Source organism: Pygocentrus nattereri, chromosome 27, assembly GCF_015220715.1.
Source record: "Pygocentrus nattereri isolate fPygNat1 chromosome 27, fPygNat1.pri, whole genome shotgun sequence".
NCBI lineage: Eukaryota > Metazoa > Chordata > Actinopteri > Characiformes > Serrasalmidae > Pygocentrus > Pygocentrus nattereri.
The window spans coordinates 7,865,565-7,937,653 of NC_051237.1; the positions used below are offsets into that span (position 1 = coordinate 7,865,565).

At 39.1% G+C, this 72,089-nt stretch overlaps 2 protein-coding genes across 2 annotated transcripts in view; both read left to right on the forward strand.

Annotated features, from left to right (window-relative positions):
- Window positions 1–13,844: 13,844 nt before the first annotated feature.
- Window positions 13,845–21,879, forward strand: sla1a (Src like adaptor 1a). The gene is made up of 8 exons (XM_017694624.2): window positions 13,845–14,063; window positions 14,986–15,079; window positions 16,249–16,348; window positions 16,435–16,521; window positions 16,921–17,024; window positions 17,153–17,284; window positions 19,841–19,964; window positions 20,857–21,879. The coding sequence occupies exons 2-8, from the start codon at window positions 15,007–15,009 to the stop codon at window positions 21,086–21,088; spliced, it is 852 nt and encodes a 283-aa protein (XP_017550113.1). The 5' UTR covers window positions 13,845–14,063; window positions 14,986–15,006; the 3' UTR covers window positions 21,089–21,879.
- A 23,552-nt stretch (window positions 21,880–45,431) lies between these two features.
- Window positions 45,432–72,089, forward strand: part of ctnnal1 (catenin (cadherin-associated protein), alpha-like 1) — a 69,734-nt gene continuing 43,076 nt past the window's right edge. The window contains exon 1 of the mRNA XM_017694639.2: window positions 45,432–46,051. Within this exon, the coding sequence (XP_017550128.1) occupies window positions 45,947–46,051 (105 nt within the window). The 5' untranslated portion in view covers window positions 45,432–45,946. The remainder of the gene's footprint in view (window positions 46,052–72,089) is intronic.

The window sequence follows — 72,089 nt, forward strand, 5'->3', positions numbered from 1 at the left end:
AAGGATCACAACGCTGCGCAGTACAAAGGGAGCTCTATCATTTGGAGAGTGAAAGGGAAAATAATTTGTCACTGAATTTGACCATACATGGAGGTTTGAGTGACACTCTGAATTCCTCAGATTAGGGAGTCAGGCAAGAATGTTGGCAGTGGTTCCTTTGATGCATTCTTCTAATTTTTTGCTAGCATATAGCTCCCACTCTACTCAACAGGCTCAGTGATGCTCTATAGATCTAGTACAAAGTATGTAACAGTTTTCAGGTGGACATTTTAGTACCATTGTATTGGCCTTATTGCATCGTATCATGTCAATCATTGCTAATTAACCGGCTGCTTATTAAGCACTTGTTGTATAATGTGTTTTTGTTTGTGTTTATACAGCAGACCGCACGCTCAAATAAGGGTTAAGTGTAAATGTAACTCTTCACTTCAGAACAGGGGTCTGTTTGTCTTTGTTTAGAGATGATAGGTGATTTACTGCAGCATTGATAAGAATCAATTATTTATGTACTGAAGTGTATGATTTACAAAACTGGAAGTGAACTTGATTTTCATCTGTTCCAGTGAGCAAACAAGTCAATACTTAAAAGTGCTTTTATTATTTTTATTCATTTTTTAAATAGAATTTTCTATTTGAAGAAATGTGCAGACATTACAGTGCCACTATAATGCCCCTTTTATACCTTATCAAGTCAATAATAGTTGTGTAGTCTGTTTTATCACTGCATGGCTGTCTTTGTAAAGAAGTGTGAATTGTTTTCACTACAGGAGGTGCTCACTCGCCTCTCACCCCTCATTGCTTGCTATACTCTCAGGAATAAAGGTATGAAACTGTGACTTGGGCAGTACCCCTTTTGTCACTGGGGTGGTAACCTCAAGGGTACATCTCAGTACCTTTAGTCAGGGAACATAATTGTACCATAATTCACTGAAATTATATTTTCTAAGTTGTAGTGACTTCACACCCTGTCTCGTCTGCAGGCTTTTATTTTGTTGTTCTGTTTTAAAACATTAGATTGTGAAAAGAAAAGGAATATTGTAATCATGTGACTTGGTACATCATGACTTATTCGAAAAGCCCTTTTACATCATACATAACTTGTTCGCCTCATCATGACATAAAACTCCTTTTGTGATATTTGAATGTTTTTCCAAATCTTGGCCTCTTTCCATTCTGATTTTTTTTGCGTGTTTTCAAAATTCCCTAAAAACAGTAGATGGAAAAGCCACTACTGCTTCATACAAAGAGAGCCAACTGTGTTCTAGTTAATATGATACAGAGTTATGGGCACAAATATTTTCTTTTATTTTAGCAATTAAAAATAGACAAGTAATGTTTTTCCACCGTTGCTATGGCCACTATGTGGCTAGCAGAAAGAGGTAACTAAGGGGATTACAAAGGCATTAAAATGTAAACCTAAAACTAAATCTAAATTATGCTAAATATACTTTAAATATTAAATAATGATAAATGTAATCTGACATTTCTATGAGAGTCCAGTACTCTTTGAATGTTTGGCGAATTTGAATATGGCTATCATAACATCTACATTCTGTTTATGAACAAAGACCAAATGAACAAATGGAGACAGAAGTAATGAAACCATTTTCTCAGAACATGGTATTTTAAGCATGTGGCGAAGACCTTTCAAAATTTGGTGAAGTGGTGTGAGATGCGATTATTTCACTGTCTGAGAGCTGGATTATCAGATAAGACTAGAACAGAAGTGTAACCTTTTAATACAACAAGCAGAGCAGAACAAGTGACGTTTCATTATGTTTTTGATAGGTTTTTCATGAGATTAATTATATAGACTACAGGACTTTTCATTGATCCTTGTCATAAACTCTTGATAAACAAAAACAATAACAAGGAAATAAAATTAGAAAAGTGTATGTATTATGTATTACAATGCATCAGTCTGTGTGACAAAGCATAGCTTGTTTTGGATAGATCACGAAGGTTTGTTTGCCCAGTGTAATATCCTTTTCTGTAATCCACTGCAGTCATCTTTCACTGAGGTTTGCTTTTCTCTGTTCTTACACTTGACAAGACCAAAATAAAATGGTCAGTTTTTATAGCTGCTAAAGTTAATCTTCGCTGCAGAATAACTTTTGCGCACAGTTCCAGCTGTATTACGCCTCATCGCACACAGTTCCAGCTCTATAAGTCTAGGCTACATGAAGAAAGATCTTGCAGTATTTACATCTCTGTGGAAATGTACTTTTCTAAAATGCTCAAATTTGTATCCTTGGCTACTGCTTAAATATTCAGTGCATTCAAAGTCTAGCAGAAGTCTGGCAGAAAAGGCATTACTGTTCTTCAGTAAAGAAACAGCACACGGGTTTTTCCTGGAACATCTGCTGTTCCAGTAATTCTTGAATAAGTTTATGGAAAGTCGCCATTTGTTTCTTAGATCTGAAATCACTTTTTCATTATGGCAGGAAAGTCTCAGACAAACTGAGTTATGCAACTCTTTCAGAGGTGTGTTTGGATATTTATTCATGGCTGGGTAACATACTTTGAAAACTTACTGATGACTGAGTACAGAGTACACTGTCCTAAATGTATTCAGTAATATGTTCCTTTACAATACAAAAAAGAAAGGTATTCAAAATGCATTGAGAATACATTTACAATACATATACAGTCACCAAGCACTTTATAATAAATAGCTCCTTGTTTCTACACGCATTCTGTCCATTTTATCAGCTCCACTTATCATATAGGAGCACTTTGTAGTTCTACAATTACAGTGTGTAGTCCAATTGTTTCTCTGCATACTTTGTGAGCCCCCTTTCACCCTGTTCTTCAATGGTTAGGACCCCCTCATACCCCCACACATAATATAATTTGGTTGGTGGATCATAATCCACTGACTCTGACATGGTGGTAGTGTGTTTTGCGCTGATATGAACAGATCAGAGTTTCCACTCACTGTCCGCTACTAAAGTAGCTCATCTGTTCCTGCACAGTTTGTGTTGGTCATCCTCCAGTTCTTCATCAGTGGTCTCAGCATACTCAGTTAGCAGGGTTTTTTAATGCAATTTTTCTGTTAATATGTTTCATGAAAAATTAAATTACTCAAATTACAAAAATGAATACAAAATTCTGAACATTGTTTTGGCTCTTATGGCTTGCTTCAGTCCACGGCTGCTCCTATAATCTCACTGCTCTTTCATGACCTAAGTGAACAACTTATTCAAATAACAAAATCTTGCTCATTTGACTATAAAGTGGGTAGCTATGTAATCTTCAGTTAGTAACATGTACTGTATGTAACTTGCCACTAATCATATGAACAAATCCTGTACAACACCAATGCTAAGTTTATCACTTGTGAACATGTGCACTACCGAAGAGGCCGTTCAATTCAGTAATCCCTCAAAGGGGTTTAGTAGCACTGCGATTAATAACGGACTCATCCCTGTGATTTGTCAGACCACTCAGGCTTTAGCAGGAATTTCAGAAGCCGTTTATTGAATTCATCTTCACTGTATGTTTTTACACAAAATTTTGATTGTATAACAATTACTAAACAAGATGGTGTTTACTGTAATGATAGCACATATATTTTAAAAAAATTCACAGGTAAGAATTCTCCTAAAATTGTAAAAAAAAAAAAAAAAAAGTAACTATTCAGAATATTGCCTACAAAATGTAACTTGGACTGAATACAAATACATAATTTCTGTATTCTGAATACATATTCCCAATACTTGTATTCCATTACGCACAACCCAATATTAATTTTATTTGTATATTTATTTATAGCTATGAGGATGAACAGTTTATCCACACACTTGGTAACCAATGAAACAATCTTGTCCATGTGCTTTTTGTTTACTTTTTTCATCCATGTGCTTCTTAGTCCAGCCCCCTTGTTTTGTGACTCCGCCCCTGACTGTTGCCACCTGTTTTCCGCGTGCCCCTCGTTATCCCTGTGTTTTATAAGCCCCGTGTTTGCCCTGGTCTGTGCTGGTCTTTGTACGTGCTGTTTGATATATTTGCTGGATATTTTGTTTGTTTGTTTGTGCTGTTGTTTATTTGTTTGTGCACTCAAAATGTGTCTTATTCTTCTTCTAACTCTTCCTCTCACTTTTGTCTGGGTACAGCCTGCAGCAGATTTAACTACAGAGTGTCAAAAGAGGACAAACCCTATATTGGGTGTAATGAGCAGGTAATAGCAAATGGCACAGAGCTAAGGTTAGTGAGGCATAGACTAAGTGCCATGATGAAGTAACTCATTATGGGATGGAGCTGGACTCTGTAATGTGTTTGGGTTGTACTTTTGATGGCTGAAGTACTCCCAGACAGCACCATTACAGGCTCAAGGGAGGATGCTAGAACACACAGGTGCCCTATTCTGCTATAATCAGTGCTTTACTCTAAATAGCCTCCCTACTGTTTATTCATTCTCACTGGCTGGACTATATCTATCTGGGTAATTTTTGGGGAAATCATGTTGAATAGCTCCATTAAACTTAATGCCTCACTAGAGGGTAGTAGTTCACAAATAGATACAGATGTGAAAGCTTCGTTTCAAGATGTTTTTCATCGAAAATGACCCACGGTTACTGGAAAAAGACATGACCAATTCAAGTTGAACTTTTTATGAAACATTCCACTTCTGCTTTGTTTCTCAACTCCTTAAATGTCCAGGCTTCCATTCCTCACTCCTGTAACTAAAAGTCAAATGGAACACTGTGTAAAAAGTATAATGATACAATTGTTATGTTAAACATACATCAGTGTTTGAATGAAAGAAATAAATATGATGAAAACAGCTTAAAAACCAGACCTATCTGAGAACTGACAGGGTGTGGTTAATATTCTAATAAGCATGCTTAATTGACTTTCCTCAGTCCAACTCTCCCTGTCTGAAGCAAAGCTAAGCATAACAGCACAAAAAGGGGTGGGGTCTCTAAGCTCTACATATGCAGGTGGAGTTAAGGACCCTGCTGTGACCATGGCTCACTGAAAACATTATCCAGATTTTATATGGCAACATGTTAGAGATGCTAAGGTTGTTATTCACATGTCTAGGAAATGCTGGAGTGACTAGTTGGACGGTTAAACAAACAAACAACAGGCAGACAGACAACAGCTGTCTAGTCTTTTTTTATTTATTTTTTATTTTATTTTATTTTTTAAACCTTTATTTTACCAGGTAAAATGTTTGAGAACCAGTTCTCATTTACAAACATGACCTGGCCGAAAGGCCCCAATAAAAATAGGTCCACGGCACATAAAAACAGATACATACAAAAACAAGTATACATACCAAAAGTAAAACATAACAGAACAAACAAAAAAATACAGATTTACATAAAACAAACCAAAAAATATGAAAAAAGCAGGAGTAAGGATAGAGAAAAATGAGTATGTATGAGTATGTGCCTTATTTTTATCCATGAAACTAATCATGAAACTAATGTAGCGAATACTTCCCATTGGTACAGCATGACATGCCTTGGTGGGGACAGAAGTGTACAACAAACATATCTGAAAAAAGTCAGATAAACAATTAAACCTTAGTTCTTATTACATGTAATTACAGAATAATAAACCTTTGGTTGTTAAGCTTGGGATATTGCTGCTTTTCAAAAAAAAGAAAAGCTATTTTTCTACACTGTCCTACAGTGTAGCTGTCCTTTATATTCCATGAAGGATGGACCAATAGAAATGTGCCAAAATCTCTTTACATTAACTTACATTAAAAGCTAAGAACATGCCTCCTTCTGTAAAGTTACTATTTTTGAGATGCATGTTGTTCTTTGGACAGTGAAGATATCTGATGTGTTCGTATTAAATATGTATGAAGATGGCACTGCATATGAAATGTATTTCACATATGTACAAAAATGCTCATGTATTTTTCTCCTGTATGAGTAATTAGCACAAAATAACGGCGAATGGGGGAGTGAGGAGCGGTGTTGTGGTTAAAATGCTGTGCCTTTATTCGCTCAGACAGTTTTCAAAACACTCTTAGCTCATCACAAGATGTTTTTAGACTTAATGGCTTCCTCCAGCCAGCTCCTTACACTAACACACATCTGGTGTCATTAGGGCTGGCTGAGAGAGCGCTGTGCCACGTGGTGCTGCTTTAGGCCTGCAGGCCCTGTTAAGTGGCATCGTGCAGGGCAGCTGTAGAGTGCAGTTTGCTCAGTGATATAATCGCCACGAGCATGTAAGAGTTTCCACTGAGGGCTGTGTGAGCGGTGGTGCGCTGCAGAGCTCACGAGCGAGCTATCTCCGCTCCAGCTCTCTGGTCTGTCTGGCCTAGACAAGAACCCTGCCGTTCAACCCTGCTGCTCATTATGCTGCCCCATCACACCCAGATCTAATAGAGAGGATTAAGATAGATTAAGACAGACTTAATGGTTCAGAGGAATCCTGAGTGAATTTTGCTTGCATGAGCAGTCTGAGAGGCCATGGCCCAGACCTCACACAATTATCCTACACTTCTGAGGATTCACTAATAGATGGTTAAGGTTCAGAGCTAATGCTTATGATAGCATTAATGTGACTGTATTGCTGTTGTTGAACTTTAAAGAAGGCATGTGTTTTGTTGCAATTCAAGATGAATAAATAGCTTATTGGGAAGTGCCGCAGTAAAGATTGGCTCATATTCTGGACATATTTCATGCTAAACTTGAAGAACACATGGACAAAACACTGTGGAACCGAGAATGACATTAGCAGACTGAAACATTTGCCCAGTCCATGTGATTTCTCAAAGCAAGAGTTAAAAGCTAAAGTAAGTACATACAAACATCCTTCAGTGGGACTAAGACATGAGACAGAACAAAGCACATGACAGCCTTGTTTGTGAAAGTTCCTGAAATGTATAAAATAGTATCTAATAAACTAGGAACTATAATGTTGAAATAGAAGGAGAACACTGATGGTGGAAGTGAAATATTAAAGAATAGAAGGTTTCAAAGAACTGAAAGAACGTCTTGTAATATTTAACCTTCTACTGCACAAAGTTGCTTCAGTGCAACAAACCAATTTTCCTTACTTCACAAAAATGTGATACATATTTAATGTCAGTAAAAGGGTTAATAATAAAGAGAATAATTGAATAAACCCAGAAACAGCTTGCGCTTTATCAAACTGTCTTCTGGTAGGAATTACAGCCTGTGGATGACACTGACTCTGGACAACTTCCTCCAGAAAAGTAATTTTTAATCCATCATCCATCCAACAATATAATTCACACCTGTTAGAGGCTGAAGTTCTTATTTTAACATTCAATAATCACATAAATCATTTTCTAAGATGTTTATAGTATTTACATATCAATAAATTATGTAGTTTCTGGGTCTTTTTACAAATATTTAGATTTAAAAATCATGTTTTTATTTGACATTTCTTTCCACTGTTACAAAATGTTGCCTCAAGGCAACATACCTTGAAAAGATTCCCAAATGTATTATTGTTTTTTTATTGTGTTTGATTTTATTAATGAGATCCATTTTATGTTTAAATAGAAGTTTATTAAAGTAGATTAATTGATTGATTGATTGCCCCATTTAATCTGATAATTCAGATGTAATATGAAGGCAGCATTTTCAGAGGTTGTTTAGTTCTCATCCTTCCTGATATTACCTCTACAAATATTGTCGATATAGAGCAAATGTCAAGGGAGTCAGATGGAACAACAATGACCAAATTTTTTAATCAAGAAGAATTTAATGCACAATAAGATTCACCATTTTACCCAATGATAAAAATACTATATTGCCAAAAGTGTTCACTCACCATCCAAATCATTGAATTCAGGTGTTCCAATCACTTCCACGGCCACAGGTGTATAAACCCAAGCACCTAGGCCTGCAGACTGATTCTACAAACATTTGTGAAAGAATGGGTCACTCTCAGGAGCTCAGTGAATTCCAGCGTGGTACCGTGATAGGATGCCACCTGTCCAGTCATGAAATTTCCTCGCTACTAAACATTCCACAGTCTACTGTCAGTGGTATTATAACAAAGTGGAAGTGATTGGGAATGACAGCAAAAAGTGGTCAGCCATGTAAAAAATGACAGAGCAGGGTCAGCAGATGCTGAGGTGCATAGTGCGAAGAGGTCGCCAACTTTCTAAAGAGTTAATCGCTGCAGACCTCCAAACTTCATGTGGCCTTCAGATTAGCTCAATAACAGTATAGAGAGCTTCATGGAATGGGTTTCCATGACCAAGCAACTGCATCCAAACCTTACATCACCAAGCGCAATGCAAAGCGTGGAATGCAGTGGTGTAAAGCGCTGCCACTGGACTCTAGAGCACTTTTGGAAATATAGTGTAGATGCAATATTGAAAGGGACTGTCAATCAAAGATTAAAGGGGCATTCCAGACTCAGTTTCCTACCTCTAGTTCAACACCTCAGTGTATTTATATTCTGTCTCAGTCAGTTGACCAATGCTTTTCTGTGTTAACCATGATGTCTTCCTGTCTGCCAGAGCTGATGCAAGTGTTGAAGAAATAACTTCAGGAATGTATTTAATGCAACATGCCTTTGGTCTTCATAAGAACAGTATAAGACGCAGCTACCAAGCTACCAACAGGCAAAATAAACTTGTTAAAGCAAGTAAAAGTAATTTCCTGGGTTTAATTGTTAATGAAATAAAAGTAATTGTTAGTCATACTGTAGCATTTGTACACTTTTTCGATATCAGGAAAGCTGCTCTTCATTTTCACTCAGCATCCATCTTTGTTGAGGTGTAGGAATTGTTTCGACAGTAGTTGCCCCTCGTTGCTCACTAGCAGCTAAACAGAGTCACAACATTTTATAAACATGTCCTAAAATATTTGTGAGAAATATTAGATTGATTATAGTAATTAGAAATATTCAAATGGATTTCCATTCTACCAGCACAATGTGCACTAGGGAATCTGCAAAATAAGATTGCAACTGTGATTAAAAAATAGTGCACTTAAAAATGTATTCCCAAAAAATACAATGACATACTGATTAACTAGACACTTGAACTACTTAACGACATACTGAAAGCAAAGGGAGACAGGAAGGAAGTGCAGAGAATATAAATATCACTTGGTGAGAGAAGTAGCCAGAAAAATAACAGTCACTTTATAAACAATTGAGTCAGCTACAGTTGTAACCCATTAGTCCATTAATGACTAACACTGGTGTACAAACCCAATTCCAAAAAAGTAGGGACAGTTGGTAAAATGCAAATACAAACAGAAAACAATGATTTGTCTTTTATAGGTATTTAACTGAAAACAGAAAAAGGAGGTATTTAATATTTTACTCACTTTATCAAGTTCATTTTTGTAAATATACACTAATTCCTAAATTTGATGCCTACAACACATTCCAAAAAAGTTGGAACAGAGGAAATGTAAGACTGGGAAGTTTGCGGATATTTCACAGACACCTGTTAGGACCTTTCCACAGATGAATAGGTAACAGGTGATGCTGACATGACTGGAAGTTAAAAGAAGAATTCTCGAAATGCTCAGTTGACACTTCATGAAAAAGAAATGCATGAACGAATAGTCTAACAATATTTAAGAAAATTTGTCCTCATTCACCAACTATTCATAGGAAGAACTTTCTTCTTAAAACCCACTTATATAGTTTTCACAAAGATTCTAACTGATTCACCAATGTTTTCTTATTAGGAATTTATTCTTAGGTAAGAGCAGAATCTACACACTCTCGAAAGCACAAAGGTGTGAACAGTTCCACAGTTTAAGAACATGTCATGAACCTGACACAGACTTTTTCTTAGGACCTTCTCAAGAACAAATTTAAGAACAACTTGAAATAAAAAAAGATTTCATCTCCAGTCCATACCATTATTAAAAGGTTCAGAGAATCTCTGTGTTGAAAACGAACATTGAATGCCCATGAACTTCCCCAGACAGCACTGCATTGAAAACCAAAACGCTTCAGTAATGAATTTAACCACATGGGCTCAAGAATACGTAGGAAAACCCATGCAAGTTAAAACTGCTGCACAAAATGGAAGCCACATGTCATCAAAGTTCAGAAACGTGGTCGACTTCTCCAGGCTAAAGCTCATCTGAGATGGACTGACACAAAGTGGAAACGTGTGCTGTGGTCTGTTGAGTCCAGTTTCCAAATTGTTTTTGTAAATACTGGACCATTCCAATTGTCACCAGTGAGTTCAAAAGCCAGGGTCTGTCATGCTATGGGGTTGTGTTGGCACCAGTGGCTTGGGTAACTTGCACATCATTCTGAAGGGTACATAAACCTGTTTGGGCAACATATGCTGACTATTGTCTATTTCAAGGACATCCCTGCTTGTTTCAGCAAGACAATGCATAGCCATAGTACAAAAGTGTAGGTGTGAGACCGGTCTTCCTTTAAAACGTGTGACACAAGCCAACAGAAGTGTTCTATGTGTGTGTGTGTGTGTGTGTGTGTGTGTGTGTGTGTGTGTATATATATATATATATATAAGGTATGTTACATACTGTTGGAGTAAGCAGTTATGTGTTGTATTCTATATACATGTCACGATTGGCCCCTCCCAGTCCTGTCCATGTGTTCCTGTTGTATTTTGATCTTCCATGTGCATTTGTTTTGGTTTCCTAGTCCTGCCCCTTGTTTTGGTGACTCCTCCCCTGATTATTCTCACCTGTTTCCACCTGTGTCTTGTGAACCCTCATTAGCCCTCTTGTATTTAAGCCCTGTGTTTTCATTAGTCTAGTGCTGGTCTTTGTCTGAACTGTTATCTGCTGTGTTGGATGTTCTGTTTGTTCTGTTCTGCTCTGCTTGTTTTGTTGGATTCTGGTTTGTCTGTCATGTCTGCCCCCCGATCTATCCGTGTTGGCCATCTGCCTTTGGACCATTATGACCCTGATTTTGGATTTGCCCTTAATAAATCTCGCTCGTCTCCTAGCATGCGTCTGCCTCCTCACTCCCCATTACAATACAGTGAACAGTCTGTTCACTGTATTGAAATGGAAGGGATAATAAATAATAATAAATATTGTATGCAACATAGATGATATAATACAATGGCAAACAATGATTTTGGAACATGTTACAGGAATCACATTTAGAATGAGTATATGTACACAAAACACAAAAGTTAACGTTTGAAACATTGAATATGTTATCTTTGTAGTGCTTTCTATTGAATACAGGTCAAAAAAGGATTTTGCTGTGTGTTTTTATCTACATTTTTCTTACTGTCTCAGCTTTTTTGGAATTTCATTTGCATGTAACAAACTGTAAATGAGAATTTAGATCTTTATTTTTCCTTGGGCTTTTTATGGGCTTGATGGTCACTACAACCTTAGAAAGGAAAGAGTGGCTCTGAATGACATTTGCAAAGTTAGCATTGTTTGAATCATACAGGATATGAAAGCATCCACATTTTGTCCTCTACAAGGTGATGATGATGTCAAATTGATAAGACAACAAGGCTTCCTTCAAAGAAAAGCTGATAAGCTTTCCAATTCAAGCGCATGAGTCATAATGAATAGAATCTCTTTTTGTCTTGCAAAACTGAGTTGCTATCTTTCTTCCTAAATTCCTAGAAAGATGGCTAGGAAGCCTCAGATGATGAGTTTTAACTGCTGAATGAGACTCTGCAGTACAGAAAATGTGGTCAAGCTTAAACGTGCTGCCAAAGAGCCAGGATGAGTTACACAAGAGGATTTTAATGCATGATTAAATTAATAATAGTAGTGCACTCGTCTGGGATCAATTATCTAGCAGTCAAATTGGCAGATGCTCAATTTCAAAGAAACCACAGGGTATCATTACTTTATGGTGAGGTACTGAAGTGTGCACCCACAGACGCTGAAGTCACTCTATTGCTGGTATAAAAAGGCTCCGAGAATTTTAACTGGGCATCTATATAACATTTTTTAACATAAGTTTTTGTTCAGGTAGAGAGAAGGATTTTGTTGAGGTGTCCATATTTCCACAATCACAGTGCACAACCATTAAAGGTTTTGTCCTGCTTTCCACCAACAGGTCAGCAAACCCTACAACAGCAGGGTGCAGTTGTATGCAAAAGTTGTTTTGTTGATTTTCTAAATGCAAGTAAGTAAACACGTATACTACAAAGAACACAGCCACAGTAGTGGTGATAGTACCAGATGTCATAATTGTTTAATGTCTCTATTAAACATTTTGGTAACACTTTACTGTAGGGTATGGTTCATAAGGCTACATGACTTGATGATTTACATAAGCTTGTCATGACGACTGACATAGACCTACATAAATGTTTATAAATGCCTATTCCAACAGATGTCATTTGCTATAAAGGTAGCCAAGTTAGCTAAATTAGCCTTTATGACAAATGATGCCTATTGGAATAAGCATTTATAAACATTTATGTAGGGTTATGTCAGTTGTCATGGCAAGCTTATGTACATATCATGTAGCGTCATGAACTGTACCCTACAGTAAAGTTTTTTTTTTTTTCAAATCCATTCAGGGTGGAAAGGTCATTGTAAGGCAAAATAGTCCCCAAAGAAAGTATTCTCTTACAGATTTATAACTATTTTACCATTACAAATATTACCAATGTACCATAAAAATATTAGGTTCACTGATCATTTTGTGTAGCAAATAAATTTTGTATGGTAGCGTCCAACTACTGGCTCGTGCTATCCTGGATGTATAGGATGTGTAGGTGAAACTTTACTGTGAATAGCTTGTCGTTCAACTGAATCTGTGTACATGTTGTGTGTGCTACTTCTTCACTGGTGCCACAATATTTTTGTTGTGGATATCACAACTCTGGTCTCTATCACCACCACTGAAAAGAAAACCAAGTTGGCAAGTTTCTCTACAATTATATTCTTTAGATCTGATTTAATTATGCAGAAACTGGTGGAATTCCCCTTGAAGAGGAGCTGTGATTCTCCCTTTTGTGCCTATGTTCAGAACAATCAATAGTTTAGCAGATAAACAGAGTCTGCAGGGTCCTGTTCAACAGCTGTCATTCCTCGCTAGCCAGCTTGTACCTTATATACATGTAGCTGCTCATGGTCATCAAAATCATAAGCAGCTACATATGGGTGTGATGGCAATATAGTGTTAGATTTCTACAGTGAAACGGAACAGTGCTCCACCAAGGCCTCATTGCAACATTCACACACTGAGCCTGTGTTTACTCGACCACATAGCCCAAGAGAACAGGACATTAAAACAAGCAACAAGAGAGCACAGTACAATAAACACATAAGAGTGGACTAGACTCTAAGCCACATGTTACAGCACCAATAAAAAATGCAGGAGAAGACAGTGTGTAAGAGAGAGTAATATGTACAAGAATGTTATAGCAGATTAACTGTGAGCAGATTAACTGTGCACATTGCACATAAACTGTAACAGCAGCAGAGCAACGTGCTAGTGATAACCCTCACATACAGCAGCATAAGGCTGTGAAGCTGCAGTACAAGATTCAGTTTTCGTTGGCAACAAGTCTGCTGAATGGGTGTAACTGGTGTTCCAGTCTCTAAACATTATGGTTTCTCATGTGTTTTAAGCACCGAGATAAGCATATATATGCATGCATATGCCAGTGCTAGTAGACACTGGGTGAATAGCATTTGCATGGTTAGAACTTTCCAAAAGGACTGGCATCGTCATTTGAAGAACAAGCAAACTCAGTCCATCCAGTTAACAGAGTGAATCTAGAGTTTTTTTCTATTATTCTGTTATTTTTGTGCAGAGATGCTATATAGATCGAATGTATATTCGCTCACTGAGTCACATGCAGGCCACAGCTCTCACTCATATCTGATGAAAGAGTATGGTCAGTGGTGCATTTGTCTTCCTCATTTCACCAGAGGAAGTGTGCAGCCAAACACTGTGTTCACACATTTAGACTCGAGCCTCATACTGAAACGCTCAGTACGGGTGCCCTGCAGGTCCTGTGGTGGATTCTACCAAACCCAGCTTATGTAGCTTCAGCTGGGCCACCAGTTGTTCGGCTAGATGCAACTGCAGTAGTCCACCTGTAATGACTGGCCTACTCCCACTGCAGCTCTGTGTCTTTTGATGATTCATGGACATGTATCAGTTCAACAACTGAAGCGGAGGTGAGTGACAAGTTTTATTTTCTGCAAGTTATTATTTTATCAGACTTATTTTTGAAGTTTTAAAGCCAAATTTCTTGTGTTTTTCATAATCGCAAGTTTCATGGGTCAATTCATAAACAGAAAGCCCCTGTCAAATCAACCTGGTTATTTACCATGTTTAAGGTGTTCTTGCAAATGTTACAGCAGTCGTGTGTGCTTTTTAAACCCTTACACTCACTACTGAACCCTTTACCATGCTAATGCGTATGGTGGTCTGTGGTAAGGCCTGAATGTAGGCACTCTATTTCTAGCATGTTCTAGCAGTTAACCTATTTACGTCCAAGAAACTGTGGGCGGTGTCCACACTCCCTCCTCTTATAACTACATAACTCTCATAATGTTTTCATAAGTATAGATACTGAATAATTCACAGAATTTACTGTAAAATAATATCATAATAACCTTAATATCTGAACAATAATTCTTGAGAGCATGGAGGTAATACACAGAAAAGAGAATATACATATTTTGATCATATGTAGATTATATGATTGTATGGTTTCCACTGTGAACAGACATCTCTGGATTTTCTGATGTGTTTTACTTCAAGATTCATTACTGAATCTCAAATATAAGCTGCTTCAAATATAAGCTGCTTCAAATATAAGCTGCTTCTGCTTAAGGCTATTTTTTCTCACCAAAGTGCATTTGTCATGCATTGTGTTGCAAAGAAGTGTCCAGTGGAAAATTGTGGTAGAGCCTGGCTCCCCACAGCTTCCCCATCTAGCTGAGTGTGTCTATCAGGAGATAACACTGCAGCCACTTTGGGGAAGTTACGAAATGGAAATGGCAGCAGTGACAGTTGTAGGACTTCAGTGCTAAGTTGCCAAAGGCTATTTGGTTGCTTGCAAAATGAGTCTAATGTTTCTGTGTGCTTCTGCAGCTTTCTTCCCAGATTGCTAACATGGGGAATATAATTAAAGGCCAAGAGGCTGACAAGCAGCCTGAGAATACTCAGCTTGATGCTGCACTAAAAGGTAGGCTGTTTTAGTTTTTTTAATATACTGAATTCTCAGTGTTTAAGAGTCTGACTTCTCAGATTTCCTCACAATTCCATTGTACTTGTGTTGATGCACGAACAAGCTTCTGTATACGGTGTACGGAATATCAGTTATCCTGTATATCTGACCATGTCAGCAGAATTTTGGTGGCAAGATATATATTAGCATATGTGCACATATATTTTGAGTATGAGGCTTTTAAATGCTGAGGCATAGACTGATACCTGTATGTATTGCCCGTTTATTTTGAATATGCAAATTTTAAATGCTAAGATATATTTACATATATTGCACACATTTCAGATATAATGAAAGATTTAGCATTTTAGATTACAAGGTATATATTGACATAAAATGCACATATGTTTCAGATGTGAGGATTTCAGATACTAAGGTAATGTGTTTACATAAACTGCACATACATTTAATGTATGAGGATTTTCAGTGCTGAGAGATTTGACATATATTGCGCATATATTTCAGATATGAGGATTATAGCCACTATGACGTAGATGGACATAAATTACAAATTTATTTCAGATGGATTCAGAGGAAGGAACATATTGCTGCCGTCGGAAGAAAACCTTGTAGTTTTGTTGTTTTGTTGTGTACCTTTTGTTGTTTTTCAGTTTTTGACATAATTTGAAAATGCCTATTGCCCTTTACATTGTGGGTACATTTCATGATGAATACAACCCAAAATTTCCAGTCAAAAGTTCCATTGACTTACATTAAAAGTAAAATAGTTTTTTTTCTTCTCCTGTAAAGTTATCATTTTTGAGAGGTTTTGTTCCAATACCAGCGATATAAAGAAATATATTGCCACTGTCTGAACAAAACTTCATGTCTCCAAAATGGTAACTTTACAGGACAGGGAAAAAGCCATTCTTAACTTGTAATGGAAATAATGTCACAATATTTTTTTCATTATTATTGGACCATTTCTCTTATCTGATCTATTGATCATTAAGTTTTAATACAATGCAAAGCGTAACTGGAGTTTTAGAATTTTGCAAAATAGTACAAAATGAGGTTTTTGCACAACAGCAACAATATGTACAATATTTGTTCATGAATAACACTGTATCGCTCAGTGCTAATCCTGCATAACTTCACTGATAGCATGCATTTTTGTTCAACCTCAGTCACGGACTATGACAACTTAGTAGTACTCTCCGACTACCCATGCCGTGACATCAGTGAGCCGATCTTTAAGATGGGAGAGAAACTCAGGGGTCTGTCTGAGTAAGTATGAATTTATAAAATGACTCTGAAGTGGCAACTTTCACAGGCCTCAGTCTTACTGGTTTTATCTGCTGATCTGTATGTAGGGACGGCTGCTGGTGGAGGGTTCGTTCTTTTCAGACAGGGACTGAAAACTACATCCCAGTTAATCATGTGGCAAAGGTCTATCACGGGTGAGTAGTGCATGATGTAACTGAATGAGCTGCTAGATGATCAGACAGACACCTTAGTGATATACAACATAATAAGACATTCCTCTCTGTAGGAAGTCTTTTACTTTTGTAATCCATAAGCCTTTGAACTATAGGCTTATTATTCAGTTATTAGTGTTAAGATTTTTTCTCTTTTATTAAGCTTAGGAATTTTCAGTAACTACAGTGAATCTAATTTGTAAGTTGCTTGTTTTTGAGAGTGCGGAACTGAACTGTGTACCCACATACCGGCCTTATAGTTTAAGGGATTCAATTGCATTCAAAATGTGAATTTTAAAGCTGCTGTATTAAAAATAAAGTTTGTAAACAGAGATAATAGACATTTCATAATCAGATTATTGGTTCTGTCATGTTTTTAAGATGGCTGTTTGAGGGAGTGGTGAGGCAAAAAGCGGAGGAGCTGCTCCTCTTACCCAGCAACATGGTTGGCTCTTTTCTCATCAGGGAAAGTCCGAACCAACGAGGTGAGAACACATAAGACCTCATAACTGACCCTTATATCACTGTGAGATTAACAGTTTGAATTATTTGGTGAAGCCAAATGAAATATACAGCTATAAATGTCCATGCTAACAGCTAAGACCTCCTGCAGGTGTATATTCTCTGTCTGTGAGACACAGAGTCATTAAGCACTATAAGATCTTCCGCATGGCCAACAGCTGGTACTACATCTCCCCTCGCCTCACCTTCCAGTGTTTGGAGGACTTGGTGAATCACTACTCTGGTGAGTAGAGCAGTGGAACGCAATGGTCAGAGGCCACTGGCCATGGCTACCAGCTGCTATTTATTACATTTACTTTGCATAACACCAGCAAACGTTTGAATTGGTCTTCTTTTGAAATGTTTCAAGTAATGTTTGATTTTCACCCTTAATGGTCAATTATAAAGAAATCCACAGTTTTTTCAACATTCCTGCACATAGCTAAATGATTCAAATATAAAATAGCTCTGTGACATTATGTCAGTGGTGTGACATTACCAAGCTTACAGAATCAGATGCAGATTGCGAAAGTTGTTTAATAAAAGTTGCGCCATAAAGTTATTACAATATTTTTTATAAATATGCTGCCTGTACCCTCATAGATTTGTGATGTGTTTAGCCTAAAATATATTTAAAAAAGTATAGAATATTTTGCCCTCCTAGCGCTGGTGGTCCTAACTAGTGAGTGGAACTGGATACGGCTAAATTAGGTAACAAATGGCCAAACAAATCGTCTATATTTATATGATTTGAAAATTGACAGTAATACTAGGTAGCTAACGTCAAGTAAATAGTGTTGTGTCCTGATACGGGTGGACTGGTACATTGTGTCAGCCTGCTAACTTTGAATCTAAACTATTAATGTATTAAAATGTTTTTGTCTTATTAGAAAAGATTGAACTTCTATCTTTAATTTTAATTAATTAATCAGGAAGGACTGCTTATATATACATATATACACATACATACACATACATACATACATATATATACATATACACATTATATATATATATATATATATATATATATATATATATATGGTCTGGCACCAACAACCACGCCACGTTCAAAGTCCCTTAAATCACCTTTCTTCCCCAATTCTGATGCTTGGTCTGCACTTCATCAAGTTGTCTTGACCACCTCCACATGCCTAAATGCAGTGAGTTGCGGCCATGTGATTGGCTGATTAGCTATTTGTGTTAAAAAGCAATTGAACCACTTTATTACCTAATTATATATATATATACACATATATAAAAGTTAAATGAAAATGCTCAGACTATTTCCATTTATTGCTTTATTCTTTGTAATTAAACCTTTTTAACACTGTGCCAACTGTCCTCATAATGTGTACCAACCAATCCTGCTCTCACTTGCTAAAGGAAATTATATTTTCTGATTTACCACTAATTTACTGTTAACAACACTACAAATAACACAACCTATATTTGCGTTGTGGACATTGCAACCCCTGATCTCTATCACCACCGCTGTAATAAAAATCAGTCTCTACAATACAAATCATACCAAGAAACACATTTGATGTAGACAAAGTTGAGTGTTGCACTGCAGACAAACGGTGATCGTATTATGAATTTGACCGTTTGATTATTCCCACGCTATTTGTGTAAATAATATGTGGGGTATGTCATTATTTCCAAGGCAGCAGTGTCACAAATAGGTCATTCTACCATTGTGGTCCTGAAAATAAGTTTATAATAAGAATAAACCACAGAAGGTTGATGGCTGTGTGCAAAATTAACTTCATGTATAAAGGGAGGAAAGACTACCAAACTGACCACTTATAATATTTGTAATGTTCCATATACAGTGTAACTTTGCAACTAAAGTGGCAGTAGTGTTTTTCCTATTTGTAGAGAAAATTCATATTTTAATAAAATTTTAGTATTTTTCTCAGTGGTGTTACGGCTTTTTGACTGAGTTTGTTGACTAGAATGCCACATTCCAGATCAAACCAATCTGAATTAATCTCTTTACATCTTGTCAAGTTGAAAAGTTGGTGGAAATCCCTGTTTTTAGTGTATCTATCTGCAGTGGCTCATTGACATGCAAGTGGTTACATTGATTTTAATGTTATCAAAGCATTTTTATGCCAGAAGGTTCAGTTCTTTACTACAGCTCCAAATATTCAGGAGAACAGTCTTAAAATTGCACCCTCTCCCACGGGAGTATCAGCTTGACATACATAACTTTCAGTTCAGCTGGTGAAAACCACTACAGAACACTAAACCTGTAGCAAGTGTAATGTTTCAGCTTTAGTCCATCAAGTAAAAGGGCTATTAGTTAACGAGTATTTTTCAGTGGTGTTACTGATGACGTTCAATAAAACTATGGTTTATACTTGAATCACAATGCTTGTGCCCCAATTGCCACTGCAATGGTAGAATGACCCAATATATTCTCACATATATTTACATGTGTGTTTTATTTTTCTGAAAATGGTTAGGTTTTGATATGTTATTACAAACTGCTAAGGAAAAAATGCTCATTTGAATGAAAAAAAAAGACTAAATGGACATGTACCCAGACGTTTTGACAGGCAGTTTATCTCTCAGCAGACTTTCTCACTTCAAACAGGAAAGTGAAATATGATGCATCGGTTACATTTTAACACCAAAGACACAAGTGTAGTCATAGTAGACACTTGATGCGCTGTGCCTGGAGTGTTTATGAACAGAAGAGCATAATATAGGATACCTGAACATACATTAGCGTTTGTGCATGATTATATGTTCAAAATAATACATTTCTCAATGTTTTGATTCCTCTCTTCAGAGTGTTCAGATGGCATCTGCTGTGTTCTCACAGCCCCATGTCTGTCAAATACTGTGCCAAACCTGAACGCACAAGCGCCCCCTGTGGTGATGCGGCGTAACTTTGACTGGAAGAAAGTGAACAGGTGGGTGCTGGAAATTTAGTTTGACCCATGCATTTCCAAGAAAGTGTGGGTGGTTCCAGATGTCCATGGCTCATTCTTATTACATTCATAATAATGTATAGCTGACTGACTGAATAATTCTGGAATTAAGGAGATTTTTAATACTAAGTCTGAAAATTAGGGGAAGTAGGGGGTTAAATTGTGCAATCAGTTTGGACCTTTTGAGTTTAATTAACTTTTTTTTATTGCAAAAGAGACTTACTAAGAAATTCACTGATGCACACCCTGATCACACTGTCTATCTTCATTGCTCTCCCTTTGACCAAGTTAGCATTGCCCGTGTGTTATTGTGTGGTTAGGCGGGAGGAAAAACCAAAATGTAATTTTATTGCCACATTTTGTGATTATATGTCTTGCAACATACTTAAAGCATATCTCTGCTGTCGGAACAAAACCTAGTATCTCCATTTTTGTCATTTTTCAGTTTTTGACATACTTTGAAAATGCTTGTTGTCCTTTACATTATGTGTAAATCTCAGGATGAATGAACCATAAGAAATGACCCAAAATGACTTGGAAAAAGCCTGGTTCCACTGACTTACATTAAGAAAAAAGTATGTTTTTCCCTCTGATGTAAAATCATTTTGGAGATATAAGCAGTAGCAATTTGAAACCTTTGATCCAAGACTGATCTGCATTGTTTTTTACCAAAGTGATTCACATTTGTTGGATGAAGTAAATGCTTGGATCCAAAAGAAATATCTGTGATTGATCAGGATTGGTCATAGAAGACAATGAAACATTTATCCTACTGTAAACGCTGCAATAATGCATTAATAATCAACAAATGATAAAGGAATAGTTCATCCTGGGCAGTGAACAGCTAATGAATGTGCTGCTCTTCTATGTACAGGTCCCAGCTACTGAACCCCGCTGATCAGAGCAGTGCAGACAGCAGGCAGAACGTGGTGAGCTTTGGGGTGAGGAACAGCATCGCTGCCTATCTCTCCGTATCTGAAATAAAGGAAAATCCAAAAGTGCTCCGCAACAAGAAGAGCAAGTCTGTCTATGTGATGCCTGACTCCAGCAATATGGAAACAGAAGAGCTAGCTCATGGAAATGTGGCGAGTGGAACAAACGGGTAACGACTGGCACAATGTGACGTTTGTGTGTCTGAACATTACGGAGGAGTGTAGTCTTTTCACGAATACATTGGACTCCTGAATGAATCTCTCAAACTGATCATGTAGAGAGGAGATGGGATTGTTTTAGGTTTGTGGGCACAGAAACACCAGAATGTAGTCATTAGACGGTACTGGACTGTTAACGATGAAGTGGATGTTATTGCATATATAAACACACATATACACAAACATTCACACACAGGCATATTTTTACATGAATTCTTCTCACTTTTTAGAAGCACTTTATTCTTGACTGTATTGACAAAACAGATGGGAAGTAAGAGGACAGTTCACTTCAAATACTACTTTTCTCCAACATTTGAGTTTTGCATGAATACATGAACCTGGATTTCTCCTTTCGAACTGAGTGATGAGAAAAGCTCAACTATTTTCCAAAAGTATGTGGCTCAGTCCTTAAACAGGGATTAAAGTTTTGTGCTGAACTGCAGTGGAGAAGCACACCATGAATCTGTCCAAACAGCTTGCTAACCACTCCGAGGCTCTTTGTTCCGTTCAGCTGTTTCAAGGAAAACCGTTTTACAGCTTTATGCTCAAAAATGGGGTTTTGATTAAAGACATTTGTTTGTGTCAAGCTTCCAGCTTAGATTACTTAAGTAACACTTCAAGCAGAACTAGCAGTGTCTTGTAATCAGCTTTAATTTATCTCAGGGATGGAATATTTATCATGCCTCACAGTTCTGTTGTTGGATAAAACCTGATTTAAAACATGCATTAAAACCACTGTAACATAATTTTACCTGGGGATCTACCTGCCTGCAGAAACTCGTTCCAGCCATCTGCTACAGCGGGTCCACTTTCTTTAGAAGTCTCTGATTGGCTGCATCCAATACTTTAGTATTAGGTAAAGGGGAGGGGCATCGTGCTAGATGCAGGTTGGAACTAAACTCTGCAGGAAACCACATACCACTATACTACTCTAATGAATAGACTTCTACTGGTCGCGTAATATTTTGACATGCTTTTTAGTGAGGTGTTAAGCAGTTTTGGATGCACCCTAGATCTCTAGGAGGAGTGTTTGTGACCACTGCCTTGATATAACATTGAGCTAATTAGCATTAGCATTTCATAAGTCTCCACACCTAAAAGAAACATTCACTTTACAGGATGTTCTAATTTAGGCAGGAGCCAAAATTGAATTTTTTAAAAATATCTGCTTAATTTAATCGTTTGGATGCAAGTAAAGACATTCAGAGTGGCTTGATGTGAAATGGCTCACTGTAGAGAATCTTTTGTTATGTAACATAATAAACTTACAAGGTAAATTTGCCAACTTTGCCTGATCTGGGAGCAGCACAGCAGGCCTTGGCCAAGTGCCCAACTAGGTATACCCAGCAAGATCCATTTGAACAAGACCTTCCCATTACAAGCTCATCTCTCTTACCACAAGACTACTACCTACCACAACTCATATTTTTGTGATGTGCACAACACAAAACTAATTTTTTTGCCTTGCAAAGCTCTGTATTCTTCTGCCATTGGTAGATTTTTAAACATATATTTTAGGCTAAAACTTTCTTGCAAAACAATAATAGAACATATTTGTGACCTTGTTGTGTGAGAGCTTTATGTGAAACAACGTTTAGACACATTAAACTCTTCAGATGTCTGGTTCTTTTCATTACCACTGTAAAAAAAATCTGATTCATTACATTTTTCTAGAATGGTGCATTCCAGATCAAACCACTCTGAATGAATCTGTTTACATCTTAGTGATTTTAATTCTGAAGAAAAATTGAAAAGTTGGTGGAAATCATTTTTACTGTATTTACATACAATGGCTTATGGACATGCAAGTGGTTACAGTAATTTTAATGTTATCGGAGGAATTTTGTGCCAGAAGACTCCAAATATTCAGGAGGACAGTCTTATAATTGCAACCTCTCCCACTATAATGCACTGGAGTATCAGCTTGACTCATATGGCTTTCTGTTCAGTCGGTGAAAACCACTACAGAACACTAAACCTGTAGCAAGTGTATTGTTTCAGCTTCAGCTAAGTCAAGTAAAAGGGCCATGAGTAAATGAGTGAAAGGTAAACCCTCAATATGGTGAGCGCTGTGTTCTGCTTTACATGAAAGTATTGTACTATTTTATTTAACGCATCACCCACATCACTGGGCCTCTCTTTTCACTTCACGATAAACATGTACGTTTCACATTACTATTAATATTCATCCGATGACACACAAACATCTTTGAATGTTCACTAGAACAGACCACAGAGTGACCAAAATATCCACGAGGCCGCATGTGACATGTTGATCACAGGAGGCCCAGCTCTGTAATACATATGTGTAGAGAGGAGAATCTTCATATAAACTGCTAACAAACACACAACCACAAGAATGCATGATTGAGACAAAGGCTTGACAAGGACAGCGAAAAGAAATCGGTTCAACAGTAACAAACTGGATACCCTCACAGAACCACACGTTATCTCACTGTCTCAGAACTCAGAGAAGACATCTCACGCTGGCCTGGAAACAGTTTAGATAGGATCGGTTTGCTGACTGCATAAAGAGGAGGCCTGGAGTGCTGGCTTGAGACCTTGGTTCAAGTTCAAAGTTCAAAGTGTTTATTGTCATTTGCACGTTTCCTTATATACAATGAAAAGCTTACTTTGCTCCTCGCTAAGAATGCCAAATATAACATTAAAAATACAAAGAGTATTACATGTGCCATTCATATATTCTATAAAATATATGTTCTTAAGTATGACTGCCTCTTGGCTTTAGACTGTAAGTGTTGACAAGGTGAACATCTAAAATTGTAAATTGCTATATCTGGAAATGTTGTCTCAGAGCTAGCTAGCAAAGTTGTATTTACGTTCTCAGACTCCAGAGTTAATGTTGGCTTACTGTTGGGTTCTATTCTGCCTGAAACAAGGTTTGCCGATTGTATTCTTGGGCTTAATGTTTTTTAATGCAACCAAAACCCTATGGTAGTTTAACACTGGATGGTAGTTTGTTATTCGAAAACTATACCAGTAATATCTCCAAGACTGCATTTTATTACTTAAACATATCCCAAATAAGACATGTTAACCCTACAAGATGCTGTGAAAGTTGTTTATGGTAGACTAAACTACTAGATTAGACTACTGTAACATGTTGGCTGGTTGAGCTGCTGTCTATCTAAACAGACTCCGACATTTCAGAATGCAGCAGCCTGTGTGTTGACCGCACAGTTGGTGAAAGATCATTTTCTTATACATCTTCTAAGCTCCTATAAATTCCTGGGCTATAGTATTGTCACTCATTTTCATTTGTTGCTTATAATTGCTCCTTTGCTTTAATTTAGACCACTTTTTGTTCATTTAGAGTGAATTAAAATAGTCTAATGGTTAAAGTCTGTATAAAAATATATGGTTAAGATGTAAACAATGCCATTCAGGGTGGTTTGATGTGAAATACTTACTGAGTCAGGATTGTTCACAGCGTTGGAATGAATAATATATATATGTATGTGTGTGTGTGTGTGTGTTTGTATGTCTGTGTGTGTGTGCAGGATTAAGGCATCTAAGGAGTTTAATGCCACTAAAAGTTCCCTCAAAGTAAGTGGTTACATGAAATTATGCCTGACATCCGATAATTTGTTAATGATAGTTTTGAGAAGGTTTTGACCTAAAACATAATTTTTAAATCCATTCGTGAGGGACGGATATATGCAGGTTGTGGTAAAATAGTCCCCTTAAGAAAATGCTTTTTTCCAGAATTACCTCTAAATTAGCATATATCAACATGACATATGTTTTCACATTAACTACTGATTTATGCTGAATTTTTTAAAAAGTGGTGGACTTTTAAGAACATTTAAGAATACTTTTGTGAATTCGGCCCCTGGTGCTGGTCCTTGTCCTGGTGAATACGCAGAACTCGACCCTCAGGCCTAATTCTCCTCAGATGGGAGCTTGAAAAAACAGAGAAAACTGTCTCTTTCTTTGTGCACACATATTTAAGATCTCCAGTAGATCCTAGAGCCTAGGAAAACCACAAAGCAGCAATATGTGATGAATTAGGTTTTGCATGCCTTCACTCTGAAAACATGCACCAGTCTTCTCATTGTTTCTGACTAAACAACTTTGCTGAACCAGCAGCGAATCAGCAGTGACTGAAGGTAACCTTGTCTGTGTAAAATACCCAGAGGCTCAGCTCAGTAACAGCTGCTGTCCAAATCTTTCTGACACCTCACCTCACAGCTGGCTTTAAGATATCATGGACAAAATCTAAATAAATGTTTGCTTACATTTTAAAAAGATTCTTACTCACACAGCCCAGTTCTCCAAAGTACCATCCACTGAAAGGTTCTTCTATGGCATCAATCACAGAACCCCTTCTGGCACCTATTATAAGTATATTTGAGGTCAGGCTGTTTGATTTATTTATTTTTTTTAATAAATAGATTTCTTTATCACTCTATAATGTAGTTACATAATGCATGCTGGGAATTGTAGTGAGACAATACTGATTTGCTGAAGGTTTATATACAGTCAACTTATTTAATTATTGGCGACCCTCAAGAAACTGGGCAAAAATTATCCTATGAAATAAATGATAATTTATTTTATGAGATAATTCATCAAAAATGTTTGGAGAAATTGTTTATCATTTATCTAACAGAAATCATTCATGCACTAAGAATAATTCATTCTTTCAAAAGCCTATGGGGCAAAATTGTTGGCACCCCAAAGCATATTTTAATTAAACCCAAAGAAATTAGACTCTTTGGGAGAAATGCTCCTTCTGCTGCTAGTTTCCAAGAATCCATTGTCGCCTATAACCATTTCTTGAAGTATAAATATGAGGTTACACATACAAATCCCTCTGTCATCTGTCAACATGGGTAAAAGCAAGGATGGGTATAAGCTGCCAACTCAGCAAAATTTTTAGGAACTGCTAAAAAAAAAATAGTAGTCAGTTGAAATTAGCATTAACCAGTGTTATCAGTGTGATAATAAAAAAAGGTTTGACAATTTCCCAGGAAGAGGATGCATGAGCATACTGCCCACACATACACTGAGGAAGTAAGAGAGGCAAAGAGGAACCCATTGGCCAGTTTCAGAACTGCACAGTTTAGCTGAATCCTGTGGCTTTCACATTTCAAAATCTACAATCATGCCACCTTTATGACCAGAAGTTCCACAAAGAGTTCCACAAAGAACAGAAATAGTTCCAATGATCAGTCCACAAATTATAGAAAAGCCACAAAAATCAACAGCATAACAAATTTTTGTTCTGCTGTGGCTCTCAAAGTCTCCAGATTTGAACCCAACCGAAAACCTGTGTGCATTGAAGAGGTCAGCCCACAAGTGAAGACCCACCAATATCAATTAACATATCAGCCATGAAACCCAATAGATAATTGATCACAACAAAACATTTACTATAAGAATACTGAGTGTATTTCAGTAAATTCTCTTATTCGCAAAATCTTTGGCTATTCAATGCAATTAAATTCAATTCAATTGTGTTTACTGTTTGAATGCATGAGCTATAAATACATGTTATGCATATTCACAAATAACCAAAGGAATAATATCTATAAAATGGCACGTCATCCTCTTCCACATGGAAAAGGGAGGGAGACTCAGAAAGAATGTTTGTTTAAATTAACCAGCGTTGTGCCATGATCTAATTGTCTTAACATTTTGATTATGCTCAAACAGCTTGCAGGCTTGCCTTCAATTAATGTGTGACAATAAACTTTATGACTGTTCAACACTAACTGCACAAAAGGGCAAACTTACAGAGGAGAGAATGTGTTGTTATTATTTTAGGCCATTGTATTAGACTATTATAACATACTTTCTGGCAAACAATTTGGTATTTGTAAGCATACATATCGGTATCTTGTGCACAGGGTTTAGTACATTTTATTCCTATAATGTACTTTGACTTACATGTAAATCTAACCATGATACAGAGAGGGCCCAAAAACAAGGGCAAAAGCATGACTCTAAAAGACTTAGAAATGTGTGAAAACTGTGCAAAAGCCTTTTTTCTTGAGATGTTTCTGAGGAGATTAGACATAAGATAATTCAATTACATAAAATAAGTGAAAATAGGAGCTTTCAAACCAAGCAAGAGCTGGCAGGCCACCACAACTGTCTCCAAGTCTTTAAAGTCCTTAAAGCTTTCATTTCACTTTGAAAGACAGCTCTTGCTTCAGATCTGAAAAAATCCACAAGTGTTTATGTCCATCCTTCCACTGTTAGAACACACTCAACACTATGGTTCTGAAAGGTTGTGTAGCTGTCAAGACACCCAAACTGAGAAAAAGAAATAGACTAAAAAGAAGAAATGTCCAAATCAATCAAGCTGCTGGTGCTCTCAGAACAATGGACTGACCTCAGAGTCCAGACCTTAACATCAGTTAGTGTGTTTGGGATTACGTGGCACATGAGAAGCAGAAAATACAGTCAGCTTCTAAGACTGAACTTTGGAGGTGTGGAAAATATCCCTGCAGATTTCTTTGAAAAACTGAAAGCAAGTGTCCTGAAAAGAATAGAAGCTGTAACAAATTGTAAAGAGTGGACACATTGAAAACTTTCGATATAATCTGATATTATATTCAGTTGTTTTATGAGGGTTGTGTGTCATTTTCAGTTTTTCTTTTTTCTTTACACTGAAAAAAATAACAACTTGTACTTAAAGGCAGTTAAAAGAAATTAAATTAAAACACATGAGGGCGGGCTCTGACTTTTGCACAGTACTGTACGATTTTTAGAAGCAGTCTAGAAGACTAGATCAATAGAGAAGGATCAGACTGAAACAGGCTGATCTGACTGGGGTCTTTTAACACTAGTAGTCATACGTGTGAGTTATAGTCTGAGTCTTCAGGCTTGACACTGGGAGGATCTTAGGAATTGCACATTTAGATTTCCTTTTCCTCCTGTCATGAAGCAGCTGTGTTCCAGATGTGTTCTAAAACATACAAATAATAAATAACCCTGAAACAAACACATGAGTAGCTGGCTAGTGCCTGACTAATGCTGCACTCACTATAACTTTTATGAAGCACCTTAAAAGAAAGATCCACAGGTCCTGAATCCTCCTTAAATATGTCCAGACCTCGTTAAAACTTTGGCTTTTAAAAGGAATAAACTATTTATTCTCTGGCTGTATAGAATACATCCAGTGGGTGCATTATTCTGAGGTAAGTCTATGGTTGGTATGACAATTTTTTATGCAGAAATGAGAAAATGACTGTTTCTACACGCAGTGCTTGAACTACAGAGATAAAAGTAATGGCTCTTGAATGTATCTTAGTTTGAACGTACAGTTCTAGGCAAAAACTATAATTAGTGCAGTGCTCTTCCGTTATGTGGAAGTTCTTCAAACTTCAAAAATGTTATTCATATTTGTACAAAAATAATGCTTTAAAGAAACATCCACTGAGTTTTTAGGGAACCAAAAGTGTTTCTTCTATTGAACCCTTTTGCCACTTTTATTTTTAAAGGGCCCATATAAATGTAAATCTCAATTTTCTCACTTTTTTTGGAATAAGAGGGTTTGATGTAGCTTGTAAACACTGTAAAAAATTCTAAATGTATAATTTCTGCACAGTCCATACTGTCCATATACAGAAACTAAGGTGCAGAAATGGCTCATTTTGAATTCACTGTTTTTATGATGTCACAAAAACAGATAGCTGTTGTCAGTAGAAAACCTTGTATCTCCATTTTTGACAGTTTTTCAGTTTATGGCATAATTTGAAAATGCCTGTTACCCTTTACGTTGTATGTAAATTACATGATGAATGGACCAAAAGAAACGGCCCACAATTACTTGGGAAAAAGTCTGGTTCCATTGACTTACATTAAAAGTAAAGTAGGTATTTGTCCTTCTCCTGTATAGTTGTCTTTTTGGAGATATGAGGTTTTCTTCTGACAGCAGCGAAATGCATTTATGTATATTTAGCCTATAGCAGTTTAGCTTTGCCTACCTAAGCTGAAGATACAGGGAGTGTTTCAACCCAGACTGCTGTCTGAAAGAGGCACAGTACTAGGCAGCCAATCAGAACAGAGGTCAATTACATACATCAGTCTTAAAGGCACAGCAGCAAAAACAGCCTGATAATTATAATATAAGAGTTATAAAGAGATGCTGAGAAAGGGTCATTTAAAAATGAATTATGACTGTTGAACTTCAGGGGAAAGTTAAGGACTATTTTTCCCATCTAGCAAGTTTTTCCTGAATTCTAATCAGGGCATTCCAGAGCAAACACTAGTTTTTGTTCCTCTAGCAGGAATGCAAAATCAAACTGAAAAGAAAAACAAAAACAGCAGCTTCAATTTCAGGTTCATGTGAGGACCAAGAGGACATGTATTAATGCAGTGTGACCAACTGCCTGATATCTTCCTCCTGTGTGATCAGAAGTGCTGTTTTGGTTGAAACCACACAGAGAAACACACAGACTAGAATTGAATTTCTCAACTAGGCCACGTATGCAGCACACGACAGGCTCTCTTTATGAGCTCCAGGTGGGACTCTGGCTGAGCTGATGCACTCTTCTCTCCTCTCTCCATCATCTGAGATTTGGCCTGCTCTGCTCAATCTATCAGCACGATGCTTCTGTCTCAGGCTCACACACTTAAAATACAGCTCCAAAGCTCAGAGTCACATGTACTGGTCTGAGTCTAACACAGTGGATTAAATGCATGTGCATAATATTCAAATGGCTCCCTGTGCGTGGTTCTCATTTTCAAAGGCCTCATTTAAAGAAAAGTTTGACAAGACTTCATCAGGCATTGTAAAAGTATGCCACAGTAGCTGCGTTCTTGTGTCTTGAATGACAGCTCATGTAATAGCAGTATCTTTGTGATCTGCAAGTGTGGCTTTGATTAATCTCACCCTAAAAAGTCTGTCTGATTCCCCACAGGGCAGACTCTTCTAGAATGGCAGAGAGAAGCAATTTTCAGGAACAATGAACAAAGGTATTTTAAAGAGTGGAAACTCTGTGCGTATCTGACACTTCAGCAGAGATAAAAATAGGTTTTTATCAATGGTCCACTGCAGGTTTCCTGTTATTAGGTCATCTTATGTAGGCTTGAATATGCCTGCTTACAAGAAATCAAGTTTAATATTATGCATAATTTCCTTTAACACTCGTGCTTGGCACTGAGCCACTTGGTGTATTTTCCTTCAATGTATTTTCCATAAATCCAGACTAAACCGCTGAATCTGCAGGGAATCTATCAGTGACCTATCAAAATGAGAGTGACTTATCAAAATTAGAGAAACAAATATGCAATGACTTAGCAGTCATTGGACAGTGCAAACTGTCCAAACAAAAATCACCAAGACTGAAACTTTGAACTCATTTTTAGAAAAAGCACTGAAATATATTTTCACTCAAAACAAATCTTTCATTGACCACTCTGGAAAAAACACTCTATTCAGGAGAGAAGATTTTAAGTGGAAAGGTAATTACTCAGTTAATTTAGACACCACACCCCAGTTACTCAAAGGCTTCCACTATTTTTGCAGTAATGTCAGGCAGCACTTTAAAACATAAGGTGGAGTTTTAACAACTGGTCAAATTCATTTGAGAGTGGTATAAAGATTTTGAGCTGGTCTCTACATACACTATATGGCCAAAAATATGTGGACACCTGACCCTTACACCAATGTGAGTTTGCTGGACATCCCCTTCCAAAAGCATATTCATTAATATGGAGTTGGCACCCCTTTGCAACTCCACTCTTCTGGGGAAGCTTGCAATAAGATTTTAGAGCGTGTCTATGGGAATGTGTGTCCATTCAGTCAAAAGAGCATTTGTGAGTATAGGCACTGATGTTGGACAAGAAGGCCTGGCTTGTAGGCTGGTGTTCCAATTCATCCTAAAGGTGTTCAGTGGGGTTGAGGGCAGGCCAAACTCAAGTGGACTAAAATGTTTTTGTAAGCTGTTGCAATAATGTTACACTTCACTGGAATTAAGGGTCCTAGCCCAAACCCATTATCCCTTCTCTACCAAACTTTACTACTGGCACTGTGCATTACATTAGGCAGCATTCTTCTGGCATCTGCCAAACTCAGATTTGTTCTTTAGACAAATAGTGAAGCATAAATAATCACTCCAGAGAACACGTGTCCACAGCTGCAGAGTCTAAAGGCGGCATGCATTACAGTACTTAAGCTGGCACTTGGCATTGTGCATAGTGATCTTAGATTTGCGCACAGCTGTTCAGCCATGGAACTTCCAGAGGCAGTTTGGTACTCTATAATGAGCGATGCAACAAATTATATTTTGTGTGCTTCAGCATTTAGCAAGACCACTTGGTGAGTCTGCATGGTCTACCAATTCATGGCTGAGATATTATTGTTCCTAGATGCTTAATTTCCTCTATGTTTCCATATTTGTGACACCCTAATACAAAGTTGTAATGTAGGACAAGAAGAACACAAGAACACACAGTTTTAAAAAAATATTTAGTGAAGGAACAAATGCAACACATATCACCCATGGGTAAAAGTTATAGCCTCTAAACTTAATAACTGGTTTTGCCACATTTATCAGCAACAACTGTCACCAAACACTTCATATAACTACAGATCAGCCTATCAGATTTTCCCACAATTCTTTGCACAACTGCTGTAGTTCAACTACATTGGAGGGCTTTTAAGCATGAACTGCTTGTTTAAGGTCCTGCTGCAGTGTCTCAATGGGGTTCAAGTCTCTACAACCACCATTTTTAAGTGGTGGGTATGACGTTCTTATGTAGGCTTTACATCATGTAATCGGACCCCTGTCTCCCAAAAAGTTTCACTTTTAACTCATCAGTCCATAGAACATTATTCTAAAAGTCTTAAGGTTATCAAGGTGCTTTTTGACAAATATGAGATGAGCCTTATGTTCCTCTTGGTTAGCAGTGGTTTCTGCCTACAAACTCTCTCATAGTTGCTAGTTTTGTCTCTTTCTAAAGGTGGAACCATGAATGTTGACCTTATTTGAAGTGAGCAAGACCTGCAATTTCTTAGAAGTTTGTCTGGGTTCTTTTTTGACTTCCTGGATGAATTGTCACTGAGCTCATGGAGGAATTTGGGTAGACTGACCACTTCTGGAAAGACTAATCACTGTTCCACGTTCTCTCCGTTTGGAGATAATGACTCTTCACTGTGATTCCCTGGAGTCCCTGGTGTCCCTGGAGTCACAAAGCCCTAGAAAAGGCTTTGCAACACTTTCCAGGCTGATATATTTCATCAACTTTTTTTCTTATCTCTTTCAGAAGGACTTTAGATTATGGCATAGTGAGCTGCTTGTTCAGGCCTTTTAGCTTACTTTACATTTCTGGAAAGGTTCTTTCTAGATCATTTAGATTCAACAGGATTGACAGTAATCTAGCCTGGGTAGGTCTAATTTAAGTGTTCTCAATTATCAACTAAGTTGGTTAATTGGCTTTTTCCACACAGAACCAGTTGTTGTTGGGTAACTTCCTGTCCTTCAGTAAGTGAAACAATCATTTTTTTAAAAAGTGTTGTGTATTTGGTGTTTACTGAAGTTGTGTTTGTCTTATATTGAACATAGTTTAAAGATCTGAATTAAGTGTGACAAATATGCAAATACAATATAAATCAGACAGTAGAAAATACTTTTCACAGCACTGAATATTTGTGAACATCTGTAATCTATAAAAAAAAATCTGATATAGAAAGCCACTGATCAATGGCCTCATCCTCCATGAATGCTTAAGCATCATCAGCGGCTGAATCACTGTAAAAAGTCATGTTATGCCCACTACTGAGGCGCAATTCTGCATTGGTCAACACATGGAAGAAAATTTTGTTTGGAAATGCTGCCAAAGCAGTGAAGCAGGGAGCCACCTAACTTTTTCCTTTGATGTAGAAATCTCCCCATGGATGGTGTATCCAGACAACTTTCCACACAAACCTTTGAGTCACCTCTTCGGCAGTTGGCAATATAGTCATATCTCCCAAACCCAGCAGTGAAACGTACTGATTGCAGTATTTTCCTTTCCACAAAATTCACAATTTTCCGCATCAAATCTTGTATAAGTTCAAATAGGAAAATATTTGTGATGATTTGACTGGTAACAAGAGATAGGCAAATGCAGTTTCCTGACGTCAGTATACAGTCAAACGTGGCAATGGTACTGTTTTCCACCACTGATATTTTGGACCACACATATCTCAAATATGTTCTAAAAATTACAGTGTACAGCCAGTAAATTTCAGATAGTGTCCTCTGAGCCACTTAGTACGACACCACTGCACATCCTTGGAATACAATTTCAGTCATGTTGTAAGAATGTCCACTCCAACAGTTGCAATATACCAAGTCACATTTAGAGGGCATTGATATTGATAGCACTTTTTTATGTACTGGGACAGTCTGGGCTTGTTTCGAAATGACTGTGACACAAACTCATCAACAGGACAGTTTGACAAAAAAATTACATTTACATAATTTTCCACTTTTTCACCCCAGATGTTGTCAATCAATCAAGACATGTCAGCTGACCACATTTTGCTTCTTTGGTTTAGCCCTGGAGCTATGAGGTTAGCATTGCTAAACTCTAGAAGTCAGTAGTCATCCAAACCGTTTCTGTAAATACATCTACAAAATTTCTCTCAATTCACTCAAACACCATCCAGCTCTTCATTAAGATTAGGCAGACTTGTACATGTAGTTTATGAATTACTGTGAACTTTAAAAATAAGCAGAATTTGTGTGCATGCAAAGGGAACTACCATTTCTGACAACAGATATTGCGCCAAATGCTACAGATTACATTTGTGATTGTGTTGATGCTATTTATAAATGATTGCAATCTTTTAACAGAAGTTAGTGTCCGTATGCCTGTGTGATGTGCATGCACACAAAGGGGAGCTGGATTCTGTGGGGTGGCCAGGACACCTGTTTTCTAAAACAACTGCCTGCAGCATTTATCTACAGGGTGAAGTTTTACTCATTTTCATATACATCAAGTCTACATGACCTTAATGAAGACCTGGATGGCGTGTGAGCAGGTTGAGAGAACCTTTACGGATGTATTTATAGAAATGATTTGGGTGACTATTGACTAGTGTTTGGTGGCAATGTTAGTCTCATGGCTCCAGAGCTAAATTAATGAAGCAAAATTTGAACATCAAACATGTCTTGCCTGGTTGACCACATTTATGGGTTAGTAGAAAACTGTGTAAATCAAATATTTTACTAAATTATTCTGTTAACATCTGTTATATGTTTGATGTTATTGGGTAAGAGAGCAGAGTGAAAATCAGACAAAAATTTTTGCTGCACACAAACTGACAGTTACTGCATGCTGGCTTTGATGGAAGTAGAGGACTGAACACAATGTTACAGTCAGAAGTAGATGGATGCCATCTGCTGGCCCAAGCAACAAAAAGCTCAAGGGTCAGATATGGCCTGTTGCAGAAGTGTACACAACAGTTAGCACGCCTACCATGCCCCTGTATGTTACAAGCCAATAGACAGCATGTACTTGAGTTAAAAGCTCATGTATTTGAAAATGTAAAAAGTGTTTCACTGAATATTTGTAATGTCTGATAAGATATTCTTTGATGTATTATTGCACATCTCTGCCGACAGTGATATACTTGGAATAAAACAAACACTCCTCTGCACCCTGCAGGAGCTGTGGCTGGCACTGCTAAGAGTAGCATTTCAATGAGTTATTTCAGTTTGCTATCTGAGCTGCAGACAGCTGTCTCCGAACTGATAAGGCCTAAACTGGGCTGGAGTATCTGCTTTTGCTCTCTTTTCATTCAACCCTGCAGAAGAATGGAAACTTCACAGCGTAGCCGCTAACTGCAGTGGATCACAGCGTTAGAGGATATGGTGATTTATATTCAATGGCTGTTCCAGCAGTAGTGGAAATATGATTGCTTTTTCTGTGCAGCATGCAGTTATCTAAGGCCTATGAGGCAATGTGTTTGGTAATTACACTACATTATGTGCTATATTATGCTGCAAAGGCATTTTATTCTAGAGTGTAAATAAAAAGCCTATCTCTGAGAACATCTCATCATGTATGTGATGTATTATGTCACTCTACATGAATGCTTACAGATCCACATTCTCCTTGGCTGACTGACTATGGAAAGGCTGTGTGAAGGCATGCATACTGCACCACTAAATTGCAATGTAGCATTGGTCAACAAATCTATAGTGAAAACTTTGTTTTGGAAATACCTTCAAATCAGCCAGCCATCTCACTCTTTACTCTTTACTTTAGAATCCCTCCTTGATGAGGAATCCAGACAAGTTTCCACACTTTGGCACTGAAACTCTGCTGCTGTGCATCCAATAGTCAGTTCAGTAATGATGTATTGCGCCTTCTCTCAGCCACAAACCACACAGCCTCACCAGTCCAGCTCTAATGGACCCGCCTCCTTGAAATCAAGCCACCCGTCTATAAATCCTGTTCTGGAGTTGACCTCCAGTTCACCTGCATGACAAAGAATTTGTCCTATGTGAATATTCTACAGATCTCAGTGCCATTCCAAACACTCAATAAACCCACGACCTGCAGAGGAGCTCAGACCCATGAAACTATTTCATAATGATAAACGTTTACAGTTTTTGAGGTTTTTAATTCCCTCCAAGAGAAACATAAGTTATGTAATTCCTCTTCTTGGACAAAACTGCTACTCACCAGTATGGAGACTTATTTTGATAACATCTCACTTCTTTTTTGCCAGAACACTGGAGTCTCTTTTAAAAACACAGCTTTGTTCTTCAACTGTATGGGAAAAATTGGTAAGAGTGACACCTAGTGGCATTTCTAGACAATGGCGTGTTCAATGGCTCAGTGCCTCATTGATGAGTCTTGTAGAATTGCTTACAGCCTTTCACAGAAACTCATTACTGCCTTACTGAATGTGAAATAAAAAGAATATGAATAAATAGTTAGTATTAGTTAACCTTGGATAATCTAGGATACTTGGGCCCAATCCCATTTCAGCCCTGGCCCGTACCACAAAACAATTACCTCTCTGTTTTGTGCGTTCACATAGGGTCCTGTAGGGTGTCCAGATTTTTTGTTGAGATAGAGGGGCAGGGCGAAGTGCTACATGGCAGTCCAAACAGAGGTTTTTCAGAGGAAAAGGAAAAACCAGCAAGATGGCAGCACAAGCTACCAAAGAACCCCACAAATGTAGCTATCTATTTTCTCTGATATAAAATCTGATAGCTATTGCATTATCTTACAATATCTTACAATTAATGTTGTTTCAAAATATTATTGTCCTGTTCTTCATAACAAGCATAAATATAGTGGTATGCTGATATTGGTAACTAGCTGGCTAAATTTCCCGTTCCACCTTAAATTATGCAGCAGTTACATTCTGGCTCCTCAGGTGTCTGACCTGCTGCACCATTTAAGGTGGAATGGGACAATTTGAACAAGAAGCTGACGAACAGCAGATTTCAGCTTCATATCACCAAAGAATTAGGGGTGGGTGATAATAAATAATCCTCCCCTCTTTAAAGGCATGTAATTCCTTAAATTTAACTAAAGTACAGCAGTGAGGTTGCTGAACTTTACGCTCCTCTGTTATCACTGCAGACCGGAAGGGTTGCCTACAGAGCACCGCTAGTAGCCTGTTAATGATGTAATATAATCTTTATATTTGTCATATTTTGCATATATTGCTTCTTTGCCCTGAAGACTCCCCAATTTGTATCACTATATACCTACAAACGGTTAAACTGCTTAACAATGAGTCTCAGAGCAACATGCACACATGGCATGAGTTTAAAAGATCTCACAGTAAAAGTCAGAAGACATTTAGTGCAAATAGACTTGACAATGTGGTACAATAGTGACAATACAGAACAATGCAGAACAACTTGGCTCAAGGCCCAACAATAAATACAACACAATACAATAAAAATGCAGAACAGGACAGTATGAGACAGATAGTGATAGACTGTCCACTGTAAAAGCAGCATAGCATTGTGATAGATCTTTACAATTAACAGCTAAACAAACATTACCGTGCAAATGATAGTGTCCAACCATCATTTATTTAATTTCCAGTCAAAATAGCCATTCATTTTTCAGAAATATTATACTACTACACTACCACTACTACTACTATTATTATTATTATTATTAGATTTTGATTATTATTATTTATATTTTACCTCTGCGATGGACTAGCGACCTGTCCAGGGTGTATCCTGCCTTTCGCCCAATGACAGCTGGGTTAGGCTCCAGCACCCCCACGACCCAGAACAAGAAACGGCTTAGAAGATGTAGAAGAAGATATATGGTAACTTTCATATATAAAATGCAGCTCAAAGTGCTTCACAATGGAATTAAATTAAACATCAGTCATGTATGTAAAACAGTAAAAACAAAAATGAAAACAATTGAAAGAAGTGTTTAATAAAAATGGTAATAATACCAAACAAATATATTTAACAGGCATACATTGCACAGAAAAATACACAGAAGCTTCTACGGCAAAAAATATTATTACATTTCTCAGGGTTTTTTTGTGTCTTTTTACAGCTTCCAATCTTTTTAAGACACTTATTTACCATTTAAAAGTAATTCAAGAAATTTGCAGGGATATTTTTCTACACCTCCAAAGTTCATTCTTAGAGGTTTTTATGTTTCTCACAGTCCCAAACACATTCAGTGATGCTAAGGTCCATTGTTCTGATAAAACCAGCAGCTTTTATGTTTGACTTCTTTTTTTTCCTTTTCTCAGTAACAGCTTTGTGACAGCTACACATCCTTTCAGAGCCGTAGCACTGAGTTGTCTTCTCACAAAGGAAGGGTGCACAGAAACACCTCTAGATTTTCTCAGACCTAAAGCAACAGTGGAACTTAATTTCTTAAGGTTGGAGAATAGTGACAGTTTTGGTGATCTGCCAGGACTTGCACAGTTGTTAGGAGTCTCATTTTTTCAAAATCCTTTAATCATTTCTTCCATAAATCTTAGGAAATCTGTTTCATCCATTCTTTTCTTTCCCCTTCTTTATGCAAGTAGACTATTTTATATCTAATCTCCTCAGAAATATCCTCCTGAAACATAAATACTTCTACGAGTTCTTAAGTTGACAGTCTACAGAAAGAGGCTCTTCTGCATTAAGGTGGCTAGTGTGAGAATGAAAGTTGGACAGAGTTCGTTAAATGAAGGAATGGATGGAGGGGGCACCAGTTTGAGCATCCTGACAGCCTGAAGGAATAAGCTGGTGCAAAGACTTTTGGGATTTGCCCAGATTCTATGGTACCTCCTGCCAGATGGAAGGTGTGGGAGGGGTCCTTCACAATGCTGAAGGCCTTGTCTAAGATACATTTGAGACAGGTCTCCTGAAATGGAAGAAGACTCCAATGATCTTCTCAGATGCTTTCACTATCCTCTGCAGGGTCTTGAGGTACAGCTATATAATAACAAAATTAAATTTGTTAGTGCCTAATCAGGCACTCATGCAGCAAACACTCGACAGAAGAATTATTGGTCGGCTGCAGCAATTATAAAAGTGAAACTGAGGTGTACAGTATGGAGAACCAGTAGATGGAGCTAGATATTTAACCTGCCTGTGGCACCTTGCTCATCTGGATCATATCGCATCAACTCACATGCTGGATATTTCAGAGCAGACAACAAAAGTGTATTGATGAGCAAAAAATAATGCAACAAAGAGCAATGGACTAATGATGTTTGACAGCAGCTGCATGAGTCATGCTATTTTCTGACATCTGGGAGCATGTGTTTCATGTGGCAGATAAAATATTCCTCTGAGATTTGCAACAGCTGTCACTATGAAGTGGCTCTGGTGAGAAATTGTCGCCATCCGTGGCAATCATAAAACATACACTGATACAAAGAGCTTCAAAGCTAATATAATCTCTTTAACTTTTTCACATCACTCAGCATGAAAAGAAAGTTGTCCTGGAGGCATCTCAGATCAAAAAATCTATCACCTATCCCATCTCTGACATATATTAGTTATGTTTAGACTGTATGCTGTTATTGCAGCTGACCTCAGCTGGGCTGCCAAATGAAGATTGCTCCAAGCAGCACCAGCAGACACTGATTTTAGTAGCTTGGCGACAATTTTTGTCACAAGTGATTTACTTCGGCCGCCTGACAGGATCATGAGGATGAATCTGCTATTGTGTCTGAGCATTTGAGAAGAGATGATTAATGGCAAAGGACCAGTGCAGGCCTAGAGCACATTCTGACTAGCCATTATCTACACTTCTGGAAAAAAATTGTCTGTGTCACATAAACAGATTCAGATTCTGACAACAGGGCACATACTTGTGTGGAAGTTGACAGCCATGAAAACAAACAATTTTAGAGCAAACAAGGCCAAAACAGGAGCTTACATTTGAGGAAAATGATCAGGTATACTTAATCCTACACTACTACATAAGTGGTTCTTTAAGGTTCTGAAAGGGTTGGCCAAAAATATGTGGACAACCCTCCTAATTATTGAGTTCAGGTGTTTTAGCGACACCCGTTTCTAACAGGTGTAATATCCAACATATAGCCGTGCAGCCTCCATAAACAGACACTGCTCAGTGACTTTAAATCTATTATTGTCATGGGATGACATCTTTGTTTGTGAAATTTGTGCCCTGTTAGATCTGCCCCAGTCAACTGTAAGTGCTATTACAGTGAGTTGGAAATGTTTAGAAGCAACAACAGCTCAGATGCGAAGTAGTAGACCACGCAAGCTTTCAGAGTGGGTTCACCAAGTACGGATGCGCATAGTGAATAAAAAGTTAAAAACTGCCTCTATAGGCAACATCAGCACAATAACTATGTATCAGGAGCTTCATGAAATGGGTTTCCATGGCCAAGCAGTTTTATACAAGCCTAAGATCACTGTGTGCAGTGGCAAGCACTGTGTGCAATGGCAAGACTCTGGAGCAGTGGACATTGAGTGATGAATCATGCTTTACTGTCTAGCAATTTGATGGATGAATGTGGGTTTCATCCATACCTACTGGAGTGCATAATGACAACTGTAAAGTTTGGTGGAGGTGGGATAATGGTATGAGGCCATTTTTCAGGGTTTGGGCTTGGCCCCTTAGTTCCAGTGAAAGGTAATATTAATGCTAAAGCATACAAAGACATTTTAGACAATTATATGCTTCAAACTTTGCAGCAACAGTTTGGAGAAGGGTGTTTCCTGTGCCCCTGTACACAAAGTGTTAACAAGGACATGGTTTGATAAGTTTGTTGTAGAGGAACTTCAGTTGCCTGCATAAGGCCTAGTGTCCTAAACCTTAACACATTTGGGACAAATTGGTCAACTGCAAATCAGGCTTTCTCGTCCGACAACAGTATCAGACCTCACATACACTCTTTTTACTGAACAGATGCAAATTCGGACAGGCATGCTCTAAAATCTTGCGGAAAGCCTGGAGGCTGGAGTGGAGGCTGTTAAAGCAACAAAGGGGGACCAAGTTTATGTTTATGCCTGTGGTTTTGGAAAATAATGTGCAACAATCTCACATTGGTTTGATGGTCCACAAACTTTTGGCCATACAGTGTATATAGAATTGTGACAATTCAAAGAACATTTAAATGCATAAATGGTTATTTGCACAGTTAACTCTGTCTTTTCTATGACAGAAAACCTATTGTGCACAGTTCAATACAGGTTCTAAAATGGTTCCACTATTGTCATAAAGTCATAGAGGTTTTTTGTTACTATATAGCAGAGGAGAACACTTAGAGTCTTCTAGGCCTTAGGAGAAGGCCTTAAGATTTCTATCATATAAAACATTTTTATTTAGTAGAATCATCATGTTTATTTAATTTAAAATTTGCAAATATGTTTGTAGCATTCTTTTATTGTTAAGTTTTGGTTGGAAACAAAATGATTCAAATATTGAAACACCCAATAAAAATTATACAGTCAGGTTTTTTTCCTATGTGGTATTTAGGTAGATACAGCAAAGCAAGCTCTCCCATTGGTTAGGACTTCAGGTGCTGAACTGAAGGAATATACCAGGTCAAATTATCCACCATTACAATTAGGAAATGACAGGGGAATCAACCAATCATGCAATGATTTCCAATGGGTGGCACTAATTTAGAGAGAATAAAAAAAAACTCTAAGCCTTCTGGAAGTCCTACATACATCATAGATACACTCAATACCAGATCTTTTTACTGAGAGAATCACAAGTAAACTGTTACACACAAGATAAAATATTTGTTAAAATACGATAAAATGAGTGTTACAAGCTTCACATAATATGGAATGTTTTTTACAAGCTTTGAATACCTATGTTTCATCTAGAATGAACAAAAAATGTGAGTTTCTGTAATCTTAGTGCTAACATACTATTAGAATCACATAAAAGTGCTAGCGGAAAAATTATCAACATTATCAGCATTAAGTTTTTGAGTTACTGACAGAGATTTGAGGTTTATAAGTCAAACTGAAGCACTCATAGCTCTTGCTCTAATAGTCATGCCTTGCATCTGCTATTCTTTGTAAGAATGTCAATTGTGGTGAATATCAGATTCAGCAGGACGTATAATGGGATTACTTGAACATATTATTTAATCATATGATTCACCAGAATATCAGACCATATTTGTTTAATAGGTTATTTTTTCTTTTTTTCTGTTCTGCATAAAATATTCCTAAATATATTTCAATGGCTAGAACTAAATGTCATATTTGTGAACACTGATAATGGTTCTGTGCACTGGTCACGTTTCTTAGGTGCATATCTATATTTGCAACAGAGTTTGCAACAGGGTATGAGGCCTTTTACAATGTGCTGTGATAAACGCTCCGTGTGTTCCAGCTCATAGCCCTAAAAAAGCACAGAGTCCTCCAGCAACACTGTCAAACACACAGGCATCAGCCAGAGATCTTTCCCCGGCTTTATCTACTCCCATTTGCTCTCATGTAGCCACAGGATTTCTCCTCCCTCAGAAACAATAACCTAATTATCTCCACTGTCCAGACAGATGGGGTAGTTGGTACAGATAATTACCAGCAATGAGAGGTCAAATTCCATAAACACACACACATACTGAAAGGACAATGTGAGGACGTTGCACATACGCACACACACAACACTCCCTCCAATCAAGCCAAGCCAACCAGTCATACTGTGAGAAAGGGAGAAAGTGCTAATTAGTGTGCATATGCTTGATGTTTGTGAGTGTGATTGATTGCATGTGTGTGTATGTGAGTGTAAGTGCATGTGAAAGATTTAAAGGGCCCAAATCATGAAAAACATTTTTCCCCTTTTTTTTAACAGAAGAGTTTGATGTAGTATGAAAGCATTGTTCAATGTTCCAAATGTACCGTTCTGTCCATATAGTCCTGTATGGAAACTAAGCTGCAAAACAGCTTGTTTTGTGTTTCGTACTTGTTTTGTACAATTTGTTTTTGTGATGTCACAAAGAACAATTAATTTTCTTATTTCTGCCTAATCAGCCTACAACCAGTTACATACGCCAATTATGAGGAGTGTTTTCTGGACTGTTTTTTGAATGTGCCACAACATATGGCAGCCAATCAGAACAGGGTTCATTTACATATACAGTTGAAATTACATGTTTTGTTGATTTTGCATGTAAAAATAAAAATATTTCCTCTACAGAGGACATGCATCTGCACATTTTAATGCACAAATTACTGTTTATTTGCTGAACTCAATGTTTTAGGAAAAAAACATAAAATAGCCTGTGCAGAAAGTTACGGCACATTTAATATTTTATGTTTTATTTTTTGCCTATATCTCATCAACTCATCAAACAAATTGTACAGAAAAATGTTAAAACCTTCATTTTTTCCCCTGTATAATATGTCTTGACTTATTTTAACTCTGAAAATGAGCACAATGTAATTTGACCAGGGGTGTTCAAACTTTTGCACACAGCTATATTAGTCTTCAAGTCATGGTAACGTTTTTTTTTAATTGGGATAAAGGGAAGTTGAAAATTATCATATAATAATACATTTTGAATGTTTTTGGTACATAAAACCTGCCCAAATGTAATAAAGTCACCCTAAAGGACAAAAAACTCAATAAAAGAAAAAAGTAGAATGGGTCCTTTAAGCATTGGTGATTATGAGACATTGGGAAAAAACAGATACTTCGCAGTGACCTCAAGCTTTCTTTGTTTTGCTTGGCTTTTTTTTGGCAATTAATTTAGCTTTGTTTTTTGGGGCTGTCATTTAGCACGGCTTAGAATGAGAGCATATTTAATGCACTGATCTGAGTCGAAGAGCACACGCACTCATCTGCACTGACCAGCACCCAATACAACTGAATAAGGGCTTCCAACCACTTAATGGCGGTTGTGAATCAAATTAAGAAGAGTCAATACCTGCACCACCCGATCAATACTACTAAATGTTAATAGAATTCAAGGAAGATGTTTCATGGCTACATTTGTCCAATAAAGTAATATATTCAATCCAAAATCATTCACTGCTTAGAACACAGTGCAGTGAACTCTAGGTTTTATCTCAATATAGATTCTAGGCCCAATTTAAAAGGTTTGACTTTACTATGCTAAAATGAACCATATAGCATACATCACATGCGTTTAGTAACTGTAAGCTGAACAGAGATTTGGCCCAAGAGAACTTGAGTTATACACCTTGGATCAGACTTCTCTGTAAAACGCATATCCTATAAATCTGTTCCTGGTTCTAGGGGGAAATGAATGTGCTTATTCTACACTTTTCCCATATGCTAACTCTCACTATTTATGAGCTTTACATTCTGCACACTGCCCCCCCCCCTTCCTGGAGCTGAGCGACCAAGGGAAACTCAGGGAGGGCAACACACTGTCAGCATTTCTTAAAAATGAACAATCCGTTGGAAAGCTATTCTATTTACCCTCTATATATTTAAATTGCTACATTTGTGCACAAAATGTGCCCCCTGGTAAAAGCAGAAACTAGCAGACACAGTGTGAAGTTCTTGGACAAATGAGGAGTTCAAAAACAAAGATATCTAATGAAATAGTTACAGCAAGTATCAACTGTAAACAAACAACGTCAGCATAATGTCTTCTGATTGATGATGATTTCTTTGGAAAGCACCCTGGGTGGGATGTGGTAAAACACCCAGCCATAAAGCCTTCATGGTCAGTTCAGGTTTCTTTTGGTCTGCTGGAGTGTGCTTTAAAAACAATTGGAGGAAATATCTGATATTAATGTGAGCTGTCTGAGAAGAGTGGTAAACCTCAGCACTTGTCCTGGATAGAAGCCAACCACATTCAGGTTCCGCCAGTCTGGTGTGGCTCCATAGCTGAGTTTACTTGGCTAGGACTTCAGCCGCCCTGCTCAGGGGAAGTGTTCTCATGTCACCTGATACTCGTGACTCAGAGGAAACTCACCCCCACCCTGAGTGGCCTGTTTTACTGTGGGCACACTGCAACAACACTGTGCAAACATGTCACTTGTCGCAGGATTGTTGTCTCTAGTCATCAATTTGCCAAGAAATGGTGGAAGGTTATCAGCTTTACCAGAGTTTCACCGCTTAAGCAGTGAAAAGACACAAACACTAAAGAAAACATCTCCAACCAAGACAGCTATTTATACAGGAACTTGGCAAATAAAGACAAAAACAGTTTATGTTCTCAGAAGAGGTCACACATTCAGGAGCTCAGCAACACCATGAGATTTTCTACATTTTCCTGTCAGCCTCAATTGAATTAGGACATCTGACTTCAAACTGGCGGCCTCTGCTGTAAGTGTACATTATTTGCGACATTATAAAAAATAAATTAGTAAATAAATGGGGAAATCAACATTTAAAGAAACAAGTGAAAATGTGCAAATCTGCCTACTCACCTGCTAAAATAGCGCTACGGTAGTATCTAATGTGACATATTCTGTCTTTAAAGACTAGGAAAACCTTCTGATGATGTATCTTAAAGGTGGAGAGAAAACTGGGAAAGCTCGATAAGGTAATATGAGACACGTGATTTGGGGTCAATACTAGGATTGGAGGTTTGTTTTGCTAGCTTACTCCTTAAAGAAAAGAAAAAAGCTCGACGACCAACTGTTTTACACGTGCTAACTAGCCAGCACCACATAGGCACTTGTGAGCGTCTTGATCAGCGATCAGGATTTATTGAGCTCTATAGGAATTCCCAACGAGCGTGTGATCGTGTGCTTGCCTAATGCATGCTGGGTAGTACCACCGATGGATTATAAACACGAAATTTATACCAAATTTTTAATTCTGTCAGAATCCTACAGAATATGGCACAACAACTATTTACAATCTGCTAATATGAAAGTCAGTGTAGAACACAGCAGCCTGTGAACAGCACCTCTGGCGTTAACTGAAGTCACTTCTGTGTAACTTTTCTTCTGTTTTGGTCACACTTTACCCACCTCTGGCTCCTCCAGAGGGGCAAACAGCAGTGTTTCTGTAACATGTAACTCTTAAGCCTGTAGACCTCTTGCTGTGTTAGCCAAGCCCCCCCTCTCACTACCCACACACCAACTAGAATGCGCGCTGTGTGTGTGTGTGTGTGTTACAGTCTGTCCCGTACAGCCTGCCCAGTCTCTCTGGGTTGCCTGCCTGCTACAGTCCTGCCGTCGTAGTTGGGTAAACTCCATGGTGAAGACCAGTCAGCCGGCAGACGGCACTGAGTAACCGTGGATTAAACACACATTCTGGGCTACTTTGGCGGGAATAACGGGAATTACTAATCGGCGGGACCGAAAGCTTGTGAAGGAGGAGTGTTTTTGAAGCGAGAAACGCAGTTTAGCGAATCTTCCTGTCAGGCAACGTTAACAAACTCGGTAGAGCCGTTACCATTAACAGAGAGAGAGCGCGCGCTAGACGGGAATGGCTTCGTCTCCATGTAGCACTGCTGGTGGTACTAACTTTGACTGCGGACTCGAAATCAAAACTCGGTCGGTGGAGCAAACCCTCATCCCGCTCGTCTCTCAGGTGAGTCCAAGGGAAACTTGCATCGTAATTCGTGTGTGTGAAAGTGTTGGGGGGCACCAGTCTCCCCGGCTCCCCGCCTACCATCGTACTGACATGGAAAAGAGCAGAAAAGTGTAGAAAATTAGCCCTTTCTGCGCGGCGTTAATTAGCCTAGCATACATTAACGTATGAAACTAATGTTCGCATTTCATGCTGGATGTCCTAAACGTGATTAAACCATAATGTGGAAGAGAAAGAGAGAATGAGCAAAGACTGAGGGAGAACATCATCTTTAAAAGTAAAGCCGTGGTCTCAGTAGTAGCAGGCTAAGCTATCCATAACACAGGGAGCTCAACGGTAATTTCCTTGTAGAGGTTAACTAAGTAACCTAACCTATGTAGTCTGCGAAACTGAAATACCTGCCCGTGTTTACGTGTAACAGATCTTATTTCTTAGTTTATGTAGTGCTAGTTGTGCGTTTATTCTTATTATCTAGGTTAGATATTTCCTCTGACACAGTCAACTAACGGCGTTATCTGCATTTGTGTTTAACTTTGCTGAGCGTGGACCTCTCGACTATTACAAACTCTGAGGTGGGTTTAGTTAAATGTTATGCTAAGATCCATGAGCTAATATGAGACACGCGTGTGATTAGCCCTAAAAGATGAGAATGGAAAAAGTAAATCATTGATCAGATTTCCTACAGACATTTACTTTTGTACTATAACGAGCTAATTTACAGTATTTCCTTGTGCTCATATAGACAGAATATCCTTGTTAGGATTAGCTGAAATCTAAATTCACCTTGCACTGCAGTATATTAACAGACAAAGCTGCAAGCCAGTGCTGTACAACATAAAAGCATTTCTTTCTTATCGTAAATCTTGTGGGCTGCTTCAGGGGGTGATTTAAGATGATTGCTGATACACAGTGGCTGAAACAGTGATCTGTGGGAGACCGCAAAGATCATGACCACCATTGATGCTAATGAGGCTGAAAGGTCAGCGATGGGAGACTCGCTGATGGTCTATTCAGTGGCCCTCCCAGAGAAGCAAGACCCTTTCAAAGCTTGCACAAAAGGTGGCCAAAGCATCCCAATAGTGACCCTCCCCCCTTTTTACAGGTCTTTTTCACTGAGATTTTTTCACATGTAAGGTCTGAACTAAAATGTGTTGGTAAAATAATTGTGTTGTTTGAAGGGGTAAGACTAATAAATCAATTTATCCGTACGTCTGTATTAAAAGCATGTATGTAGTACCAGAAATCCTTGAAACCTAGAGATCTCAAAAGCAGTAATAAGAAGTTGAGGTGATTGAGAGGGAGGCTGTACTGACATGTTTGTTTGTGTGTAAAATACTGCTCTTGGCTTAAAACTGCATGTGCCAAATAACAAACACTCAGAGTTTTATTTACAGCTGAATGTTAGAGCTCTGAGCAAAACAATTGTTTTCCTGTTTTCTATAATTGAAGTTTTCTTCAGCCAGTGGCTTTGTACTTGAGACACCTTGTAGCGAATATCTGCCAGCAGCAGTGATTTCATCCCAGGCAATGAATATACTGGAGTAAATAATCTGCGCAAATGCAAGTGTGAGTGTCAGGGTTCAGCAGTGGTGTTGTGTGTTCTCAGTGGCTGTGGGAGGGATCTACACTGATAAACAGAGGAAATGAAGTGAGAAAAGCTACTATGAAGTGTGTTTGTTGACTCGTTGGGAGGGCCATGATCCATGCAGGCCGGTGCTGATCTCTTTTGTCCCTGTGTTATCAGTCTCACCCCCACAGCTGTGTAATAACTGTGCCTTTAGACTCCCAAGACCATAATGAACCCGTCTCTGCCTGCTTCAAAGTTAAACCTGTATCAGCCTAATGTGGGGTATCAAAATTCAATCCTTTTTTGGTGCCATCCAGATTACTTAAATAACACCTAGAGATGGCACAATATCACTTTTTCTTTTCTGAAACTGATACAGATTTTGAAACCTTGAGGATCGACTGTGTCAGGTCCAATATTTTTTCTTTAATTGAAACACTTCACTTAAGATGAGCATCTAAAAGTAGGATATCATGCTTCAAGTACTCAGACACTCTACTTATCCCACAGGAAGAAATACACAGCATTAACAACAGCACTAACAACATCACATCGTACAGTGCAAGGAAGTGCTATTTCAGTATAGATTTGTTTCAGGATTGGATCAGATTAATTCTTTTTTCCTTCCCATATCTGAACCAGTACTTCTGCAGATAACTGCCCTTTACCAGTACCCACCAATACTGATATTTCTTCTGTAATAACACAAGAGTGTACTACTGAAAATTCCATGTTGTTTAATACCAAATTTTAATACCTTAGTAGTCAGTCTTATCAGCATCATAGAGATTGATTGATTGTTCTGGAATCTAGACTGTTGTTTGGTTCACAGTGTTAGTAATATTAGAATTGAATGAGTACAAATACAATTACAAATACTTTTTTGGAAAAATAGGGTGTTTATTTATACATCGTGTTGTTGCTCTCTTGCTGCTGTTCTCAGAATGGTCCACTACAAAAATAATATCTGCCTCAGTGGGCCTGTGGTGGTCCAGTTCCATTGATCAACATGTTTGAGGGCAGCAGATAAATTGTGTAGCAACAGATGGGCTGCAGTCAGTAATTCTGTGTGTGCTCTTAAATGGTGATTGTACCTGGTAAGAATGACCAATTAGTTGTAAGGCAGGTGCTGTGTATGTGTGTGTAAATATTATAGATTAGCTTTCAGGCCATCAGACCCCTCAAAAAACAAAGATTTTTTTTCTATAATTCTAATTTATTTATTTGAAAGTTCACTTCACACCCAGGCACACATTTGTATTATACTAAGAAAAATTGTCTTTATTTCCAGGGCAAATCCATTTAGAAATGTTAAAATGGCTGGATGAGAATAGACAAAGCTACTTGTGAATGGAAGCCATTCAGAGTGCTGTCTTTTTGCTTTGGACATTAAAATTTTCACATATAATATATAAGCTTGACTTGGTCTGAAGAAATCCTTTAGTATTGGTATATCTAGCTTTGCCATCAAAGAACACCTTACTGTCTGTCCATGATATATCTGGAAAAAGTCACCAGAGAATGCTGATAAGTTTCGTTTTTGCATGAACTTGTTATTTATGTTCAAGCATTCACACAAATACAAGTATTAATTTAGTACAAATAATCCATTTGGTTCATAGTAAAATAATAGCAAACCTAATGACTGTAGCTCATTGTGCCTGAGTGTGCACGGTGTGATCTCGGCTCTTAAGCCAGGACAGGACTCGTGGGGAAAAAGCCTTTGATGTGATCAGTCAGATTTTGAATTCCTGTGACAAGAAAGGCTTGTTATTACATATTTGTGCTGGTCCTGTCTTTTTTTTTTCTTACAGTCTAAGCACCGCTTTCGAGAAAGATTTGTAGCTATAATTGGGCTGAAAATCCTTTCTCTGTCTCACTTTGTTATGTTGAGTCTTCATGCTTTTGTGAGTTCTGTGCCTCTTGCACTTCTGTAAATTAAAGGGTTGTGAAAGTGTGGGAGTTTTGCGTATTCAGTTAAGCACACACTCTGGCAAAACTTCATTAGACATGTAAAGCCTTTGCTATCATGACAAGAAGAACCTTTTGTAAAGTAGCTTGAACTAAAGTTATTTCATAAGATCACTGTGCTGTTGGCACTTCAATTATTATTAATATGCAAATGTTAAATTTTCTTTAATGCTACCAAAATTTGGATGGTGGAAATATCATGGCGTGATTAGAATGATGATTTGATGGAGAGCAGGAAGGATAAACAGCATGCCTCCTGTGGTGATGGTGATGATGAAAACAAATGAATGTCAGCTCTATGTAAACCACAAAGAATTACAGGGCCAGATACCTTCTGGTACTAGAACAATACAGCCATCATATATGGTGTGTGTAAATGTGAAGTGTGAGCTGTGTGTGCTTGCCTCTCCTCCACTGTATTTGCTTAACCAGTGGAGTTATGAAGGGCAAAGCCAAAGCTGATAAAATCTATAACATAGCCAGGACCATCTTGGCTGCGTTATACATGAAGCTAACACCACTATAGACTGAGACCAAAAAGGATAATGTATAAGAGGCCATGAAGTGGTAATCAGGCTTTGAGTAATGTCTCTCATGTCCCCCATGAGACTTGAGTTGCATAGCAGGCCATAAATTAAGTAATGGTTACATATGTGAATGTTATAGATTGGCTTTCAGGGCATTGGAATGCTCATGCACTGCATTATTTACAGTACTATGCAAAAGTCAGAAACCACTCTTCATTTATTTTATTCATAGTCAAAAGCAATAAAGTGCAAGGTATTCATTTTTTCAGCATCAGGGAAAAACAACATAAACGACAACACACACACACACACACACACACAGAGATATATATATATATATATATATATATATTAAACATATATATATATATATATATATATATATATATATATATATATATATATATAAAAATATATATATATATATATATATATAATAAACACACACACACACACACACACACACACACACATATATATATATATATATATATATATATATATATATATATATATATATTAAACAAAGAAACCCCAACAACTAAATGTAATACCATTATTTTCAGAATTTACTGATTTATTACAGCTCCTTTTCTTTACAGGAGACTTGCTTTTTTCAAAGAAATCTGCTGGGTTATTTGTGCACACTTTGAAAGTTCAGTCTTAGAAGTTGGTTGCATTTTCTGCTTCCCAAACATATTCAGTTATGTTGGCACCTGGGCTCTAGGGTGGACTGTCCATTGTTCTGTGAGCACCAGCATTTTTTTTTTTGGTGTTTCCTTTTCTCAGTTTCGGCTTCCTGATGGCTACACATCCTTTCAGACTCATAGTACTGAGTTTTCGTCTCACAGTGGAGGGATGGTGAGAAACACTTGTTTCGTTTTTTCATGTTGTGCTACATAGAACGGCATACACAAGAGGATATGTCGTTTACTTGCTACCAACAGTTTTAAGCAAAATTTAAGAATGAAAGCCGTAGTTGTTTGTAGATAAAATTGCTTGCTATTAGCATTTAACTTTTATAAATAATTGCATGTTTCCAGTGAGACTGATAAAAACAGAGTACAGAAGTGCAGAGAGCCAGAGCCAGTTTAAATTCTTCATGAAAGGTGAGATTCTGAAAACCAGAAAATCAGTCAGCCTGTGTACTCCTTTTCTCAAAGTGCCTGAGGCTGAAACTTACTGAAATGCAATGAAAACTCTTCTGCAGTGCACATCTCACTCCTCAGATCTCAGCTTTTAGCAAGATACTTACAAATACTTTTAGTATCTTATACAGTCCTTGCCTATTACCAAAATGTTTTTCAACTGGTAAGATTTGTGCTCTGCCCGTTGACTATGTCCTCATCTCAGTGGCTTCCAAGAGTGCAGATACCATTATGTCTCTATAAATGGCAAAAATAAAGGCCACTCACAGTTGCTGATCTGTTGCCTTTTACCTCACAAATACAGTCTAATGAGAATTCACGACTTCTTCTTTCAGTTGAAGAGTTTAAAAGGCAGCCCTTTACACTTCTGTATTGATTTTCATGTTATTCACTGTGTGTGGTTCAGTCCTGAGTTGCTCTGGAGAAATAGGGAAAGAGAGATGTTTTATGATGACTACATGAGTTTTTTTTTAAATATTTTTACAGCAGTTTACTGCAAATTGTTTTGTACAAATCCATTTGATATGCATTATATTAATATGTAAGAATTTTTAAACCATCATGCAAGTTTTAAAAATTTAAAAGTAAGTTAGAATTTCTATATGCAGATTAGCTTCTCTTTTATTGAGGAGTTCTCATATTGAAATATCATGAAATGTCTAAACTCAATACTCCACCAAAGGACATGATACATATTGGTCAGAGTATTTTTTAAAAACCTGTTTAGTCCAAAGAAAGACACCCAGAAAGATGAAGGTCTGCACTGTGCTGCCAGAGGTTCTCTGGTGCTGAGTAGCAGTACAGAGCTCAGCTATAGCACATAGGAAAGGCATTCATTGACAGGTGTGTATATATATTTAAATAATTTAATTTAGCAAGTATCATGTTTGGTGTCAGCTAACTTATTTTTCATCATTTGTTATAGATGTAGAAGAAATAAGACTACGCTAGTAACGTTAGTGGTAGTAACATAAGCTTAGCATTTGTCTGTTTATCTTAAAGACTTTGGATTGGGTGCTGTTTTTGGTGAAACATTCAAGTCACATGTCCTGAATTTGTTCTATGGGTATGGATTTAATATATTACAATAATAGTAAGATGCTGAGTGGTGTCATTATCTCTGACCTTTATGTGGTAGCATGGCGCCTTAACAGTCCTATACATTTTTCTTTGGGGGTTATTATTTGAATATTTTTCAAATAATGCCTTTCAAATTTGAGTACCAAATTTGACTGAAATGCCCATCCATATTACATTTAACTTGTAGACAAGAAGTGACAGCATACCCAAAGATGGACACCTGTTGTCTGTTTTTCTCTGAATAGTCTGTTTCAAAAATCATTGTGGAATAAGATGTTTTTTTGTGGGAACTTGGCTCATTCCTACATTTTCAGCAGCTTATCTGTCACCAGATTATCCTTGATTTGGCAAGGCCATTCCTCTTGCTCATTGTGTCCATTGTTGAGGGTTTCTAAGCATTATGAATCCTAGCCTTGAGGGCATGAGTTTCCTGCTTCGCGTTTCAGTAGAACTGATTGGGGCAGCGTAACTTGTTGCTTTCTGTTCTTGGTTCATGTGACAGCTTGGCACATCTCCAGGCTGTTTTGTTACACGGGCCTGCAATCTGTCATCAGGAGGTACGAGATCTTAATCTGTGCAGTAGTATGATAACACCCTCTCTTGACTGTTTCAGAGCTCCAATCACGGTGAAAGCTTGGGAAAGAGAGGAGGATCTCTTTGGACAGGTCTATATGTTCTCTCGTTGCTACCAGTGATCTTAGGGCTCTGGGGTAATATTGGGGTACAATGGAGTTGTCAGCTCAGAGGACAAGTGAACAGGGCTGTTGTTTTTTCCAGTCCGCCTGATCACCTCAATTAGTTCAGTGACGTATCAGCTCAGTGCCGTTTACCTAACAAGACAGAAATATAATGAGATCATTTTCTGCTTTTTTCCCCCTCCAAGAATGGACACGCATGCTGAACATTCATTTGTATCGTTCTGCAGTGTTCTTTGGCTCTGAGACAGTGCTTGGCTGCGGTTGCTGGGCTTGTGGAATGTAAGGAGTTTGTGACGAATACCCTACTTACCTTAACAGTAATTACAAAAGCCTTATTATTCTACTGCCAGCCAAGCAGAGAGAAATGTATAAGGGCTGATGCCTCTTCTCCCTGGACACCAACACATACCAGCAAGCAATGTGTGTGTGGCTGTGTTACATGATGATTTTATAACTAACCTCTTTACGCTCCCTCTTTTTCTCTCACGCAATTGGCTGGGTTGCAGGGCCTCTCTGAATTCTTGGGACTTTAATTGTCTTTGGGCAGCATTTGTCATCCTCCCAGAACAGGGAGCTTCCAATGATGTTTACCTTTTTAAACCTAGATTAATTGGTCAGTCCAAGCATCAACTACAATTGAACCTATAACAACAACATTTGCTTCAAAAGGATGAGCTGTTTTAACAGATCATTCCCTCTAGACCTCACTGAGCTCATAGGCTGCCGTAAATAAACCACCTGATAGCAGTCATAGGCTTAGCACCCTTTGTGATTGTCTTCCTCCTTAGATACTAGAATTCCAAATGTGCTTCATTAAAAACCACAGCCTTTTGAAAGCATAGCCTGGAGTGATACACTAAAAATGTGAAAAGAGCCTGCACACCAAAGCTTTCTGAGCATGAAAGGTAGTATTTTAAAGAGGTGTGTTAAAAGACAATCAGTTCTTTAGAACATTCTTTGAAACAATCATAGAGTAGTTAAGATGATAGATCTCCTCTCTGAGTTTTGAAAGAATAAATTTAGAGTGCCTTCTGCAATTATGTCTTGTCATGGTAGAGTTATGGTGGCCCACAGAGTGCTAATGGCAATAATTGCAAAGAAAACAAAGGATGACAACACTGAAAACAATGAACGATTAAGTGACACACTAACCACACACTAACCAGAAGCTATAATATAACAGGATTAAGCTAAATGAAACATTCCCAAAAACAATGCATTTTCAGCACAAATAACATATGTGAAGACTTAGAAGTAATGCACTTGTACAGTAGACTGTAAAGAAAAGTAAATCTGTAAAAAAGCAGTAAAAAAAATCTGGCAGCAGATTAATTTATTTAGACTCATTTCTTTTTCTTCTCTGACTTTTACTGTAATTTAGTTCCACTAGTTCAACCAGTTATTCTTCTTCTTCTTCTTTCCCTTTAGGGGTTGCCACAGTGGATCATCTGCCTCCATCTTGCCCTATCTAATGCCTCCTCTACTTTTACACCAACCATCTCCATGTCCACCTTCACTACATCCATAAACCTTCTCTGAGGTCTACCTCTTCTCCTTCTACCTGGCAGCTCCATCTCCAACATTCTTTGACCAATATATCCACTATTCCTCCTCAACACATGTCCAAACCATCTCAAGCTGGCCTCTCTGGCTTTATCTCCAAACTGCTCTACCTTCACTGTCCCTCTGATCTGCTCATTTCTAATCTTGTCCATCCTTGTCACTCCCAACGAAAATCTCAGCATCTTCATCTCCGCCACCTCCAGCTCAGCCTCCTGTCTTTTAGACAGAGCCACAGTCTCCAAACCATACATCATAGCAGGACGCACTACTGTCTTGTAAACCTTCCCTTTCACTCTTGCTGCTATCTTTCTGTCATGCATCAGCTCTGACACCCGTCTCCACCCACTCCATCCTGCCTGCACCCTCTTCTTCACCTCTTTTCTACACTGTCCATTGCTCTGGATGGTTGACCCAAGATATTTCCACAAGTCATCCACCTTTACCACCTACTCCTTGCATCTTCACCTTTCCACCTGCCTCCCTCTCATTCACACACATGTATTCCGTCTTGTCTCTACTGACCTTCATTCCTCTCCTCTCCAGTGCAAACCTCCACCTCTCCAGATTCTCTTCCACCTGCTCTCTACTCTCACCCCAGATTACAATGTCATCTGCAAACATCATGGTCCATGGAGCCTCCCGCCTGACCTCATCTATCAACCTTTCCATCACCATTGCAAACAAGAAGGGGCCGATGCCTGATGTAACCCTACCTTCACCTTGAAACCATTTGTCACTCCAACTGCACACCTCACCACTGTCTCACTATCCTCATACATGTCCTGCACCACCATAACATACTTTTCAGCTACACCTGACTTCCTCATACAGTACCACAGTTCCTCTCTTGGCACCCTATCATATGCCTTCTCTAGATCCACAAAGACAGAATGTAGCTCCTTCTGACCTTCTCTGTACTTCTCTACCAACACTCTCAACGCAAAAATTGCATCTGTGGTACTCTTTCTGGGCATGAAACCAAACTCCCTGATCTGAACCTCCCGCCTTAGCCTTGCTTCAACAACTTTTTCCCATACCTTCATGGCATGGTGTGGCTCATCAACTTTATACCTCTGTAGTATTTTACCCATATCTTAACACTAACAACCATTAAAATAAAATGTCTGCAAAATAAAGGTGATCATTTGTTTTTGTGAATTTATATTGTATTTCTGTAAATTATGAACAGCAGTGTTAAAATACAGTACATGTCTGATTTATTTATGTGCATTTACACCCCCCCGCCCTGCAAACACAGGAAATAAAATTTTACAGTACTGTAACCTTTTTATTTTCCCAAAAACAGGTATTAAACTTTACAGTAACTTTTTACAGTGTAGACAAGTAATGGGTAATGTACTGCTGTCAGATTATTAAATCTGTGCAGACACTAAAAACACATTAGTAGGTTGACAATCTATCAAGTGTTTTCATGGAAGACTTGAAAGAAGTTTATTGTGGTATATAAATATATATGCAAAACATATGACGTTTTACGGAAATCATGAAACAAAAACATCCTACTTTGGATGATCTGCTTGTGGTGTCACAAAAAATTTATCTTGTATCTTCCTGTCAAACAGCAGTTTAAACCCATCCAGGTTATAAGTAATGTTCCATCCCAGCCCAATCTTTGTGAATATGGTGTAATACAATAGAGATATTTGCTTAGAAAAAGGTCAGCATCGGGCAGACTGGGATTTGACTGATATTTGAAACTGGCATTTGGTGATGTGTTTACAGTACTACAGAAGAGAACAATCTGTATGCCATTTGTAAACAAAATACATTGTTTCTCTGTAATATTAATCCATGTATATGTAGTATCAATTTCTACATTTTCTAATTGATTTTGTGTCAACATCAGCAGATATGGATGTGAAAAATATTAGTTATCAGATTTGGCCCACAATTCCCACATTGATTCATCCCTCTGTGGCACATACTGAAACATTAATATTATTTGTAATATCATACCATTCCATGCATACTTTTAAAAATATTCATTATTTAAAAATTCAATTTAAATAAAAAACTAAATTATTTTATTATTTGACTTTGTGGCTCACCCAGTCTGAAAAGAAAAGAAGTAAGGAGAGTAAGCAACAATCGGAAGAGATTAAGAGTAAAGGAGGGTTGTATAGGCCTCTTTACATTTAGATTTTCAAGTTCAGTAAAACAGTGATTTTGAATTTTATTTAGTATATTTCAGCTAAGACATGTTGAGTTAGCACAGGCAGAAAAAAAGCTGTTTGCTGTTCAGTTTTGTGCACCACTGACGTAAAAAGAAGGGATAGCTGGTGAAATAAAGAGCCTGTTTCAGCATGACAGCGAGGAGCTGTGTTCTCTTCCTTTGATTCTCACAGACTGTGTTCCCCTTCATGCTTTCTGCTTAAGTTAGATCTAAAAGCTGCTCCTTGTGGTAATTAGTTCCATCAATCATGTCAGACTTGGTCCAGTGGGATTAGCTGTGCGCATCCCTTTGCTGGCCAGATAAGCACTGATAATGCATATGCTAATAATGCTAACATTAGCCATCCGCTGAAGAGATTTGGCTAGCGTGCTGCCGGATTCCCCATTCATTCTCATGAATATTGATTAAAGACTCTCAGCCTGGGATCCAGCTTGTTGGCAGGACGCTTTGGACGGAATCTCTCACGCCTGACTGTCTCCATGCCAGCGCCTGGTGATTTCCTCCTCAGCAGTGGCTGGTTAGACATGAAGACAGTCTGTCTGCTGTCGTCTGCTTTTTAGGTTAACAGAGTCGCATAGGTAGTGAGATTTGGCTGCCTAGGACAGCTGGTTTTACAGATTTAGAGGCTCTTAGTACCATGGTGACAGGAGCTGGCTACAGCTGCTGTTCATTTTGAGGGTGACAGTGTAGAATATTATACCCCACTCTGAGAAAAAAGGTGTGTAAGTTTGTATTGATTATTTTTAGCTCTTAGCTCATTGAAGTTAGTCAAGTCGTTCTGTGAAAAAAAAAAAAAAAAGAAGAAGGGATACTTTATTATAATTGGGGGACGATGCAGACATCTGAAATTTTTTATATACATATCTGCCGATGCTGGCACAAACATTTCTAAAATGTAAAAATTGGAACTACATGGACTTGCATTCGCATTACAGAGAAATCTAACATTTATTCCTGTAGGTATGCAGTAAAATTAATAAAATGTAGATATTTTAGCTGTGTATCCCTGTGTCACCTAAACATGCTCTTCTAGAGTACAATAAATACCTCATCAGATATTAATTTAGAAGTATAAGGAAATCTGAACATCTATCTGATGCTGATAATTTTATTTTAAGCAATTATGTGATACCGTTACGGTTCTGTTTCCATTGTGTCTTACAGTAAATGAAATCAAAACAAACAGAAGTCAAAGCAGACTCAAACCCATCAACACACAATGCGAAAGCGAGTGTAAATGTAGTTTACCCTGCAGCTAACAGTGTAATTGTGGAATTTTTTTGTGGTATTGTGGTATTTCTACCTTAACACAGTGGTATTGTATGTTACCCAACCCAGCTTACAACATACAATTGCAACGTCACAATTGTTGAAATTGTATTACTTATGAAGAGATTATTTTTGTCAGGCTTTTGACAGACTTTGTGTACAGTTGTTTAAGGTGTTGAACAAGTGCCTGAGAGAGAAAGTGGTGGTGGTGTTCTGGTGCATTCCATTATTCAGACGATGGTATGGTCACAGCATTCCTTGGTGAGGATCAGGTTGCGAGAATTAGGGTGCATGTTTATGTGAGGGCAGGGGGTTTCTCCACTCCAGGGGGGAGCAGGGAAAGGGGTCACAGTTCAACCCTTGAGGGCTAAGACCTGGATTCACTCTTGCTTTGTCTGTAATATGTGACTTATTGCCAAAGCCCCATGGGCTTGAACTTCTAATAACTGCAGTCCACAGTCTTCTGTATTTCACTAGTGAATCATGCTTTGCTGTTTCAAACCGAGGGACTTTTTAATAGTAGAGTGGACAATGAAAATTGTCTGTGGTGTTTGATTTGTTTAACTGAATGCAGTGAAGGTGACGCTTGGGCACTTGACATTGCTCTGGGCCTTGAAAGTCCTTTTTTTTCAACACAAACATTAATATACATTAAAAAATCTCCTAGTAGCTCCATGTTCTGTCTTCAAAATGTTTCCATGCTGACTCCGATACTGACACCTTCTTTTGAATTACAGACATAAAGTGGGTGTGGCTTAAAGCAGAAATAGAATTACAGGCTAATCAAGAAACGCTGATGTTAGTAACATGCATTTAGAATTCAAACAGCAAAACAATGGTCTGAATATAAGAGGAAGCATGCTAATTGGCTTACTGAGTGCCAACTTGAGGAGTAAAATTTGTTACTGAATAACCGAAGTTGTCGGTACTCAGCAGTGTTGAAGTAATTCAGTTAGTGCTATGAAAGTATTGAATTCTGATATCCAGCCTTATATAGACTTCAAAAATCTATCATAATGAATTATTTATAAGTGAACAGCATGGCAATATGGAAATAGAGCCCTGGCGCAGAAGATTCCGTTTAAAATATGATCATTACGTCTTCACAAGACATGTGTATTAATGGTGAGGCTAAAAGGTCAAACAGTCAAGCAGATGCTTAATTTTGAAGTGGCCTGTGCCTCCAGGTTCCAGGCACTGAAAAAAAAGATAAGAAGGTGAGGTGATAATTACCAAGATCTCTCTTTCTTCCTTTTCACTTCTTGCTGTGCTCACTCTCGAGCCAGACACAGTAGGTGATAATGATTCTGGGGAAATTATAGAGGGTCCAGTATTGATTCAGAGTCTAACCACACCAACTGGTTCAACTTGAGTGTGTTACTACTCCGATTGAACACTCACCGAAATGAAAAACGACAAGGATTCATTGAGCGGATAAATCTGAGCCATTCAGGGCCACTGGTATCTAGTTTCTTCTTCATAAGGTAATTAGGCAAAAGGTAATCAGAGTTTGGAGTCAGTCAAGTTGAACAACAAAGGACTTGCCAGAGGCCAGGCTGTTAGCTTGCTGTGCTTTTAAAGGGAGAAGGGTTGTTATAGTGAAACCCCTGCCCTGTTTTTCACTGATTTGGCAAGCAGGAGAGCAGGAGATTAGCGCACGTCTAAAACATATAAAACAACAGGCCAGATAAAACAACAGCCATCTCCTCATAAAGGGATAGTTTTCCAAGGAGAATGTGATACGTAAAGCTTTGGAAGTCGTTGAAACAAACCCGCAGCTCCACAGGAAAACAAAGGCACAGTGAATTACATTCTGTTTGCACACATGTGGAGGGTTAAGAGCTTGTTTGATGATTGCTTTTAGGGCTGTCTCATATGGTCTGAATGAACATTGTACACTCTGATTACAGCAACTGTAAAGAATAGACAGAAATGACTAAAGAAAGGGCTCATTGTTTGAAACTGTAGGATGTCTCCTGAAAGCCTGGTAATTAGATTCAAGTTGTAATTTGGAAGTGCCTAGTAAATGGGCTTTGAGTGGGGTGAAACATGTTTGTGGGAACAGTATGGCTCTCACGTGTGAATGGCCAAAACAAAGATGGCATGGCACAGATTATTGATATAGACAGGATTTTTGTGGTGTGAAGGACTTAAAGAGTCTCTAATTGGATTCCTCTGCTTCTTGGCTTTATGACACTTGGAGAATTTTGCGTTCATTGAGACACAATTGTTAATTTATTCTGTTATTATTATTCTGTTGTTATTATTACCTCTCCATGGATCACCACCTTATCGTGGTGGAGAGGTTTGTGTGCTTGAAGGACCCTAGGAGCTATGTTGTCTGGAGCAAAAGCTCCTGGTAGGGTCTCCCATGGCAAACTGGTCCTAGGTGACAGGCCAGACAAAGTGTGATCCATAACCACCCCTATGAGGACAACAAAGCAGGACTCGTGTACCCTGCCCGGATCAGGGTTACCGGGGCCCCACCCTGGAGCCAGGCCTGGGGGAGGGGCTCGCCAGCGAGCGTCTGGTGGCCGGGCATTCACTCATGGTGCCCGGCCGGGCCCAGCCCGAAGGAGCTACATGAGTCCCCCCTCCCATCGACCCACCACCGATGGGAGGGGCAGTAGTAGGGGTGCGGTGCATTGTGGATCGGGCAGTGTCCGAAGGCGTGGGCCTTGGCGTTCTGATCCTCGGTTGCTGAAACTGGCTTTTGGAACTTGGAACGTTACCTCACTGGCGGGGAAGGAGCCCGAGTTGGTGCGCGAGGTCGAGAGATACCGACTAGATATAGTCGGGCTCACCTCAACACACAGCTTGGGCTCTGGGTCCAATCTCCTTGAGAGGGGCTGGACTTTTTTCTTTTCTGGAGTTGCCCATGGTGAGAGGCGGCGGGCAGGTGTGGGCTTTCTCATAGCCCCTCGACTCGGCGCCTGTATGTTGGGGTTTTCCCCGGTGGACGAGAGGGTAGCTTCCCTACGCCTTCGAGTTGGGGAACGGGTCCTGACTGTTGTCTGTGCTTATGCACCGAACAGCAGTTCAGAATACCCAGCCTTCATAGAGTCCTTGGAAGGGGTGCTTGAAAGTGCTCCTCCTGGAGACTCGATTGTCCTACTGGGGGACTTCAACGCTCATGTGGGCAATGACAGTAAGACCTGGAGGGGTGTGATTGGGAGGAATGGCCTCTCTGATCTGAACCCGAGTGGTGTTCAGTTTTTGGACTTCTGTGCAAACCACAGTTTGTCCATAACGAACACCATGTTTGAACACAAGGATGTCCATAAGTGCACATGGCACCAGGACACCCTAGGCCGCAGTTCAATGATTGACTTTGTAGTCGTGTCAGCGGACTTGCGGCCATGTGTACTGGACACTCGGGTAAAGAGAGGAGCTGAGCTGTCAACTGATCACCACCTGGTGGTGAGTTGGATCAGGTGGTGGGGGAAGATGCCAGTCAGACCAGGCAAACCCAAACGTATAGTGAGGGTTTGCTGGGAACGTCTGGCAGAAGAACCTGTCAGATTGATCTTCAACTCACACCTCCGTCAGAACTTTGACCAGATATCGGGGGAGGTGGGGGACATTGACTCAGAATGGGCCATGTTCCGCTCCTCCATTGTTGAAGCGGCTGACTGTAGCTGTGGTCGCAAGGTAGTTGGTGCCTGTCGGGGCGGTAATCCTCGAACCCGGTGGTGGACACCCCAGGTGAGAGATGCCGTCAAGCTGAAGAAGGAATCCTACCGGACATGGTTGGCCTGTAGGACACCAGAGGCAGCTGGCAGGTATCGACAGGCCAAGCGATCTGCGGCTTCAGTCGTTGCCAAGGCAAAAACCCGGGTGTGGGAAGAGTTCGGTGAGGCCTTGGAAAGTGACTTTAAGTCGGCTCCGAAAAGATTCTGGCAAACCGTCAGGCGACTCAGAAGGGGAAAGCAGTGTGCCACTAGCACTGTATATAGTGGAGATGGTGTGCTGCTGACTTCGACTGAAGACGTCATTGGGCGGTGGAAGGAATACTTTGAGGACCTTCTCAATCCCACCGACACGTTCTCCAGTGAGGAGGCAGAGTCTGGGGACACGGGAATAGGCTTGTCCATTACTGAGGCCGAAGTCGCTAAGGTAGTTAAAAAGCTCCTTGGCGGCAGGGCTGCAGGGGTGGATGAGATCCGTCCCGAGTTCCTCAAGGCTCTGGATGTTGTGGGGCTGTCTTGGCTGACACGCCTTTTCAACATTGCGTGGACATCGGGGGTGGTGCCACTTGATTGGCAGACTGGGGTGGTGGTGCCTCTTTTTAAAAAGGGGGACCGGAGGGTGTGTTCCAACTACAGGGGAATCACACTCCTCAGCCTCCCTGGTAAGGTCTATGCAAGGGTACTGGAGAAGAGAGTCCGGCTTATAGTCGAACCTCGGATCCAGGAGGAGCAGTGCGGGTTCCGCCCTGGTCGTGGAACACTGGACCAACTCTTTACCCTCTCCAGGATTCTCGAGGGTTCATGGGAGTTTGCCCAACCAGTCCACATGTGCTTTGTGGATTTGGAGAAGGCATTCGACTGTGTTCCCCGGGGTATTCTGTGGGAGGTGCTTCGGGAGTACGGGGTACATGGCTCTTTGCTACGAGCCATTCAGGCCCTGTACAAACAAAGCAGGAGCTTGGTTCGCATGGCCGGCAGTAAGTCAGACTTTTTCCCAGTGAGAGTTGGACTCCGTCAGGGCTGCCCTTTGTCACCGATTCTATTCATAATTTTTATGGATAGAATTTCTAGGTGCAGTCAGGGGATGGAGGGTGTCCGGTTTGGTGACCTCAGGGTCACATCGCTGCTGTTCGCAGATGATGTGGTCCTATTGGGGACATCAGGCCGTGAACTTCAGCTTTCACTGGATCGGTTTGCAGCCGAGTGTGAAGCGGCCGGGATGAGGATCAGTACCTCCAAATCCGAGGCCATGGTTCTCACGCGGGAAAGGGTGGAGAGCCCTCTCTGGGTCGGGGATGAGCTCTTGCCTCAAGTGGAGGAGTTTAAGTATCTCGGGGTCTTGTTCACGAGTGATGGTACAAGGGAGCGGGAGATTGACAGGCGGATTGGTGCTGGGTCAGCAGTGATGCGGGCTCTTTACCGGTCTGTTGTGGTAAAGAAAGAGCTGAGCCATAAGGCAAGGCTCTCGATTTACTGGTCGATCTATGTTCCCACCCTCACCTATGGTCATGAGCTTTGGGTAATGACCGAAAGAACGAGATCGCGAATACAAGCGGCTGAAATGAGTTTCCTCCGCAGGGTGGCTGGACTCTCCCTTAGAGATAGGGTGAGAAGTTCGGTCATCCGAGAGGGACTCGGAGTAGAGCCGCTGCTTCTTCACGTCGAGAGGAGCCAGTTGAGGTGGTTCGGGCATCTTGTTAGGATGCCTCCTGGACGCCTCCCTTGGGAGGTGTCACAGGCAAGTCCACCGGGGAGGAGACCCCGGGGAAGACCCAGGACACGCTGGCGTGACTATATCGCCCAGCTGGCCTGGGAGCGCCTCGGAATCCCTCCCAGGGAGCTAGTGGAAGTGGCTGGGGAAAGGGAGGTCTGGGCTTCATTGCTCAGGATGCTGCCCCCGCGACCCGAACCCCGGAGAAGCGGAAGATGATGGATGGATGGATGGATGGATGTTGTTATTATTAATATAATCTAGCCAATTCAACTACATTCGCTGGATTTGCAGGCACAAATCAAACTAAGCTCAATAATTAATGGTCAGCATTAAAAATGTATGAAACACTAGCTATATGAGCAGCCCCCTATCAATAAGTGAGGAGCTTTGCAGCTGGGAATCCCTATGCATTGCATGCCAATCCAGATCCATGCATTATATTCAGGGTTTTCAATCTTTCTAATAATAAAGAGACATGAACCAATTTTCTAGCTTTATTTCCTTTATGTTGCCATTTCAGAAATTATTTACCATTGATTGTGATTCATCCTTGATACCTTAAGTAGTCCTGCCCTCATCCATAGAAGTGGGAGGTCAAATGGGAGGTTTCTTTCTTTTTTCACAGCTCATCAGTCAGGACAGATGATGAAGCATGACAGCCGAAGAGAGTGGGCAAAGCATGACAAGTCCTCAAGGTCCCTCTCTGTTCTGCTTTAACACTCTTAAACAGAGACAGCCTGTGCTCTCCTGCACTCGCTGCAGTGAGTCACCACTGAACAATCCAGGACGGCATTATGTTATCTCTCCACAGGAAGAGGCTTAGAGATCATTCACAATATGATTTTTCTTCAAGCATAGCCCCTGTGGGCGCTCATTTGCAGCATGTTTCTGCATCACTTGTCTAGAGCTTCATGTATTCGCTGTTATATACATTTGCTTTTGTTCTGTAAAGTTGCTAGCAGATCCTTTATTTATATGTTATATTTCTTTATATGTCATATTTACAACTAGGGATGCACAATGATATGGAAACCATATCAGCAATAGTGGATATTTGAAAAAAAGACACTGGCATCGAACAGATGTTTAGATGTGACAGAGATTTCAGACCAATATTTTATCTGTTGTGCTCCAGAAGACCAGAATGTTTAGGTGATGCTGGTCTACTGTGCTAAAATCTATGCTATCTATACTCTCTATATTTTATTCATTTTACTGCTTTTGTAACGTAACCCTACAGAAATAAAAAAAACGGGACTATAAAGACTGTAAAGATTAAATGAGTATATTATACCTTGCTACAACGAAACAGTGAGCATGTTGCCAAAGATGCATTGTTAAGGACAGTGACAGAGAAAGCAGAGCTAGTGTAGCTGTCACTAGGATAACTACTCTAGCTGATATTTTTTATATATTTTTAATTTTACTTCAACACATGATGGCACATTATGTACTGAAGATGATGAGTCATCGGCATTCACCTGTGCACCCGTTATTACTACTCTTAAAATTGAGTGCATTCAGTTAAGTTTTGCTTACTCAGTGAACAGTAGATTTTCCTTGGTTGTTTTGAGTAATAAGACGTTCATATGTACACACTACACCTGCGAGATATCTGAAAATAACTTGCATAATACATCCTAGTCAAAAATTATGATTATCGACTGTTGTCATACACCTGTCAATATAATCAGAGATTACACAAAATTTGTTATAGTAGTATACTCCTGTGTATATAACTGCCATTTCTAAGGTTATTTTGTGTTTTAGCTTGTCCTAGTGAGTTGTCTTAGATCTCAACTTTAGAAACTGAAATCACACCCCATAAAACTGGATAAATGAGATGTTCTGCCCTTTGTGCTTCATCATCTTTAATTAACTGTTTGATTAAGAAAATTCCAGTCTGCAATTCATTAGAACGTCAGCACTTCCTTTAAAACCGGACCTGTCTTTTGTGCTTCATCTTGTTGTCTGATTGGAGGTTGATATGACAGCGCATAGCTTAGCTGGAATAGTTCCTTCCCATGCATTTGCCATGGTCATATTGTTTACACTATTTCTGTGTGTTTGGTACTTGTAGTTAAACAAATGTGGAGAAACTTGGGGCAGTTCCAGAAATTAGTGCATATTTGGCATCTTGAAAACATCTTCTAAAAACACAATAGATAGCACAATAGTAAGCTTTTCTAGCATGTAACAGACATAATGTACAAGTAAAACAAAAAAATAAAGATTCATTTTTGTTTAATGTAATGATATATGAAAAATATATATAAAAACAAGCCATTCACAGAAATAATTGAGGGAAAATAATAAGATAATGGGTTTTTCAGTTTTAATGTCACAGAACTACACCACTGGTTGTTTTCTATAGTTGGTGTAAATTTCTGTTTTTTTTGCTACTGGTCAGTGCTTAAGTGTGGTAGACATACTGTTGATAACTGTGATGCACTCAAAGTGCACCATGCCGTAATTTATCACTATAATGATCTACATATTGGCACATTGCTCAATCCTGTTTTCTCCCAATATGGACACCAATTCTGTTGACTTCCTGAGAGCATAGAAAATCATCATGCGACAATTAATTTTTCAATATGGCAAAAAAGCATGCTTGAATATGTGCCTTTTGTTTGTGTTTATAATAATAGTATATTGTGTTTATAATAATAGTAAGAATGGACTGATGATTAATTTTTATGGCTGATTTAAATTTCTTTTCAGTTAAAATGGCTGATGGCTGTTTTTTTGGCTGATTTTTATTAGCCTTTTTTGCCAAAGCTCACGCTGTGGGCTAAATGACCACATAAAACACAAGTAGCATATGTCCAGCATTTTTCTAGCCTTGCATTTAATAACTTGCAATATACACAACATCATTTGCTTTTGAATGTGCCAAATTGACAGTTTAAATGTTTCCATTTTAAATGTTTTGCTTATATAAATAACCTGAATTAAATAATGTGCTGCATTGAGGCAACTGGCTATTTAGCATGAGTCATGCATAATTATTCCATGACATTTTGGTACAACTGTTGCAGCAGCATCAGTGCATTTACCTGCCTCAAGTTATGTACAGGATCTTGTCTGATACTGATTGTGCACCTCTAGTTTATATGTTATTGTTCATACCAAACACACAGTTTACATGCAAGTGCATTAGTGACATAGCGATGCACATTTTCAGATTTGATACGATATTCAAGATTGTTAGATTTTTGATATGTTGTAAGTTAAACATTTTTTTGTACAGAACACTGATCAGACTATTACACTGCACAGATTACTTTGGCTCAGATAAATAAAAGGTCTTTAATAGAACTTTTTTCCTAGCACAAACCCAGCCCCTTCCTGCCCACTTTACTGTCAAAGGCTGGACCAAGATGCCTAACCAAGATGAGTTCCATGAAATATAATAAATGAGAAATGCTCGAAAAAATCTGTTGTTTATTGCTGGATTAATTGCTTCAGTTAGCCTTGAAGCCAGAATAGTTTTATTAGTCTAAGGCACTTGAGACCCATTCCCCCCTTCTATCTGTAGAGATACCAAATCTAGGGACAGGAAGTGCATGTTGAGTTTTGCAGAAATACTATTATAATATTGCTTGGTTGTGTCACAACTCCTGCTGTTTTTAAGTGGATTAGCTAGTGCATTTGATTGAAGATGTGCACAGAAGAAAGAGAGGTGGACTGTAAATGATGGTTCACCCAGACTGCTTCTGAGCGATTCCCTGTATGTGTCCTGTATGGCACTCCAGTCTTTGTCAAAACTGAGGGGTTAGGGTGGATAAATCTGAACCACAGCTCGCAATACAGTTTCAGCCAGGCTGGCCAATAGTTTTTTTCAGTGTGACATCGGAAGAAACATTGCTGAGGTCTTGGTAGGAATCACTGTGCTCCAGTGTTGCCAGCCTTAAAGGTCCTGCATAGGTGAGACAGCTATTCTGCTTCGGTATGTATGCAGTGTTACAAATTTTGCATTTAATAACTTGCAATATACACAACATCATTTGCTTTTGAATGTGCCAAATTGACAGTTTAAATGTTTCCATTTTAAATGTTTTGCTTATATAAATAACCTGAATTAAATAATGTGCTGCATTGAGGCAACTGGCTATTTAGCATGAGTCATGCATAATTATTCCATGACATTTTGGTACAACTGTTGCAGCAGCATCAGTGCATTTACCTGCCTCAAGTTATGTACAGGATCTTGTCTGATACTGATTGTGCACCTCTAGTTTATATGTTATTGTTCATACCAAACACACAGTTTACATGCAAGTGCATTAGTGACATAGCGATGCACATTTTCAGATTTGATACGATATTCAAGATTGTTAGATTTTTGATATGTTGTAAGTTAAACATTTTTTTGTACAGAACACTGATCAGACTATTACACTGCACAGATTACTTTGGCTCAGATAAATAAAAGGTCTTTAATAGAACTTTTTTCCTAGCACAAACCCAGCCCCTTCCTGCCCACTTTACTGTCAAAGGCTGGACCAAGATGCCTAACCAAGATGAGTTCCATGAAATATAATAAATGAGAAATGCTCGAAAAAATCTGTTGTTTATTGCTGGATTAATTGCTTCAGTTAGCCTTGAAGCCAGAATAGTTTTATTAGTCTAAGGCACTTGAGACCCATTCCCCCCTTCTATCTGTAGAGATACCAAATCTAGGGACAGGAAGTGCATGTTGAGTTTTGCAGAAATACTATTATAATATTGCTTGGTTGTGTCACAACTCCTGCTGTTTTTAAGTGGATTAGCTAGTGCATTTGATTGAAGATGTGCACAGAAGAAAGAGAGGTGGACTGTAAATGATGGTTCACCCAGACTGCTTCTGAGCGATTCCCTGTATGTGTCCTGTATGGCACTCCAGTCTTTGTCAAAACTGAGGGGTTAGGGTGGATAAATCTGAACCACAGCTCGCAATACAGTTTCAGCCAGGCTGGCCAATAGTTTTTTTCAGTGTGACATCGGAAGAAACATTGCTGAGGTCTTGGTAGGAATCACTGTGCTCCAGTGTTGCCAGCCTTAAAGGTCCTGCATAGGTGAGACAGCTATTCTGCTTCGGTATGTATGCAGTGTTACAAATTTTGCTATTCAGATATCTGCATTTTTGAACAAATAGCACCTGAACATCTCAGTGAGAAATCATCATCATCGTTGACCGCTAGTCCAGACAAGGTCACGGTAGCAGTTGGGAGAACAGAGAATCCCAGATGACCCTGTCCCCCGCAACTTCCTCCAGCTTATTCCCGGGGACCCCAAGCCGCTCCCAGGCCAACTTGGAGACATAATCCCTCCAGCGGGTCCTAGGGTGACCCCGGGGTCTTGTAAGCCGTGCCTGGAACATCCCCACCGGGAGGCGTCCAGGGGGCATCCGGATCAGATGCCCGAACCACCTCAGCTGGCTCCTCTCAATGCGGAGGAGTAGCGGCTCTACTCTGAGCTCCTTCCGAATGACCGAGCTCTTCACTCTATCGCATAGCGTGTAGCTCATTTCCACCGCTTGTAATGGCGATCTCGTTCTTTCAGTCATTACCCACAGCTCATGACCATAGGTGAGGGTTGGGCTGTAGATCGACCGGTAAACAGAGAGCTTCGCCTTTTGGCTCAACTCCCTCTTCACCACTACAGTCCGGTACAGTGACCGCATTACTGCTGCCGCCTGTCCCAGCCTACGGCCGATCTCACGATCCCTCTTCTCGTCACTCGTGAACAAGACCCCAAGATACTTAAACTCCTCCACCTAGGGCAGGTCCTTTCCCCTTACCTGGAGTGGGTGTGCCATCCTTTTCCGGGCCAAGACCATGGACTCAGACTTGGAGGTGCTGATCCACATACCAACCGCTTCACACTCAGCTGCAAACTGCTCCAGTGACCGCTGGAGGCATCCATGTGATTCCGCCAAAAGAACAACATCATCTGCAAATAGCATAGACGCGACCCTCCGGCCTCCATACATAATGCCCTCCTGACCCCGGGCTACACCCTGACACTCTGTCCATGAATATCACAAACAAGAGTGGAGACAGAGCACAACCTTGGCGGAGTCCAACGCTAACACTGAAAGAGTCTGACTTAATGCCGAGTATACGGACACAGCTCTCACTCCGGGAGTACAGAGATTGGATAGCACAGAGTATTAGCCCCGGCACCCCATACTCCCAGAAGACCTCCCACAAGATATCTCGAGGAACACGGTCATAAGCCTTCTCCAAGTCCACAAAACACATGTAGACTGGGTTGGGTTCCCATGCCCCCTCAACAATCTGTGAGAGGGTGAAAAGCTGATCCATTGATCCAGCCCCACAATATCCAGAGCCTTAAGCATTTCTGGACGAATCTCATCCACCCCCGGTGCCTTGCCACTGAGGAGCTAACCAACTACCTCAGTGACCTCCACCAGGGAAATGGAACTTGACACCCCAGAAGCCTCTAGCCCTGACTCCTGTGAGGGAGGCATGTCTCCCGGATTAAGAAGTTCCTCAAAGTGCTCCTTCCACCGACCGACAATATCCTCATTTGAAGTCAAGGGTGCTCACCAAACTCCTCCCATGCCCTGGATTTTGCTTCTGCCACCGTTGCAGCTGCCACCTTTTTTGCCTGTCGGTACGTATCTGCTGAATCGGGAGTCCTTCGGGCCAACCAGTCCCTAAAGGCCTCTTTCTTCAGCTTGACGGCCTCCCTCACCACTGGTGTCCACCAGAAGGTTCTTGGGTTACCGCCCGACAGGCACCCACAGGCCTACCGTATCTGACCATCAGTCTTCCCTGCCATCTGATCCAACTCACCACCAGATGGTGATCAGTTGACAGCTCAGCACCTCTCTTCACCCTAGTATCCAGAACATATGGTCCCAAGTCGGATGAAACGACAACAAAGTCGATCATTGACCTTTGACCCAAGGAGCTCTGGTACCATGTACACTTATGAACATCCCTGTGTTCGAACTTGGTGTTCGTTATGGACAATCCATGCCTGGCACAGAAGTCCAATAACAATTCACCATTCGGGTTTAGATCGAGCAAGCCGTTCTTCCCAATCACGCTTCTCCAGGTCTCCCAGTCATTGCCAACATGAGCACTGAATACCCCCAGTAGGACTGTGGAGTCTGTAGGCGGGACCCTTTCCAGAACCCCGCCCACTCGCTCCAAGAAGGCAGAATACTCTGACCTGTTGTTTGGTGCATACGCACAGACAACAAAGTTTTCCTCTCTGCGATTTTAAGTCGCATTGAGGCGACCCTCTCGTCCGCTGGGACAAACTCCAACTGCCTATAAATAAAGGAACAAAGATGTGGAAAGTTTGACATTCATTTACACAAAACTAACATAAGAGGTGTTCTGATTGATTTACTGATTTCTGATGGTGTTTTAGACAAAATTAAACATGGAACAAACTATAGAATGATAAGTCCTACAACATAGACAAATTTGGCATCATTGTTTTGAAAAACTTTTGCCTATAGCCTTTCTTACCTGGGCCCATTTGGCTTAACATGTGATACAATATCAGCTTTTCCCATCATCCCACCATTCTCTGTGGTTCTAATTTGCATGCTCATTTAACAGAAGCAAAAAATAAAGCACAAGTACTTTTTTCTTTGGTACAAATACACAAAAACAAAATGTATTTTCCACTTAACACAGATGTAGATGCTCAGCGAAGACGTGCAATGTACAAATTTTTCTTTAGTTTTATGCTGGAGCTATGATGCTAATGTTACAAACAAACACTAAAAGTCAGTAGATACCAAAATCTTGTCTGTAAAGACATCCTCAAAACATCTCTCATACCATTTAAACTGCATCTAGGTCTTCATTAAGGTCACTCAGACTTGTTGTGGTTTAGGGCAAACTAGTTTAGTACAACTTAAACAAAGCTGTAAAAAAAAGTATTTGCCCCTCACTCAGTTTCTTCCGTTTTTGCAAATTTGTCGCATGGAAATGTTTGTTATTCACCTAATTTGAATGTAAGAGAAAGACAACATGAGGAAACACAAAATGCAGCTTTTAAGCAATCATTCCATTAGATGAAGATAAAGATTTATTCAAAACCTGTGTCACCCATGTGAAAGAGTAATTGACCCCCCTAAACCTAATAATTGGTTGTGCTACTCTTGGCAGTAACAACTGCAGTCAAACATTTGCAATAACTTGTGATGAGTCTTTTACATCACGGTGGAGGAATTTTGGCCAACTCTTATTTGCAGAATTATTTTATCTACACTGAAGGGTTTTTGAGCATCAACTGTCTGTTTAAGGTCTTGTGATAGTATCGCAAAGGGATTCAAGTTAGGACTTTGACTCCGCCACTCCAAAACTTTCAGAGGTGGACTTGCTTATGTGCTTCAGATCATTGTCTTGCTGCATAACCAAATGTGCTTGAAATTCAGTTACAAATGATGGGCGGACATTCTCCTTCAGGATGGTTCCATCAATTATATCAAGTTGTCCAGGTTCTACAGAAGCAAAGCAGCCCCAGTCTATCACGCTACCACCACCAAGTTTGTTGCTGTGATGCTCTTATGGTGGAATGTGGTGTTAGCTTTTTGACATAATGATATGTTATATACACTCACCGGCCACTTTATTTGGTTCACT

What these genes read in the sequence shown, in the direction of transcription:
- sla1a (XM_017694624.2), top strand. Translation starts at nt 15,007, where the DNA reads ATGGGGAATATAATTAAAGGCCAAGAGGCTGACAAGCAGCCTGAGAAT. An exon ending in GTGGCAAAGGTCTATCACGG is followed by an intron (nt 16,522 to 16,920) that starts GTGAGTAGTGCA and finishes CATGTTTTTAAG; the next exon opens with ATGGCTGTTTGAGGGAGTGG. An exon ending in GACTGGAAGAAAGTGAACAG is followed by an intron (nt 19,965 to 20,856) that starts GTGGGTGCTGGA and finishes TTCTATGTACAG; the next exon opens with GTCCCAGCTACTGAACCCCG.